The sequence below is a fragment of the Peromyscus leucopus genome, chromosome 1, assembly GCF_004664715.2.
Source record: "Peromyscus leucopus breed LL Stock chromosome 1, UCI_PerLeu_2.1, whole genome shotgun sequence".
In the NCBI taxonomy this organism is placed as follows: Eukaryota; Metazoa; Chordata; class Mammalia; order Rodentia; family Cricetidae; genus Peromyscus; species Peromyscus leucopus.
In genome coordinates, this window is record NC_051063.1 from 6,924,482 (window position 1) to 6,996,570 (window position 72,089).

The 72,089-nt window shown below is 37.9% G+C and overlaps 4 protein-coding genes and 1 pseudogene across 4 annotated transcripts; all 5 read left to right on the plus strand.

Moving 5' to 3' along the window:
- Positions 1-6,905: 6,905 nt before the first annotated feature.
- Positions 6,906-7,832, plus strand: LOC114703473 (olfactory receptor 5B3-like). Its single transcript, XM_028884320.1, has one exon. It carries the CDS (start codon positions 6,909-6,911, stop codon positions 7,830-7,832), a length of 924 nt encoding a protein of 307 aa, XP_028740153.1. The 5' UTR covers positions 6,906-6,908.
- Positions 7,833-21,546: 13,714 nt separating this feature from the next.
- Positions 21,547-22,476, plus strand: LOC114703472 (olfactory receptor 5B3-like). The gene has a single exon (XM_028884319.1). It carries the CDS (start codon positions 21,553-21,555, stop codon positions 22,474-22,476), a length of 924 nt encoding a protein of 307 aa, XP_028740152.1. The 5' UTR covers positions 21,547-21,552.
- Positions 22,477-40,702: 18,226 nt separating this feature from the next.
- LOC114703471 (olfactory receptor 5B3-like) lies at positions 40,703-41,629 on the plus strand. Its single transcript, XM_028884318.1, has one exon. The coding sequence runs from the start codon at positions 40,706-40,708 to the stop codon at positions 41,627-41,629; it is 924 nt and encodes a 307-aa protein (XP_028740151.1). The 5' UTR covers positions 40,703-40,705.
- Positions 41,630-51,316: 9,687 nt separating this feature from the next.
- LOC114703445 (olfactory receptor 5B3-like) lies at positions 51,317-52,264 on the plus strand. The gene has a single exon (XM_028884294.1). It carries the CDS (start codon positions 51,320-51,322, stop codon positions 52,262-52,264), a length of 945 nt encoding a protein of 314 aa, XP_028740127.1. The 5' UTR covers positions 51,317-51,319.
- A 12,630-nt stretch (positions 52,265-64,894) lies between these two features.
- LOC114703470 lies at positions 64,895-65,817 on the plus strand (annotated as a pseudogene).
- The last annotated feature ends 6,272 nt before the right edge of the window (positions 65,818-72,089 follow it).

Consider the following 72,089-nt stretch of genomic DNA (forward strand, 5'->3'; position numbering starts at 1 on the left):
GGTTTTTTCAGCATCTTATAAAATGGTCAGGTGGTTCATAGAAGTTCAGAGACAACACTTTGTGGCATATATCAATCATTTTGACCAAAGGCTGCCTCCTGGGGTTTTCCACCATATCCATTTCAGCATTTTCATTGGAGCAATTCCTGCCATAAAACCTGTGTGAATATTCTGGAGCTTTATTCAACAAAGTATAATATTGCATCACAAATACCTACGCCACCAGTAGTGACTTTTCCATAACCCATTTCTTTACTTCACAATGTTAAACGCTTGCAGAAAAGACTGAGCATCACATGCTTTCACCTCCACTGGAATAGGTAACTGGTAAGAACTATGTCTCTGCTACAGCACCCCTGGCACTAAGCATGCACACCTGATGGTTGCTATGAGCCATGGAGCAGAGGGGAATTCAACTTTGAACTTGGCTTTATCTTGTGCAGTAAGTGCAGCTGCTACAGGTGTGTCTTCCATGTCATGTCTGGAAGATAGCATTTCACAGTGTTCTTCCCCTGCTCTGGCTTTCATATTCTTTCTGCTTCTCTTCCGAGATGGTCCTTGAACTTTGAGTGGGTGAGATGATATGGATGCTGCACCTAAATTGGGTACTCATGACCACTTCTTCTCAGGGTTCAGGCAGATTTAAGACTCTCCATTAAGCACTATCCACTGTAAAAAGGTTCTCTGACAAAGGCTGAGAGCAGGATACATCTATATATACACAGATAGGTACATAAAAATAAATATTTATAAAGAGATTGACAACATACCAATTTGGCAAAACAATAGTAGGTTTCCCTAGGGGTAAATGGCCTTCCTAGTCATATTTTTTATTAGGTTAAAAGAATCAAGCATAACCTTCCCCCAACAACCCATACACCAGATTTCAAATCTAATTTAAAAAAAGGGATTGGTTACCCCCCATAACCTCCATGTCACTGTTGTACCCATGGGTTCATCTGGTCTAGAAGGCCAGTTTTGAAGTATTCAGGGTTAATCACTTGGGTACTAATATTGATGTCATTTCTACCCCACAGCCTGCATAGTACTGTCCACTAATTTTATAATTAGTTTGGATTTATAAGAAAAAATTTCTATATAGTATAGAGTGTTTCCATAATAGACCCTATCAGGTTTAATAGGGGCTTGACAAAAAGTCCACATTGGATGAGAGTTCTACCATGACAGTTAGGGTGTTTGGCCATCTGATCACCAGAGTAGGTAAGTTTGGGCTTTCTCTTGACCATTGCCACTAGTCTATTGTGGAGGTATCTTTGCAGATTTCTGGGGACCTCTCTAGCACTTTGCTTCTTCCTATTCCCATGGGGTCTTCATTTATCCTGGTCTCTTTTTCCTTGTTCTCCCTCTCTGTTCTTGATCCAGCTGGGATCTCCTGCTCCCTAAGCTCTTTCCCTTGACCCTTGCCCTTTATTATCCCACTTCACGTTCAGTTTGCTCATGTAGATCTCATCCATTTCTCTGTCATTGGGAAATCCATGTGTCTTTCTTAGGGTCCTCTTTTCTAGGTAGCCTCCCTGGAGTTGTGAGTAGCAGTCTGGTCTTCCTTTGTTTTACATCTAGTATCCACCTATGAGTGAGTACATATCATGTTTGTCTTTCTGAGTCTGGGTTAACTCACTCAGGATGATTTTTTCTAGATCCATCCATTTGCCTGCAAACCTCAGGATGTTATTGTTTTTCTCTGCCGAGTAGTACTCCATTGTGCATATGTATCACATTTTATTTATTCATTCTTCAGTTGAAGGGCATCTAGGTTGTTTCCATGTTATGGCTATTACAAATAATGCTGCTATGAACATAGCTGAGCATGTACACTTGCGATATGAATGTGCATTCTTTGGGTATATGCCCAAGAGTGGTACAGCTGGGTCTTGGGGAAGATTGATTCCCAATTTTCTAAGGAAGTGCCATATTGATTTCCAAAGTGGCTGTACAAGCTTGCATTCCCACCAACAGTGTAGGAATGTTCCCCTTGCTCCACATCTTCTCCAGCATAAGTTGTCTTCAGTATTTTTGATCTTAACCATTCTGACAGGTGTAAGGTGGTATCTCAGAGTCATTTTGATTCACATTTCCTTGATGATTAGGGATGTTGAGCAATTCCTTAAATGTCTTTCAGCCATTTGAGCTTCCTCTGTTGAGAGTTCTCTGTTTAGCTCTATAGCCCATTTCTTAATTGGACTGTTGGACATTTTGAAGTCTAATTTCTTGAGCAGAGATCCACAGCCAGGCCCCAGGTAGAGCTCCAGGAGTCCAGTTGGTGAGAAAGAGGAGGGATTATATGAATGATAATTGTTGAGTCCATGATTGGAAAAAGCACAGGGACAAATAGCCAAACTAGTGGAAACACATGAACTGTGAACCAATAGCTGAGGAGCCCCCAACTGGATCAGGTCCTCTGGATAAGTGAGACAGTTGATTAGCTTGAACTATTTAGGAGGTCCCCAGGCAATGTGATCAGGACCTGTCCTTAGTGCATGAGCCAGCTGTTTGGAACCTAGGGCCTATGCAGGGACACTTTGCTCAGCCTGGGAGGAGGGGACTGGACCTGCCTGGACTGAATCTACCAGGCTGAGTTGAATTTCCAGGGGAGTCCTTGCCCTGAAGGAGACGGAAATAGGGGGTGTGCTGGGGGGAGGGTATGGGGTAGGTGGGAGGAGGGAAGACAGGGGAATCTGTGGCTGATATGTAAAATTAAATTAAATTATAAAATAAAAAGTCCACATTAATTTTTTAAACGTTTCATAATTCTGTATGTGCCCCCAAAGTGCTAGAGACTTATAAGACAGTCATTTTTAACTTTTAAGAGACTGAGAAATTGGCAAGATTATATGCATATATTCTAAAGAATATTACATGAATCCTTATAAAGCATAGTTAGAAATAATGGGCCACATATGAAAGAAAGTAGACAGTGAGACCAAGAAACAACATGAATGTGACCATAAGCTATGGAATGTCAGCAGCCACTCTAGGAGCAAAAGAGCAAGAAAGTGTCCACTAAAGCATACAGGGAGATGTAGTTTGGATCTTTCATAGACTTAGGCCCTGTGAAACTTGAGATTTTCCATTTATGGATTCCAGATATGGCAGATAAAAACATATATCACTGTAAGCCTCCAAGCTTACAATAATTTGTTAGAGCACCTATAGAAAGCTAACAAACTCTCACTTGGTTTCTTCTCTGTAATAAACATATATAAATATTACATATTAACTTTAGAGAATTTACAAGTGAAGTCATCTGCTCCTGGGCTTTTATCTATGGAAATGTTTATTATTAATTCAACATACATTGTCTTAGGTAATATTAAATTTGTTTTCTCACTAGAGTCAATTTTGGAAGTATGAACATTCTCCCAAGTTTGTATTGTTTTATCAGTCTTATCCATTTTGTGGGTGCACAGTTTTTCACAGTATTCAATCATAGTTGTTTTTGTAAGGGCACTCTCATGATGACATGACAACCATATTTGGATAAAGCCAGTTTTCAGGGAATTGGGATGGAAAGTTATCAAGTAGAAGCTTAGATAATTGACCTACATGACTTTGAATTTGTTGTCTATTATTTGGATGAGATTCCCTAGAGTTACACATTAGAAAGTGAGATATTTCTGAATGCAAATTATATATCAATTAAAAGAAAAGGAAGAAAAATAATAAAAATGTGCACAATAAAAAACCAGCTGAATCTCTGCAGACAGCTTAATTGCTTCTACCCTGTAGGATTGGGAAGTTTAGATGATCTCACAGAATCACTCTCTAGAGGTCTCAAGGTCTCTAGGATTGCCATCACCCCAGATGTCCTTGTATTGGCCTCTAAGTGCAATGTAAGTCAAAGTGATGCCATTTTAGGAGGAACACACTGTATCCCATGCTTCATTGGCCATTAGTCATTGATCTGAATGACAATCACTCTCAGCACCTACGGGCCTTCTTCCCCTGAGGATTAGCTACAATCCTTCAACTAAGATCTAGGAAAACAAAGATAAATTCACATTGATAGACTTAAGTAATAATCTCTTCATGAGAAGCTTTGTAGAACTGCATTATGTACAGACATAGTTTGTGAACAACATGAGAGATGCAATTTTATTGTGTATATGAAGTAAATTAGGAGGAAGTTGGAGGCTCTTCCAGGGATTTAAGAATTAAAGGAGGTTTGGACATTAATTCATGCAAATGCTCTTTTCTTCTCCATTCACTGCAGTAGAGTATTTGGGACTTTTTGACCACTGTCTGAGAGGGAACTTCTCTCACAGCACTTACACAGTATTCCATGGCTGATCTGGGGATTTCAGAATGTTATTTCAGATTGGCTGTTCTCTCCAAGGAAACTGGTAAGCTTCTCCTCCATGAAATTTTCATGATTTTTGTATGCTAAACCAGCAAGGCAACTACACTCATTGTGAGTTATCCTAAAAGAAAAGTAGATGATTTCAACATATTTTCAAAATCTGAGGTAAATGTGAAAAATTCCATCATAAGGAATGTAGAAATTCTTATGACACATCATGCTTATTTCTCAGTAAGGATCAACAAATACAAAACATGATGTCCTAGCTGATTAGGCTCTACTCTCACATTGTTAATTATGTACTTGCTTCTTATTGAAGGAAAGCAACAAGCAAAGATAACACTTAATCCTCAAAGTGAAAGAATGCTTCCTTCATAACAAGAGTCCTTAAAGGATTTACAAGTTTCAAACTGCACTCTAACCTTTATCCCATGATCTCATGTTAATTACCACAAATACACATACACATTTTGACAGTGGTATGAATAAAAATCATAGACGTTTAATTAGGTTGAAAACACCTTTAACTTTTGAATCTTGACCTTTAAAAAACCTGGATGTATGATTTTTAGGATATTGTATACATTTCAACTGTCAGCTTTCTAATAGTGAAGAAGAAAAATGTTACTCATCTCCCCAAACATAGACACAGAGACATACAAACATATATTTACATATAAACCTTTAATACTGGTTATAGAGATAAGTATCTTCTAAGTTGATCTTGTATTTGTTAAAGGTAGAATACAATGTTCAAATCAGTCTTATAAATTGATATTTTGAAGGTGAAAGGTCAGGAATAGTAGTTAGAATTGGAAGAATATTCTTCAAAAGCTTCAGTCACAATCAAGAAATTTAATATGCTATTACTACATGAGAAGGGACTCAGATACAATAGCATCCAGGATGGTGACTGCCATCAAAATAAATCTGTGAGCTAAAGACATTTCATAATTCAGGAACACTTTAATTTATGAACTCTGCTTTGGCTAAGGTTTGCCATTGATGAGATATTGGATGATTATTAAAAGTTAATTCTTTATATCAAAGGTAAAATACAGACTCATCTAGAATTATGAAATCACCAATCATATTTGTGGAATAAGGACAGACTGATGACACTGGAAAGCTTAGAAAATCCCAGTGGCTGTAATATAGCCCAGAAACAATTTGGAGATAGAAATTTCTTTTTATTTTTTACTATTTAGAATAATTTTAATATTTAAATATATTTTGATCATATTCTTCCCTTCTCTTCCCCCAAATATTTCCAGACTGAAAAGAGAAATTTTAAAATGGCAAATCTTTGCAATCAAAGGCCTGTGTGTCAGCATCCACTTTGATCAAACCAATATATACAATGCTATGAAAGCATAACAGTAACATGATAAGCAAAACTTACCTGCCTGCGCTGAGCACACATCTACTGCCTTTAGCATATTTTCTGTTTAAATTCTCAGAGTAACATTCCTAAGCAGGTCTCATTACTGTCTTCAGTTTGCAGATGAGAATAAGATATTCAGGGAATTTTTGTCAGGATCAGTGACTCTTACATTGTAAATGTCTGTCTTACATGCACCTTTTCCAGGAACATAGGATCTATATCTGTATCTGATGACAGATCTTCAGTAAGAATGTCTCTGAGGCTGAACATTTCTGTCATGTTAGCTATCCCACCACATCCACCATGCATAGAGACGTACAAGGATAATTTCAGAGTTCATCCTGTATTATCTTCAGCCTAGTCAAAAGTTTATGCTTTAGCTCACAACATTGTCATTGTGTCCTAAAGATAAGATGCATAAAATGAGTGTATATTGGAGAGAAAAAACGCAATTCAGGCTTCTTAGTTTATTAATGGCACTTTTGTAGCTTCATTTCCAGGTATGTTTCCTGTTCTGTTAATGAACCACAAGTACTTAGTGGACAAGATAAAACTGCTACCTGTGCAATTTCCCAAGTTCATAATGAAACTCTAAACAGAGGCTGAACCAAAGTGGAAATTGTACATTGGCACAAATTCAGTTAAATGTGTGTTAGACTATTAGAACTAGAAGTGACGCAGAATAGGTTTAAGATTGCCTTGAATTCTGGACAGAAATCACCAAATTAGGCTTATGTAAACATGAACAAGTGACCTAATCTTTTGTGCTTCACACTCATACTGTATAAGATGAGAACAGACAATTGAGCACAGAATTCTGTTGAGAGGAAACAATGAATACATCCTAAAGTTTTTTTTATGGCAGTTCTTGGCAGATGAGAAACATATGTTTGACTGAACTAAAGAGAAACAGATTAGAAGATAGATTCATCCAGAAAAATCATTTTGATTAGATTATCAAACTGTTTACATTTCACCTAACAATCTATAAAATTGAAATTAGGCAGAACATTGGCAAAGATGTCACAGATTCAATAGCTTGTAATCCTGAATATAATTCACAATCATTTCTTTGAAGATCATGCTTTCCTAGAAAATATCAAAGTACATATTGCTTGATAATGTGAAGTTCAATTTAACTTCTTAATCTTTTTGTAACTTTTGACACTTTGACACAGAGCACTCTTTGATTCTCTGCTAACCCTAATGGAGAACAGGACAGAAACAACATGGTTCATCCTGCTGGGACTCACTGATGACTCAGCCCTGGAGCTTCCCCTCTTTATCATCTTCCTCCTCATCTATACCTTCACCCTGATGGGAAACCTGGGGATGATCCTGCTGATTGTCCTAGACTCTCGGCTCCATACTCCCATGTATATTTTCCTTGGTAATCTATCACTGGTGGACTTCTGTTACTCTTCAGGTGTTACTCCGAAAGTTATGACTGGGTTTCTAGTAGGAGACAAAGCCATGTCCCACAATGACTGTGCTACTCAGATGTTCTTTGTTACAGGCTTTGCTACTGTGGAAAATTACCTGTTGGCCTCAATGGCCTATGATCGCTATGCAGCAGTGTGTAGGCCCCTACACTATGCCACAACCATGACTGCAGGTATGTGTGCATGGATGATTGCAGGCTGCTATGCCTTTGGCTTCCTGAATGCCTGTATCTACACTGCAGATGCATTCAGTCTCTCCTTCTGTGAGCCCTATGTGGTCCATCATTTTTTCTGTGATATTCCAGCAGTCATGGTACTCTCTTGCTTTGATAGACATGTGAACGAGTTGATTCTTGTTTGTGTAGCCAGTTTCAATATCTTTTTTGCACTCACAGTCATCTTAATATCCTACGTAATGATTTTTATCACAATTCTAAAGGTGCACTCAGCTGCAGGACATCAGAAGGCCATTTCCACCTGTGCCTCCCATTTCACTGCTGTTTTTATTTTCTATGCGACTGTAATTTTTATGTACTTGCAGCCTAGCTCCAGTCATGCCATGGACACTGACAAAACTGTGTCTGTGTTCTATACCATGGTCATTCCCATGTTGAACCCTCTGGTCTACAGCCTGAGGAACAAGGAAGTCAAGAGTGCATTCAAAAAGATTGTTTTCAGGGCAAAATGACATTTACAATATTTATTTTATACATTTGAGATGTGCAATGCCTGGATTCATTTCTCTCACATCTTTTTCATAGAATCAGATTTAATTTGTTATCTATCTTTCTATCTTTCTGTCTGTCTGTCTATTCATCCTTCGTCTTTGTGTGTGTGTGTGTGCGTGAGAGAGAGAGAGAGAGAGAGAGAGAGAGAGAGAGAGAGAGAGAGAGAGAGAGAGAGAGAGGGGACAGCCTGTGGAAGGCAGTTCTCTCTCTTTCTACCACATAGATTCTGAGGATCAAACTCAGGCTCGTAGCTTTGGCAAACAGCACTTTACTCACCAAGCCAACTTTCTACTCTCGAATCACATTTGAAAACCCTCAGGTTGAAAGGAAATTCCATTTTCCCACACTCCAAGGGCCAGTTCATATGTCCAGAAATTACAGTGTAGGCTCATCTCAATCTGGACTATAGAAGGATTTCTTGCAGACAGATAAAAGCCCAAAGTCAGCATTTGCCAGGAACCTGCAAAAAAAGTGGGGTACTGCTTAGCCGAGAGGGCCACTTTCTGTGGCTATACATGTGATTGTATACAAAAGTCCATGCTGGCCTCCAGACTCCTTCAGTCCTATTCACACAGATCTGTTGTACATTTCAAAGTCCAGTCTAGAATCCTGGCCCTTCTCACTTCTCTTTCTCTACTGTGATAGCCCAGGTTGCTATGAGTAGCAAGTTTCCCTCCTCCCAGACATAAGTTGGTTCTCTGTATAAGACAAAGGTAGTCCCCTTATCCCTACCATTGTTGCCATTCTCTCCTTTGCTATTCTCGCTTCTCTTGAAGATAGCCCTGGCCATGTCTGGTCTGCTTCTTATTCGGTCTGCTTCTTATTCTCTCTGCTCTAGACCCTTCCAGATGCCTCTGGTTTTTCCCCTCTTATTTACAATAAAACCATCCCTCCAATCATGGAGCAGTGATTTTGGTGGTTTCTTTGCTATGCCCTCCATTACAAAAACCAACTCTGAATTCAGTTTCCTGAAGTGATACCTTACAGAAAAACAGAGATATTCAGAGTCATAATATCCTAATGAAAATGCTAATGGTGCTGGGGTTTTCTTATCAAGTAAAATAAAAAATGGATCGATTAGCTCATCTTTCATCAATTCATTTCTACTTGTGACAGTGCAAATGTTTGTACAATAAGAACACAATACAGACTATGCATTGGAGTCCATGAAAGTCCCTTATGTGGGAGAACACATGAACACAGATGTGGCCAAGTTTTTGGAAGAAATTTGCTTTTACGTGGTAGTTTTATGGTTTAGTTTGACTGTATTAAGTAATACTTTAGTAATAAAACTATTCTTGTCAAATTTGGTGGCAAATCCATGGATTCTCAGCAATGAAGGGGGTGATATGCATGGATTAATGGTTTGAGACTAATTTAAGTTACATAGTCATACAGTGGCAAATTAAAAAGCAGAACAAAAAAAAATCAATGGAAAAAAAATCAGTAATAAGAATGTCCCAACCTATGTCCTTCTGAGAGCTTATAACAACATTTCTGAAAGTAATTACTGGAAGCTGTTGTCTCATCAGAGAAGATTTGTCCTGATCAATGTGGGTGCCCATCCTTCAAACTGAGAGGGCTCACCTAGATAGAATGAAGTAGGAACTCCCCCTTGCTCTACCTTGCTGCATCTCTCTTTCTCTCTTTCTCCTTCCCTCATTCCAGTCTTCTCCCTCTTCCTGTTTTCCTTTCTTTGTCTGAGACAGACATGTATCTTCTGTCACATCTAGATACTGGAGCTACTGGATCTCAAGCCCTTGGTCTTTACTCCCCTTCCCCTTTCTCAGGTCTTAGAACTATTATGGTGATATTTTATTTGTACTGAAATGTGATTTTATTTGTATATTAATAAATAAAGTTGCCTGGGGGTCAGAGCTAATAGCAAGCCCTAGCAGAGGCTGAGCAGTGGTGGTGCACGCCTTTAATCCCAGCACTTGGGAGGCAGAGCTAGGCAGATCTCTGTGTGTTCAAGGATACAGCCAGCATGGAGACACACACCTTTAATCTCAATGCCAACCATAGAAGACCTGGAGGTCTGTATAGACAGGCAGTGACAAGGAGGTCATGTGATTGGGTTTACAACCAATGAGAAGGCAGAACAGAAAGTCAACAAAAAGACAGACACACAGGAAGTAGGTCTCTTTCTGAGGGGAAAGACAGCAGCAGCAGTGAAAGGTAAGAAAGGGGTTTTAGTTCTTCGCTATTGCTCTGACCTCTTGGGCTCTCAACTCTGCATTTGGCTCTGTGTTTCTATTTTAATAAGACAGTTGCATCTACAAACTATGCCTTAATTAACCCATCAGCCTTCCTGGTTTTGAGCCTTCACAGAAAACATACTGGGTATTTTTGGCTTCTATAATTAAGTGAATTGATTGCAAAATTTCTTGTAAGTCTATACATGGATTTTTTTAAAAAAACCTATTGACTATAGACTGCTCATCCTTACACAGGCAATCTATATACCATGCCCCCCCATCCCAAGGATCCTGCAACATTGTGGAAGAGTGGTCAGAAAGACTGTTAAGGGCCAGAGGTTGAGAGAACTTCTGTGAAACAGTGTCTTCTGGACATGACATGGCTGCACATGGCTGCATCCCAGCACTCGAGAGGCAGAGGCAGGTGGATCTCTGTGAGTTCAAGGCCAGCCTGGGATACAGAGTGAGTTCCAGGAAAGACTCCAAAGCTACACATTGAAACTCTGTTTCAAAAACAAAACAAACAAAAAAGATTAATGAAATGTATAATTATGATTTTAAAATCCATGAACACAAATTGTACAATAAGCAGAAATTATTTTAAATGACCCAAGCCTAGTGTCAGGTCAAAATCTCTTTGGTTAAACAAATTAATTTATCTCAGTGGATGTCAGAGCTTTCTTTCAAAAATACAAGGATCCATACTAAAGTTCACATGCAGTGACTAAATTCTTCAAATAGCACCTTTAATAACCATGAAACATTAGATCTTCTGGATCATATGGTCCAGTGACAAAGATACTTCCTAGTAGCAAGGAGCCATTGAAGAGTCTCCCTATCTAGCTTTCACTTAAAATTAGGAGAGTTTCAGTTTACTCAGTAAAAGGTACAGAGTAATACAACTAAAAGAAAGAGAAAATTACACCTATGCCCTGAGTTAGCTACTGTATAAACTCTCTCTCTCTCTCTCTCTCTCTCTCTCTCTCTCTCTCTCTCTCTCTCTCTCCTCTCTCTCTTTTGTGGAAAGAGAGTTAGGTTCAAAAGTTTATCCTGATCCTAAGTGCAAGCCTCTTAACATAACCCACAGCAGCTGAAACAGAAAGTTCTCTGAGGTAGGGCAACCCTGAACTTCAAATTATTCCCATCTCTTTAGCTCTAAATGCCTTACCCATAATACTGCTCACTAGGTGCAATACAAACCATTCTCAATGGATTTAACAGAGCATTAATAATCAGTGATTTGAATAAATAAGAAAACATTCCATCAAATAAACCATCAGACCAGGTGACTTCACAGATAAATTCTAACAAACATTCAAGACTTATACATGAAATCATATGCATACAAACAACAACAGATGAACTGAATAGGTTGTATTTATATATTTTGGAACACACACACACACACACACACACACACACACACACACACACGGAAAGTCAGAAACCATGAATTTGAGAGAAAGCAGGAGGAGAAATATGAAAAGGGAAGGGGAGAAGAAAGAAAAAAGGGAATTTAATATAATTACATTTTAATTTCTTCTTTTTTATTTTTAACATCTTTGACTTTTCCCCCTTTTCTTGAAAATAGGTTACTTTCTCATATAATATATCATAATTACATTTCCCCTCCATCTATTATTCCCAATTCTTCCCCACCTTCCTTCCTATCCAGATCCACTCTCTTTCCTTCTCTCATTAAAAAAGAACAGACTTTCAAGAGATTAAAAATAGGAACTATGCATGTCAAAATCAAGGGCCTTACTGAGCCAGCCTCACCCCGCTCTGGCCTGGAGATAGCTGGCCCTGCTGCTTGCTGGACACTCTAGTAGGAGAGAGACAGTTGTCCCTGCTCCTCACGGGAGGATGGGTCCCCATACTCTTTATGAGATATGGTCTCAGTCCTCACCATGGACATGGGAGAACTGGCCTGTAGCATCAGGAGAGCTGGCTCTGCCTGAGGGGGCAGTTCCAGTGGCCCAGACCAACCAGCTCAGCTACCACCCAGACACACATCTTGGGGCTTGGTTTGGTCCATCCCAGCAGCTTCCCCATCGACAATCTACTGAAGTGTTACAAGGAACTGGTCCAGGGAATAATAGCCACAGGATCTTCAGGATTCCATGGGCAACAGCAGGATATGCAAGAGGAGTTTTGGTGAGGGTCCAGTGGTGATGGTGTGTCAGAACCTTGAAGCAGACCAATGATTCATTGCAATGAACATTTTGGGGATGGAGCTGATTGGACAAAAGGGTATACTATGTGACACACCGCCATTCCCAATGCCACTAGGATAAATGATGAGGTGTTGGAAAGACGGAAGAGCAAAGTGTGTTTTTTGAGCAAGGGACATTGAGATCATGATGGGAAAATGTACAGAGACAACCAGGCAGACTAGTGGAAATGCATGAACTGTGGACCAACAGATGAGTAGCTCCCATGATACTAGACTAGGCCCCCGTGCATAGGCAAGGTAGTTGTTTAGCTTGAATTGTTTAAGGGGCCCCCAGGCAGTGGGATCGGGACCAGTCCCTGGTGCATGAGCCAGCTTTTTGGAGCCTAGTGTCTATGGTGGGACACTTTGTGCAGCCTTGGTGCAGGGAGGAGAGACCTGGACCTGCCTCAACAGAATGTACCAGGTGTGCTGACTCTCCATGGGAGACATTGCCTTGGAGGAGGTGGGGGTGAGGGGTGGGTTGGGGGAGAAGGCTGAGGGGCAGGAGGAGGGAGGAGAGGGGATCTGTGGTTGGTATATAAAATGAATAGAAAAATCTCTTAATAATAAAACAACGAAAAGAATTAATATGGAGGCAGTGTTCTTTGGGGAGGGAATGCTGAAGGAGTGAGGTGCAGGTATGGAGAAACTTGGAGGAGAGTGGGATTCAGTTGCATGATATGAAATTCCCAAAGAATCTATATAGAGTTACTTTATAAAATAAGCAACAAAATAAAACATAAGATTAAAAAGAGACCATCACTTCAAAGTGGGACAAGGCAAAAAAAAAAAAAAAAAAAAGAAGGAATAAAGCCTAAGCAAAGGCGCAAAGTTCAGAGACCCACTTTTTCACACAGACATCCCATAGAAACGCTAGACTAAAAGTCATAGTATACTAGCAGAGACCTGGGGCAGAACTGTAGACACTGTGCATGCTGCCCCAGTCTCTGTGAGTTCATATGAGCTTTTCTCAGTTGATTTAGAAGACCTTGTTCTCATAGTGTCCTCCATCCCCTCTGGCTCTTACACTACTTCTGCCCCCTCTTTCACAGGTTTCCATGAGCTCTGAGGGAAGAGATTTGATGGCTCTTATTTAGAGATGTGTGTTCCAAGGTCTGTCTCTCTGCCTAATGTCTTGCTGTGGGGTCTCTGTAATTATTCCCACTGCTGAAGGAGGAAGCTTCTCTGATGTGACTCAATAAGGCAGAATATCATCAGAAGTCATTTTATCACTACTTTTTGTTTGTTTTAAAGACCAGTAGTATTTGGCTTTACTCTAGATTTCTGGACTATATAGTCTCTGGTTCTTGACAACCCAAGCAGGTTGTATATGGGTTCCATCTTGTGAAGTGAGCCTTAAGTCAAATAAGAGATTGGTTGCTTACTCCCATAAGCTTTGTTCCACCATTGTCCTAGAATATTTTACAGGCAGGACTGCAGAGTAGAATAAAGGTTTCATGGCTGGGTTCATGATTACATTTCTCTTTTGGTAGCCTTCTGAGTACCTTCCTGTAGCAAAGACACTAAAACATGGGGGTGAAGGTTTATATGTAGGCACCAGTTTGACCTCTCCATTTTCTGTGTATTGTGTGAGTGTTGTCATTAGCAATGGGGCCTTGCTGTCAGTTTGTGGAGAGCAACCTAGTGTCTTTGCAATGGCCTGGGTCGTTTGGGAATTTCCATGGCACCCCTTTGGTCAACAGCCCAATTGGGTGTAAACTTGTCCTGGTACTGTAAGCTTCATTTGGTGACAAGAGATGGCAAGCTGTGACTCTGTCTCCCCCATTATTTGGGGGGATCCATTAAGGTTACCTTTATATATTTTAGGAGGCTTCCACTGCACTAGTTTTCCATACCACCCCTCCTCAAATGTCTCTCAATTCTAGCTGTCCCACCCTGCAATCTTTCCCTCAACTCCATCTCCCCTCACCTGTCCCACCTGATCTTTGCTTTTGATTCCTGATTCCTCTGCCATCTGTCCATTCACAAAATCTATTCAATTTCTTTCTGTCAGGGAAACCCATGTATTCTGCATTCCTAAACTCATTGGTTGGTTATCATTTTTTAGTGGCCAATATCCACCTATGAATGAATACATACCATATACATTTTTCTGGTGCTTAGTTACCTCACTGAGGTTGTTTTTTTTCTGGTTAAATCCATTTGCCTGAAAATTTTATGATGTCTTTTTTTTTAACAGCTGAGTAATACTTTATTTTGTAAATGTATCACATTTTCTTTATCCATTCTTCTGTTGGGGGACATCTAGTTTCTGGCTATTATTAATAGAGCAGCAATGAACATGGTTGAACAAGTGTCCTTGTGGTAGGATGAAGCACGTTGTAGGTGTATTGCCACTTTTGATATAGCTGGGTCTTGAGATAGATCAATTCCTATGTTTCTGAAGAACTGCCAAACTGATTTCCATAGTGGCTATCCTTTGCACTCCCATCAGCAAGGGGTGAATTTCCCCCTAATTCCACATTCTCAACAGCATGAGCTGTCATTTGTGATCTTAGCCATTCTGACAGGTGTAAGATGAAATCTTAGATTAGTTTTGATTTGCATTTCCCTGATGGCAAAGGATGCTAAATGTCTCTTTGTTTCTCAGCCATTTGCATGTCTTCTATTGAGAATTATTTGTTTAGATCTGTACTCCATTTTTTAGTTGGGTTATTTGGTTTTTTGATATCTAGTTCTTGAGTTGTTTATATATTTTAGATATTAGTCCTCTAGCAGATGTGGGATGGGTAAAAATATTTTCCCATTCTGCAGACTCCTGCTTTGTCAGTAACATGGTATCATTTGCCATTCACCTTTTCAATTACATGAGGTCCCATTTATTAGTTGCCAATCTTAGTGCCTGCAATACTGGTATTACTATTAAGGAAGATGTTTTGTGTGCTGATGACCCCAGTTTCTTATCTATTGACTTCACTGTGTCTGGTTTTATGTTAAGGTGTTTGATCCATTTGGAGTTGGGTTATATCACAGGGATCATAGAGAGGAAAGAAAAATGAGAGTTTATTACAATTATATTTTAATTAATTTCTTTTTTCTATTTTTAACATGCTGAAATTTTTTATTAAAAAACTATAGATGGGGAAGAAATTCTGTCAAAAACATTATGTGCAACTAGCTTTATCTTGATACCAAAGTCAGATAAGGAAATTTAGTAGTTTTGTCAACTTGACAAAATCTAGAGCCACTTGGGAAGAGAGTCTCAGTGAATGATTGTCTAGAGTAGACTGACCTGTGAATGTCTGTTGGGGATTTTCTTGATTTATTGGAAGTCCTGGACACTGTAGTGACATCATTCTCTGGGCAGAGGATCCTGGATTTTGTAAGAGTAAAAGTGAGCTAATTATTAGCATGCAGCATTAATTCATTGTTTTCTGCTCTTGATTGTGATTAATGTGAGAAGCTCCTTCAGGGTTCTGCAGCCATGAATTCCCTATAATGATGGACTGTAACCTGGAAGTGTGGCCCAAATTAATGACCTAACTTTTAAGTTGCTTTTGTTAGAACATTTTATTACAGCAACATGAAGTGAGCTAAGATAGGGAACAACGAATGGGGAAGTATAAACTCAGTATCTTTCATGAGTATAGCTGAAAATTCCTCAGCATGATACTTAGATACTAAGATAAGAAGTGCATTAGAAAAAGTATTTACAGTGATCCCACCTGGGTCAAGAACAGAGAGGGAGAACAAGGAATAGGAGACCATGGTAAATGAAGACCACATGAGAAAAGGAAAAAACAAAGTGCTAAAGAGGCCCACAGAAATCCACAAAGATACCCCCACAAAAGATTGCTGGCAATGGTAGAGAGACAGCCGGGACTGACCTACTCTGGTGATGGGATGGCCAAACACCCTAATAGTTGTGCCATAAACCCCATCCAAGGACTGAGGAATCTGGATGCAGACATCCACAGCTAGGCCCCCCGGTGGAGCGCTGTGAGTCTAATTAGTGAGATAGAGGAGGGTTTATATGAGCGAGAATTGTTGAAACCAAGTTTGGATAAAGCACAGGGACAAATAGCCAAACGAATGTAAACACATGAACTATGAACCAAAGGCTGAGGGGCCCCCAACTGGATCACGCCCTCTGAATAGTTGAGACAGTTGATTGGCTTGATCTGTTTGGGAGGCATCTAGGCAGTGGTACCACGTCCTGGGCTCGCTGCATGAGATAGCTGTTTGAAACCTGGGACTTATACAGGGACGCTTGGCTCAGTCTGGGAGGAGGGGACTGGACCGGCCTGGACTGAGTCTATCAGGTCAATCCCAGTCCTCGGGGGTGGCCTTGATCTGGAGGTGGTGGGAACGGGGGGGGGGGGGGGGGGGGGAAGGGGAGGGGGGCAGGAAGGGGGAGAACAAGGGAGTCTGTGGCTGTTATGTAGAACTGAATAGTATTGTAAAATAAAAGAAAAAAAAAAAAAGAGAAGAAAAAGTATTTACAGTGATCCAGTGGGATCTGTCCCAAAGATTAATAAAATGTAGATTCTGAATTAAACCCTTATATCCTTAGCCAAGTGACGCTTGAAAATTTCCCAAGAGAACACACTGCGACAAGGGACTGTTCTCAATAAATGAGATTGGGAGACCAAGATATCCATATGAAAAAGAAAACTACATATACTTTAACTTGGCAGCTACAGCACTATCTTCAAAATAAATGACTTAAATGAAAGACACAAACTATGACAATACTAGAGGAAAATATAGGGGACACACTTGAGGACATTGCACTCCATTGGATTAAGTGTTTTTTTTTTAAACCTCACAGAAAACACAAACAAAAACAAAAAATATGATTATCTTAAAGTAGAAAGATTCTGTTTGGCAAAAAAAATTGTCTACAGAATAAAAAGAAAAATTTACAAAATAGGAAAAATAGTTGAAATTGTGCATCTGTAAAGCTATTTCTGATTTGTAGAGTAGACAAATAATTGCAAAACAATAGTGAATAATTACTGAATGGAGACTGGTGAGATGCCTCAGTTGGTAAAGGAGCTCATTTCCACACCTGAGGGTCTTTGTTCAAATTCTGGGACCCACATGCAGGAAGGCGAGAACTGACTTCTTTAAGTTATTCTCAGAGGTCTACACACAAATACCATAGATGAGTAAATAAAGAAATAAATAAAAACAAAAATGTGTTAAAATTTAAAAATTATGCAAAGGAAAAAAAAAAAAACCTCACAACCAAACAAAGCAGTACCTGCCTCTAGTCTTCTCTGTGAGATTTAATTATGCTTTTTAGATGTGACATGATCTCTATTTACACTAATTAACAACTGCTGTGATTACACAAATCATGCATATGAACACTGATTTACTTAGGATTATGATCAAAGAGTCATCTTTGTCCTGCCTACAATAGAGAAGGATGAGCTGCTGCAGTTTGAGAGAAGACTGAGTCAAACCTAAAGCATTATGACCTGCATCAAAAAGTGGGGTTACAGAATGAAAGAAGCATGCATGTTTCTCTTACATAGAGCAAAAATTATTGTCTCTTCTCTACTCATACGGATGAAATCATTTCAAACTGGGAGGCTAATTTGCAGCAAAAGCATGCTATTTGGAATTCAACTGGTAGAGCCACAGATTAAACTCAAAGTCATCAGCTTTTGAATACCTAAATATCCAAAACCATTTAATGGAAAGGTGACCATATGTTCTCAAATGGCATAAAATTGCAGTTATGCAAATGAAGTGAGCACAAATATTCTTCTTGTTTTTTTTTTTCATTTCTTGAGACAATCAATGTAACCTCAACTGACCTTGAAGTCCTGATACTCCCCTTAAGCATCAGTTCATGTAACTATCTGAACAGTCATTTACAATAACATATATCTTTGAAAATATATGTACTTAATTCTCTTTTTCATGCTAATTATATTTGGTAAAATTGTTGTACATTGAATTAGCAATTCTTGAATCATTGCTTCTGAGGGATCTAACATGATAGTTTCCTCCAAGTCCTATCTACAGCATTTTCATTAGCTGATCAATTAAAAGCTTGTTGAATATAAAAAAAAATAAAAATTAATTTGTGGTCAATAGAAATTAGCAGACATTTTTGTAAATAGAGGCACACAACATTCTGTAGAGTACTATAAGTGTTGTCACATAAAAGAATGATCAAGAATTATCACCTATTATGACACGTTGCACTTGGCTACGGACAAGAAGTTGAGATGTGCTATTGGACACAAGGGTTACTATTGATAGCAAAAAATATTATGTTTTTGGAAAGACTAGAAGAAATGAAAATTCTATAAGGAAGGATTTTGAAAGTTTTTAACCACAGGGAAATGGTGCTTGAGAACACAGGCATTCTTTGCCTAGCTTTATCTTTTACTGTATACATTATATATAGAAACATTGCATGGTACCTCAGTAATACTCAGTAATGAGTTTTGTGTTTTCATTTATCCACTATAATGGAAATTTGACTTCTAAGATACAGGAACTAGTTTGTTCCCCAAGGCTCATTAATTGCTTTTCTCCTAAGAAGACAGGATGAGGATCTTCAGATACACTCTCAGGGAACTCTCCAGAGCTCTCTGAGTGTCTATAATTCTCTCTACATCTCTGTGCACTAGTATCTCAAATCCCAATGTGGCACACCGGGTGGCACACTGCTTGCCATTATCCATTAGATGCTGTTTATTTTCTGAATGGCAGTCATTGTTAACACATGCAGGTCTTCTGCCTGACCTGAAGATCAGCTATGGGCCTTCAACAAGTTGAAGAAAAACACTCAAAGATAAAAGTTACATTGATTGACTCTTATCTGGCAAATCCTTCATGTGTTTCCTTCTTCTGTTTTTATATAGAGACACAACCTGTAACCTGGGGGAGAGGAGTAATCTTGTCTGGTTTGCCTATAGTATCTATTCCTAATAAAGAGGTAAGTGACCCTTGAAGAGAAGTAATGTATGGTGAATTCAGACCTTGGTCTAAGCAGAGGTTCTGTCTTTCTCTTTTCCTTTAGAAAAGATTAAACACTGATCACCTTCTACAACCAAGCTCCTGGAAGAGTATTTGTGAAGTATTGAATAATGGCCTTTTAAGATTTTAGAGTGACCATTCCATGTAAAACCCTCCACTACCAAAAACTGGCTACCTACATCTCATTAGCATCATAGTGAGATGTATAATTCCTGAAAAAGAAATGGCCTGTGAATACCTACTATGAGTTACTTGAAAACAGTTGTTTAAAAAATAGTTTTGAGGGTTAACACAGTTTAAAGGGTAAGGTTATTCTTCTAAAACTCTTTTTGAAATGCAGAGTCTAGGAATAGTTGTCAGAATGCTATAGGAGATTTAATGATTCATATAAGTTATTCTCAGAAAAAATATAAAATGTAATTTGGTAATGTATCTCTATTTTGTTCACTGTATGTTTGATTTACTTGGAGATTAAAAACAATCATAAAAGACACAAACCCAGAAGATAAAAATAATCTTTCTGCACACTGATGAAAGGCTATATATAAATGCATATTCTCTCATCTACATTTCCACCCTATACCATGAGGTCAAGCTCATTGTTAGATAGAATCTTAACTGTTACACTTTAATGTTTTTCAATCTGCTTACAAAAATTGCAATTACCATGTAACTTCTTAGATATTAATTTTTCCTACAAACACAGTAAGAAATAATACTTTTAATTCCATTTTACACACACACACACACACACACACACACACACACACACTCCATTTGTAGATAATATAACAAATGCTAAAAGTTATCATATGGCATATGATTGGAAAATAAATGTTTTCAAGGTAGACCTACATAATTAAAGTGGCCAAAGGCTCAAGAAATTAATGATAGGAAACAACAGAGTGGATATACTTCCAAACAGTCCAAGCCAAACACGAAAGTTTAAGTATCATTAGACTACAAGAACACTATGTCTATGAGATAAACAAAGCCCATAGACTGGAAACTACGGTTCCTGGGCCTGTGTTCTTACTGTGGGATGATATCCCGAGAAAAGTAAAACTAAAAATTCAAAAAGAGGAATGCATTATCTAAAATTATGGATTACAGTAATCAAACTTTTGAAAAGGATGGTTCATGTGAGATTGCATGACCAGCGTTGGTATTCTTAGTGTAAAAACAAACAGATTCATGAGAAGGCACAGGCCCAAAGGCAGGATGGAAAATTTGGAAAGAGAATTTCCAATACTTAAACTTACCCAGAACTAAAGACCTGGGTGCTATTATCACATAGTAACGATAACATGATTGTAGTACTCACAAAAGTATGCTAAACAACCAGCATTTTCTTGCCTTGGATATGCTACTTTATTTTCCCAATAATACCTCAAGTAGGGCTCATTACAGTCTTCATTTTTTAGGTAGCTATATGGTGTGTAGAGGAGTTAGGTGTTTTTTAAGTAGTCAGCAGGTGATCTGGTATGCATTTCTTCCAAGAACTTGAACTCTCTGTGTTTTAGTTAATGATATTTCTTCATTCCAAGCTGCTTCTGAGATTGAACACTCTCCCAACATACCTGTGTGCTCAACAAGTCCAGTATGTACAGCATTTAGCAATATTGATTCAAAACAAAGCCTTCTTTGAGCTAATCATAATTTTATGCTTCTGCATATATATGTATCAATGAATCTAGATGTTATGTATTAAAAGCATGAGAATATGTGTGCTAAGAAGAGTTAAATGCAATTCAAGCTCATTATTTCATTCTGAACTTTTAGTATTTGAAGAAATATTTTAAAGTTGGGAGTATTCACTTGCTGGATCTTTAATGAGAGCAACTATATGATGACCAAGATAAAATTAACATATAGTGTGCCACTAAATTCACTGTCATTAAATAAAAGAAAACAATTTTTCATTATAATTAAGTTAAATTATTTTATATAATTAGCTTGCAATGGGTGAACAGATTACCTGGATTCACAACAGAAGTTGGTAATTATATTATTTAAATATGCAGACAATTTATATCTCTTGTACTTCACAATTTAGAAGGATATAACAATTTATCAAAGTCATTATATTATTGACAGAGAACAGGCTGTTTCTATAGTATCTCTTGGCAGGGAAGCACAGTAGTGTTAGTTTTACAGAGTCCAGGAAAAGTGAACTGGCATAGAGATACGTTAAAATAAACCATTTTCACACAGTTAGCAAACTTTCTGCATCTGGTTAACAAATACATGTAATTTTTTTTACTTCATTGTTTAAGGCCTTCTGTTGACTAACTGATACCATTGATGGAGAACAAGACAGAAGTGACGTGGTTCATCTTGTTGGGACTGACCAATAACCCACACCTGCAGCTTCCCCTCTTCTTTACTTTCCTCCTCATCTACACCATCACCTTGGTGGGGAATCTGGGGATGTTTCTGTTGATTCTCTTGGACTCTCGGCTTCACACCCCCATGTACATTTTCCTCTGTCACTTGTCCTTAGTGGACTTTTGTTACTCGTCAACAGTCACTCCAAAAGTCATAGCTGGATTCCTTACAGGAGACAAGATTATGTCCTACAATGCTTGTGCCACTCAGATGTTCTTTTTTGCAACCTTTGCCAATGTGGAGATCTACCTTTTGGTCTCAATGGCCTATGATCGCTATGTAGCAGTGTGTAAGCCCCTACACTATGCCACCACCATGACAACAAGTTTGTGTACATGTCTAATCATTGGCTCTTATATCATTGGTTTCCTGAATGCTTCCATCTATACTGTAAATGCATTAAGTCTCTCCTTCTGTGAGTTTAATGTGATCCATCATTTTTTCTGTGACATTCCAGCAGTCATGATTGTATCTTGCTCTGATAGACATGTCAATGAACTCATTCTTATTTATGTAGCCAGCTTCAATATCTTTTTTGCTCTTATACTTATCTTAAAATCCTACATGTTCATTTTCATGAATATACTAAAGATGCATTCAGTGGCAGGATATCGCAAAGCTCTGTCCACTTGTGCCTCCCACTTCACAGCTGTCTCCATTTTCTATGGGACAGTCATATTCATGTACTTGCAGCCCAGTTCCAGTCACTCCATGGACACTGACAAAATCGCATCTGTCTTCTACACCATGGCTACCCCCATGTTGAACCCTCTGGTCTACAGCATAAGGAATAAGGAGGTGAAGAATGCATTCACAAAGATTGTATTGAGGTCAAAATAGTATTACAGCTTTCAATTTAACTTTTTGGAATGCACACTAACTGGAATCACTTCTCTAGTCTTAACCCTATAGTGAGTCATATTTTCTCATGTGACACTGAATTCAAGAGCTTGAGTTGATGTCTTCACCTGTGCAATAGTGTGTTGGCTGTCCAAACGTCAGTGTCTTGTTTGGAAGAGTGAAACCTGAATAAAAGATATATGATAAATTTAGGTTTTTCATAAACTATCCCAAATTTATCATATTCAATAATGTTCATGAAATATTTTTCCATCACATCAATACAAATCTATGTATAGATCTTCATCTAGAAGCCATTTAAAGAGACAACACCCTCATAGATTTCTTGTGAAGACTTCTACAAATGGATGCCAAAAAATTTCCAGAATAAAATGTAACATGGATTTGTGTTATATCCTACTTTTGTCTATATATGTCTACTTTTGTGTTCAACTAGTTGTGCTCATTTCATCGGGATATCTAAATGAACATGCCAAACATTTAATGTTTGTTTAATGACTAGAATATGAAGTTATATTTAAAAAATGATACTGGAAATCAGCAGACTTATTTAAAAAATGTCAGTCCTCTTCCTCCTCTAACCCATGCATTGCTCATCTGGATAAAGTTGAAAGTGAATATCATCCTGAGTAAGGTAACCCAGACTCAGAAAGACAAACATGGTATGTATTCACTCGTAAGTGATACTAGATGTAAAACAAAGGATTATCAGACTACAACCCACAGCTCTAGAGAAGCTATGAAACAAGGATGACTCTAAGAGGGATGTGCAGATAACCTTGGGAGGGGGAAACAGAGATCTCCATGTGTAAGCTGGTGATAATGGGGGCAAAAGAGAGCAGGGGTTGGGGGATAAGAACATGAGGGAACAGGATGGTCCAGCTGGGGGAGGATGGAGTTGGAGAGCAATGAATGAGATATCTTGATAGAGGGAGACATTATGGGGTAAAGGAGAAACCTGGTGCTAGGGAAATTCCCAGGAATCCACAACGACAACCTTAGATTAGACTACTAGTAACAGTGATCAGGGTGCCTGAACTGGCCTACCCTGGTAAGCAAACTGGTGAATACCCTAACTGTCATCATAGATTATTCATCCAGTAACTGATGTAAGCAGATACAGAGATCCACAACCAATCACCAGGCTGAGATCTGGGAGTCCAGTTGAAGAGAGGGAATAGGGATTATATGAGAAATGTAGTCAAGATCATGATGGTGAAATCTATAGAGACAACTGAACCAAGCTTAAAGGAACTCACTAGCTTTAGACTGACAGCTATGGACCCTGCATGGGACAGGGCTAGATCCTCTGCATACCTGAAATAGTTGGGTTTGTTTGAGGGGGTTCTGGCAGTGTGATCAAGATATATCCCTGGTACATAAGCCAGTTTTCTGGATCCCATTACCTATGTTCAGACACCTAACTCACCCCCGATAAAGTCGTGAGGGGCTTTGTCCTGCCTCAACTGAATGAACCAGGCTTAGCTGCCCCCATGGGAGAACTTAACCTCTTGGAGGAGGGGTTAAGGGAGGAAGGTGGAGGGGAGTAGGAGAAGGAATGAGAGGGGGATCTGTGGTTGGTATGTAAAATGAAAAAAAATTTATAAAGTCATGAAAAAGGAGCTACCTTCTTCTTTAAATAAGTCATTGAGTGATATTTATCCCCCCTTTTTTCTCCCATACCCTCTCATGTTCTCAGTCTCCAAGAATATACTAATTACAGTTTCCCCTCCCCATTATCAGGTATATGAACTCAAGTTGAATAATTCAGCTTTATTTCCTGGCTGCTTATCATAGAAATGGTTCAATGCAAGTCTTACAACCTTTCCTAATCTCATGAATTTGTAGCAAAAAATAAATCTGCAAAGATTGTGAGAGTTTTCAGTGGGTAAAGTGCTTGCTGTACAAACATAAGGTTATGAGTTAAAATCTTAAGCAACTATGTGAAATGTGAGCAATGTGTCTGGTATCTGTAATCCTAGCATGAGAGAGTCCAAACCATAGTGACTGTTACCTTAACACAGAATCTGCTGTAACAGAGGCATGGAGGAGGGTAACTGCTGCATGATTCTGGCAGGATTATAGATCAACATAAGCAGTATGGATAATTACAGGGAGCATCCAATTCCTTGTTACTGAGTAAAAATGCAAAAGAAATAAAATCAGTTTGGACAGCAACTAACTATCTTTGTAGTGGTAATCACAATACACAAGAAATTGAAAGAAATCATAAACGTTCCCAGGTGATTGTGGAATAAAGATAAGATAGTACTCAAGTGATTTGTATATAATATGTACTAATGATCCATTCAAATATTTTATTATTTGTAACAACAGGAATGTGACTGGAGATCACTAAGCTTTCATCAGGGATGGAGACATGATGGAATATAGGAGGGTTAATTAAATGAAGGGTATGTGTTACATCAGGTAGAAAACTGCTTCTTTTTTTGTTCTTTTCTTCTATTTTCTTATTGAGATTATAATATAATTATGTCATTTATCTTTCCTATTTCCTCCTTCCAAACTCTTCAGTATGCCTCCCTCTATTCTCCTGCAAATTGATAGCCCATCTTTTCACTAATTGTTATTCCATGCACACATGTACACATATATGCATATATTCCTACATATACTGGTTCAGTCAATATAATGTTACTTTTATGTATGTTTTCAGCACTTATGGCTTGGTACTGGATGTCTAGTTGATATGCTCTTCCTTTGGGAAATTGGCGTATGCTCCCAACTTTTGTCAGTTACCTATAGTTCTTTGTGAAGGCTTGAGGTATTATGGACTTTTCCCTGTCTACTTTGGCATGTTCATTGGTGTCATCTTTTTTAGCTCATATTTGGCCAGTCATGTAGGTGATGCTTCATGGACGTAGGTTTTTATGTTACTAGGAGACAGAATCTCAAAGCAAACTCCCTGATTCTATGACTCTTACAGTCATTCTACATCCTCTTCAGCAATGTTTTACATGACTTATGTGCATGAATGTTTTGTAGATGTATCTATTGGGACAGGGCTTTACAACTGTGCATCTTGGTTGGTTATATTTTTTGGTTTTCATGGTAGGAGAGTGAAGGGGAATCGCAGAATGCAAGTGAACTCATATAGACAATGGTAAAAGGGAGGCTCTTAGGGAGAAGATGGAGATAAATACAGAAGAAGGGGGAAAGTGTATAAAATAACAATTAGGAAGTCTGAAAAAGTTACAAGGAATCATACTACTAGCTATTTACCTAAACAGACCTTGTAATACATGCAATTAAGTGTATAAATATACATATATAGTTAAAATTTTCTTGGACTTCTACTGTTCCACATAGTCAACAGATTTGGTAAGTCAATTAAGATATTTTACAGGGTGAAATTAGTTAAAAGAGAATTAGTTAAAAGAGAAATATTTTTATAAGGGAATGAATTTGGTCTCTGTTTGATAATACAGGCCAAGCAGTCATAGAAAGATCAAATCGAACTTTAATGGATATGCTAAATAATCAGAAAGGGGTAACAACCCCCCCCCAGAAATAGATTACTTAATGCTCTCTTAACTTCAAATTTTCTCAATGCTAATGAGAAATGAAAAACAGCTGTGGAGAGACATTGGATAATAGAAAAACTACAGAATTAAATCAGTTTATATACTTTAAGGATGTGCTGACCTCAGAATGGAAACCAGGATATGTGTTATGTTGGGGACGAGGTTTTGCTTTTGTTTCTACAGGAGAAGATAAGCTGTGGATACCATCAAAATTGATAAAGGTTTGATCTGAACAAGAGAGGCCTCTCATTTAAAAGAGGTGATAGTTCATCAACTAGCATGACCATCCAATTTAAACTAACTTATACCACTAACAAATATTTTTCATTTAATCAGATATAACTCGCCAAAAGGGAACCTCCCCAAAGTTAGGCTTGGGGAAGGGTTTTTGTTTTTGTCTTTCAGAAGAATGAAGGCTAAGGAATCTGAAGAACACTGGACAAATGAGATATCTGAAGAAAAAGGACAAATCATCTAGAAAAAGATGTCCCAAGAAAAAGAGTAAATTGGCCTATTGGTATATCACATATAAAATTTCCTAAGTCTTCCTAAATGTTTGTTTCTGCTATTTTCTACAGACATTTAACACAAATGATCTTTTTGTAGTTCCAGTTCAATTAAAAATTAGGTCTGGAAAACAGGACCCCAAGAAAGACACGGGGATCACCCAATGTTGGAGAAATGGATGAGATCTACATGAACAGCCTGGGCATGAGTGGGGGTAATGAAGGGCGAGGGTTGAGGGAAAGAGAGCTTGGCAGAGCAGGAGATCTCAGCTGGATAAAGAACAGAGAGGGAGAACAAGGAATAGGAGACCATGGTAAATGAAGACCACATGAGAATAGGAAGAAGCAAAGTGCTAGAGAGGCCCACAGAAATCCACAAAGATACCCCCACAATAGACTGCTGGCAATGGTCGAGAGACAGCCGGGACTGACCTACTCTGGTGATGGGATGGCCAAACACCCTAATAGTTGTGCCATAAACCCCATCCAAGGACTGAGGAATCTGGATGCAGACATCCACAGCTAGGCCCGGGTGGAGCGCTGGGAGTCTAATTAGTGAGAAAGAGGAGAGTTTATATGAGCGAGAATTGTTGAAACCGAAGTTGGATAAAGCACAGGGACAAATAACCAAATGAATGGAAACACATGATCTATGAACCAAAGGCTGAGGGGCCCCCAACTGGATCAGGCCCTCTGAATAGGTAAGACAGTTGGTTGGCTTGATCTGTTTGGGAGGCATCCAGGCAGTGGGACGGGGTCCTCTGCTCATTGCATGAGTTGGCTGTTTGAAACCTGGGACTTATGCAGGGACTCTTGGCTCAGCCTGGAAGGAGGGGACTGGACCTGCCTGGACTGAGTCTACCAGGTTGATCTCAGTCCTTGGGGGAGGCTTTGCCCTGGAGGAGGTGGGAATGGGGGGTAGGCTGGGGGGAAAGGGAGGGGGGCAGGAGCGGGGAGAACAAGGTAATCCGTGGCTAATATATAGAACTGAATTGTTCTGTAAAATAAAATAAAATTAAATTAAAAAAATTAAAGCTAGCTTTGGAGTTGGAGAATGGCTCTCTCCTTCTCTAAACACAAGCATCTTGTTAAATGGAAAATGCAAAATCTCTGTATCATGTTAGAAGAAAGAGCCATCTTCTGATGTGGGACAGAAGAAAACCAAAAAATTAAGGGACTATTCTATTGCCACTAATCTCAATTCATTGGTTCTATTTTGAGTCTTTATACTTTTCTTAAGGTATGAATTTTATATCAAAATGTATAAGATTAATATAAATATATATTTTAAACTTTTGTTATGATAATAATGGTCATATAGAGTACTAACTAATTCTAGAAAAAAAGGCTTCATTTAGCTGCCTATACATGTTTTTGTGTTGGAGTCTTTATCAGTTTAGTGCAGGGAATCATGACCAGGCCTAACATTGAATTTGGAGTTTCCAGAAAGATGATGGGGCCCCACAATGATGATTCCATGTGGACAATAATAATACCACTAAGCTGACAAACATCTCCAAAAGATCAGCATTGGACTACAAACTGCTCAGGACAATTTCGAGATGGCTAGCTGTGATGATCCAGCCTCACAGACTATTTGAGCAAAAACTTGAGACAAGCCCTGCACTTTTGCATTATGCAGAGACTAGACAACAAATGATACAGGTACCTCTTCCAGAACTACAATTAACTCAAAAATTTTCTTTTCAGGATCCCCTAAAGATTCCTTCCCCCACAAACAGCAGGAAGTAATTTCAATAACATGACACCCATATTCCCAAAAGGTGTGGTGGGTGGTTTTTGGTCTTTCAGTGGGTTTTGGGTTTTGGATAACTGTCATTGTTTAGGAGGATTGGTTACAAGTTGTTGTTTTTAATAGTTAGGAAAAGGGCTAAACAAAGGAGATTAGATTTAAGGTTCTTGTTTGGAAAAAAAAAAAGAGGATATGGATAAGCGGTAGATTATTGATCTACTCTGAAAAAAAAGATATATAGAAATAATAGAATAAAGGGTATATTATTGAATCTACTCTGAAAAGAAAAAAGAGAGAATGTAGATATGATATAGATAAAAAGGTAGATTATTGAATATACTTTTAAAAGAGCTACTAGTTTCAAATACTTTACATTGGATTGGATTTTTATATATTGCATACAAATTATATATATTGAGACTGATATCGTTAGAAATTGATGTACATATATTTCTAATCTTGTTCAGGATATTGTACCTATACAGTTCATTTAACAATGTAATGTAATTTGCTAATATTTGAATGTTATTATTACCAATTATTAGGATATAAAGAAATGAAAGTTAGTAGCTAGACATTACAATCAAACTTGTAGTTATATTAGGTATATTTTCAAGGTCAAGCAGAGATACACTTTAGACAGGTCATCTTCAAACCCTTCAGAGATGTACAGAATATGGCATTTAAAATGTTATAATAACTTAGAATTTTTTCTTTTTTAAGACAATGAGACATGTCAACTCCTGGCAGTACAATCTACTACAGAGAAGATATGGGCACTGAAGAAACTACACATGGTATTAACTTTCATTGTGGCAAAAGTTAGCCACTGGGCAGCAAAGTGCCCTCACGTCAATTGCTAACAGTATGCTATCCAAAATGGACAAAAGGACACAAAACAAAGAACTACCAATCTTTGCCAAGACAAATGTCATTGCAGCTTTGGCAACAGGTGTTCTCTGAGGTCAGGACAATATGGCACCATCACTGAAGTTGCTTTGCAATTTGGAAAAGGTACAGTGCTCCTTTCTTCGAAGGCAACTGAATAGGTAGTGGCCCAATGGCTTCTGGTGTGCAGTGGAACAGTAGCTGAAACAGTTAATCTTGAAGGAATAACTAGACTGATTGAGTCTAACCTTTCAATGGTAGACTGGCATTTAATAAAGGAGATAAAGCCACCTTTACAAGTCACGAAGAATGGGAAGCTAAATTCCCAAAACACCAGTAATTTCCAGAATTTAAAATCCTGAATCATGACAAGACACTGGCGGAATTCAAGTTTATCTGGTACATGAAATACTCAACACCAAATGTGAGGTTGAGCTGTAGGCCTTGTGTACATCCTATTTCACAAATTAGTCTGTCAGATACGCTAAGCCTGTAAGCCAAAGATGATGCCCCAATGTGCAGAGAAACCTAAGGTGACTGGCCAGGTTTCTGTCATAATAAATTTTTTGGAAGTTACTTGTTTGTACTTCCTGTTTTACTAGGTAATATTATTTCCTTATTGGGTCTCTGAGGGAGTTGAAGATTAGACAGTTGTAGTAACAATTTTCCTTGTTAAGAAATTCCATCCATTTGCCTGCAAACCGCATGATGTCATTGTTTTTCTCTGCTGAGTAGTAATCCATTGTGTATATGTACCACATTTTACTTATCCATTCTTCAGTTGAAGGGCATCTAGGTTGTTTTCAGGTTCTGGCTATTACAAATAATGCTGCTATGAACATAGTTGAGCATGTGTCCTTGTGGTATGATTGAGCATTTCTTGGGTATATGCCCGAGTGTTATAGCTGGGTATAAAGGAAGATTGATTCTCAATTTTCTGAGAAACTGCCATATTGATTTCCAAAGTAGTTGTACAAGTTTGCATTCCCACCAACAGTGTAGGAGTGTTCCACTTGCTCCACATCTTCTCCAGCATAAGCTGTCTTCAGTGTTTTTGATCTTAGCCATTCTGACAGGTGTAAGGTGGTATCTCAGGGTTGTTTTGATTTACATTTCCCTGATGATTAGGAATGTTGAGCAATTCTTTAAATGTCTTGCAGTCATTTGAGCTGTTTCTGTTGAGAATTCTCTGTTTAGCTCTATAGCCCATTTTTAATTGTACTGTTGGTTATTTTGATGTCTAATTTCTTGAGTTCCTTATATATTCTGGATATCAGTCTTCTGTCAGATGTGGGGTTGGTGAAGATCTTTCCCTATTTTGTAGGCTGTCATTTTGTCTTGTAGAAAAAAATCATCCTGAGTGAGGTAACCCAGACTCAGAAAGACAAACATGGTATGTACTCACTCATAAGTGGATACTAGATGTAAAGGATAACCAGACTGTGACTTACAACTCCAGGGAGGCTACTTAGTAAAGAGGACCCTAAGAATGACACAGGGATCACCCAATGACAGAGAAATGGATGAGATCTACATGAGCAAACTAGACATGAGGGGGTTAATGGAGGGCAAGGGTCGGAGAAAGAGAGCTTAGGGGAGGGGGAGGTCCCAGCTGGATCAGGAAGAGAGTGGGAGAACAAGGAAAGAGATACCATGATAAATTAAGACACCATGGAAATAAGAAGAAGCAGAGTGCTAAAGAGGTCCCCAGAAATCCACAAAGACTCCTCCACAGTAGACTACTGGCAATGGTCAAGTGAAAGCCCGAGCTGACATACTCTGGTCATTGCATGGCCAAATACACTTACTGTCACGATAGAACTCTCATCCAGTGACTGATGTAAGCAGATGCAGAGATCTACGGCCAAGCCCCAGGTGGAGCTCTAGGAGTCCAATAGGCAAGAGAGAGGAGCGATTATATGAGCAAGAGATATTGAGACCACCATGATTGGAAAAAGCACAGGGACAAATAGCCAAACTAGTGAAAAACACATTAACCAATAGCTGAGGAGCACCCATGGAACTGGAATAGGTCCTCTGGATAAGTGAGACAGTTGATTAGTTTGAACTATTTAGGAGGCCCCCAGGCAGTGGGACATGGACCTGTCCTTAGTGCATGAGCTGGCTTTTTGGAACCTAGGGTCCATGCTGAGACATTTTGCTCAGCCTTGGTGTAGGGAGGAGGGGACTGGACCTGCCTCAACTGAATCTACCAGGCTGAGCTGAATCCCCAGGAAAGACCTTGCCTTGGAGGAGGTGGGAATGGGTGGTGGACTGGGGAGGGGATGCAGTGGGTGTGGTGGGAGGAGGGAGAACAGGGGATCCATGGCTTATATGTAAAATTAAATTAATTATGAAATAAAATTAAAAAAAGAAATTCATTAAGAGGTGTAAAGTATATACATTTGAAAGATATCATAAGATAGTTTTCTGTTGGTAATAAAAGATAGGATAGAAAGTGAATTTGGTACTTTTTGGACTCACCAAAATAGATAATGAAATATTTTCTCTGAATTTGTCAAATGCAAATGGAGTAGACAATGATGATGTATTGATTGCTTGTATATATTTTATATAGCTATTATACTTATTGTATATAGTTCTTCTTATGTTATAACTTTTTAAATTATTATTTTATTTTTATTAGAAAGAAAAGGGGAAATGTGATGATATTTTATTTTTGCTGAAATGTGGTGATATTTTATTTGTGCTTTAATAAATAAGGTTTGCCTGGAGATCAGAGGAAATTGCAAGCCATTTTACATAAACAAAGAAGTCAGGCAGTGGTAGTATATGCCCTTAATTCTATCACTTAGCAGGTATGATCTCTATGTGTTCAAGGCCACACTAGGGAACAGAGCCAAGCATGGTGACCTACAACTTTAATCCCAGTACCAACCATAGAGACCTAGAGGTCTGTACAGTTAGACAGAAATCGACAGATCTGTGTAAGAAGAGGAAGTGAGGTAGCTGGGCTAAGCGAGCCAATGAGAGGGTAGAACAGCAAGGTAATAAAGGTAGCGTAGACAGGAGCCAACTTGCATTAGGAAGCTCCCAGGTTGTTGAGGTAAGCTTAACTGTGACTTTCCCTATTTGCCTAATCTTTCTCTAAGGCTTTCACCTGTATATTAGGCTCCATGTTTTTTTATTTAATAAGACCTTTTAGAAATTCACCTTCATATGAGGGAAGGGATTTGATGGATTCTGTTTAGAGATATGTGTTCTAAGGCCTGTCACTCTGCATAATGTCTGGCTGTGGGGTCTCTGTAATTATTCCCACTGCTGAAGGAGGAAGCTTCTCTGATGTGGCTCAATAAGGCAGAATATCATTAGGAGTCATTTTATCACTACTTTTTGTTTGTTTTAAAGACCAGTAGTATTTGGCTTTACTCTAGATTTCTGAACTATATAGTCTCTGTTTCTTGACAACCCAAGCAGGTCGTATATGGGTTCCATTTTGTGAAGTGAGCCTTAAGTCAAATAAGAGATTGGTTGCTTACTCCCATAAGCTTTGTTCCACTATTGTCCTAGAATATTTTACAGGCAGGACTGCAGAGTAGAATAAAGGTTTCATGGCTGGGTTCATGATTACATTTCTCTTTTGGTAGCCTTCTGAGCACCTTCCTGTAGCAAAGACACTAAAACATGGGGGTGAAGGTTTATATGTAGGCACCAGTTTGACCTCTCCATTTTCTGTGTATTGTGTGAGTGTTGTCCTTAGCAATGGGGCCTTGCTGTCAGTTTGTGGAGAGCAACCTAGTGTCTTTACAATGGCCTGGGTCGTTTGGGAATTTCCATGGCACCCCTTTGGTCAACAGCCCAATTGGGTATAAATTTGTCCTGGTACTGTAAGCTTCATTTGGTGACAAGAGATGGCAAGCTGTGACTCTGTCTCCCCTCATTATTTGGGGAATCCATTAAGGTTACCTTTATATATTTTAGGAGGCTTCCACTGCACTAGTTTTCCATACCACCCCTCAAATGTCTCTCAATTCTAGCTGTCCCTCCCTGCAATCTTTCCCTCAACTCCATCTCCCCTCACCTGTCCCACCTGATTTTTGCTTTTGTTTCCTGATTCCTCTGCCATCTGTCCATTCATAAAATCTATTCAATTTCCTCTCTGTAAGAGAAACCCATGTATTTTGCATTCTTAAACTCATTGAGTCATCAATCACAACTTGGTTATGATTTTTTAGTGACTAATATCCACCTATAAATGAATACATACCACATACATTTTTCTGGTGCTAAGTTACCTCACTCTGGATGTTTTTTTTTTTTTTCTGGTTAAATCCATTTGCCAGAAAATTTTATGATGTTGTTTTTTCTTTTTTTTTCTCCTGTATTTTTTTTAATTTTACAATACTATTCAGTTCTACATAATAGCCACAGATTCCCTTGTTCTCTCCCTTCCTGCCCCCTCCCCTTCCCCCCAGCCCACCCCCCATTTCCACCTCCTCCAGATCAAGGTCTCCCCGAGGACTGGGATCGACCTGATAGACTCAGTCCAGGCCGGTCCAGTCCCCTCCTCCCAGATTGAGCCAAGCGTCCCTGCATAAGTCCCAGGTTTCAAACAGATAACTCATGCAATGAGCCCAGGACCTGGTACCACTGCCTAGATGCCTCCCAAACAGATCAAGCCAATCGACTGTCTCACCTATTCAGAGGGCCTGATCCAGTTGGGGGCCCCTCAGCCTTTGGTTCATAGATCATGTGTTTCCATTCATTTGGTTATTTGTCCCTGTGCTTTATCCAACTTCGGTTTCAACAATTCTCGCTCATATAGACCCTCCTCTTTCTCACTAATTAGACTCCCAGCGCTCCACCAGGGGCCTAGCCGTGGATGTCTGCATCCAGATTCCTCAGTCCTTGGATGGGGTTTATGGTACAGCTATTAGGGTGTTTGGCCATCCCATCACCAGAGCAGGTCAGTCCCGGCTGTCTCTCGACCATTGCCAGCAGTCTTTTGTGGGGGTATCCTTGTGGATTTCTGTGGGCCTCTTTAGCACTTTGTTTCTTCCTTTTCTCATGTGGTCTTCATTTACCATGGTCTCCTATTCCTTGTTCTCCCTCTCTGTTCTTGATCCAGCTGGCATCTCCCGCTCTCTTTCCCTTGACCCTCACCGTTCATTGCTCCCACTCATGTCCAGGCTGTTCATGTAGATCTCATCCATTTCTCCGTGTCTTTCTTGGGGTCCTGTTTTCCAGGTAGCCTCACTGGTGATGTGTGTAGCAGTCCAGTCATCCTTTTCCCACATCTAGCATCTTCCTGTGAGTGAGTACATACCATATTTGTCTTTGTGAGTCTGGGTTACCTAACTCAGGATGATTTTTTCTAGATCCATCCATTTGCCTGCAAACCTCATGATGTCATTGTTTTTCTCTGCTGAGTAGTATTCCATTGTGTATATGTGCCACAATTTATTTATCCATTCTTCAGTTGAAGGGCATCTAGGTTGTTTCTAGGTTTTGGCTATTACACACAATGCTGATATGAACATAGCTAAGCAAGTGCTCTTGTGGTATGATTGAGCATTTCTTGGGGATGTTGTTTTTTCAACAGCTGAGTAATACTCTATTTTGTTAATGTATCACATTTTCTTTACCCATTCTTCTGTTGGGGGACATCTAGTTTCTGGCTATTATTAATAAAGCAGCAATGAACATGGTTGAACAAGTGTCCTTGTGGTAGGATGAAGCATGTTTTGGGTGTATTGCCAATTTTGATACAGCTGGGTCTTGAGATAGATTAATTCCTATGTTTCTGAAGAACTGCCAAACTGATTTCCATAGTGGCTATACTTTTCACTCCCATCAGCAAGGGGTGAGTTTCCCTCTTATTCCTTGTTCTCAATGGCATGAGCTGTCATTTGTGATATTGATCTTAGCCATTCTGACAGGTGTAAGATGAAATCTTAGATTAGTTTTGATTTGCATTTCCCTGATGGCAAAGGATGCTAAATGTCTCTTTGTTTCTCAGCCATTTGCATGTCTTCTATTGAGAATTATTTGTTTAGATCTGTACTCAATTTCTTTAGTTGGGTTATTTGGTTTTTTGATATCTAGTTCTTGAGTTGTTTATATATTTTAGATATTAGTCCTCTAGCAGATGTGGGATGGGTAAGCATATTTTCCCATTCTGCAGACTCCTGCTTTGTCAGTAAGATGATGTCATTTGCCATGAAGAACCTTTTCAATTACATGAGGTCCCATTTATTAATTGCCAGTCTTAGTGCTTGCAATATTGGTATTCCTGTTCAGGAAGTCGTTTTCTGTGCTGATGACCCCAGTTTCTTATCTATTGACTTCATTGTGTCTGGTTTTATGTTAAGGTGTTTGATCCATTTGGAGTTGGGTTATATCAGAAGATTCATAGATAGGACAGAAAAATGAGAGTTTATTACAATTATATTTTAATTAATTTCATTTTTCACTTTCAACATGCTTAAATTTTCTACTAAAAAGCAATAGATGGGGAAGAAATTCTGTCAAAAACATTCTGTGCAACTAGCTTTATCTTGATACCAGGGTCAGATAAGGAAATTTAATAGTTTTGTCAACTTGACAAAATCTAGAGCCACTTGGGAAGAGAGTCTCAGTGAACTATTATCTAGAGTAGACTGACCTGTGAATGTCTGTTGGGGATTTTCCTGATTTACTGGAAGAACTGGACACTGTGGGCAGAGGATCCTGAATTTTGTAAGAGTGAAAATGAGTTGATCATTAGCATGCAACATTAAATCATTGTTATCTGCTCTTGATTGTGATTAATGTGAGAAACTCCTTCAGGTTTCTGCAGCTTTGAATTCCCTGTAATGATGGACTGTAACCTGGAAGTGTGACCCAAATTAATTACCTAACCTTTAAGTTGCTTTTATCAGATATTTTATTATAACAACAGGCAATGAAGCTAAGACAGGGCCCAATGAGTTGAAGATGACACAATGAATGGAAGACAGGGCACAATGAATGGAAGACAGAGCAGAATGAATGGAAGACATGGCACAATGATTGGAAGACAGGACAAAATGAATGGAGGGTGGCAGAATGAATGGAAGACAGGGCACAATGAATGAAAGACAGGACACAATGAATGGAAGACAGGACACAATGAGTGGAAGGCAGGGCAGAATGAATGGAAGACAGGGCAGAATGAATGGAGGGTGGCAGAATGAGTGGAAGACAGGGCACAATAAACGAGGAAGTGGAAAGCTCACTATCTCTCATACGAGTATAGCTGAAAATTCCTCAACATGGTACTTAAAAACTAAAACAAGAAGTGCATTAGAAAAAGTTTTACTGTTATCAAATGGGATCTGTCCCAAAGACTAATAAAACATAGATTCTAGAATTAAAGCCTTATATCCATAGCCACATGATGCTTGAATTTTTCCCAAGAGAACACACTGAGACAAGGGTCTGTTTTCAATAAATGAGATTGGGAGACCAATTTATCCATATGAAAAAGAAAAATACATACACCTGAACTTGTCACCTACAAGAATATCTTTAAAATAAGTGACTTAAATGAAATCACAAACTATGACAATACTAGAGGAAAATATAGGGTAGACACTTGAAGACATTGCATTGCAATGTATTGAGTGTTTGCATTTTTTTTGTTTTGTTTCACAGATGACCACATGGAAAACACAAACAAATAGAAACCAACAAAAAATATGATTGCCTCAAGGAAGAAAGATTCCGTTTGGCAAAAAAATAGTCTACAGAATAAAAAGAAAAATGTACAAAATAGGAAAAAAAACCCAGCTAAAATTGTGCATCTGTAAAGCTATTTCTGATTTGTAGAGTAGACAAATAATTGCAAAATCAATAGTGAATAATTACTGAATGGAGACTTGTGAGATGCCTCAGTTGGTAAAGGAGCTCATTTCCACACCTGAGGGTCTTTGTTCAAATTCTGGGACCCATATGCGGGAAGGAGAGAACTGACTTCTATAAGTTATTCTCAGAGGTCTACACACAAATACCATAGATGAGTAAATAAAGAAATAAATAAAAACAAAAATGTGTTAAAATTTAAAAATTAATTTGTGATCAATAGAAATTAGCAGACATTTTTTGTAAAAAGAGGCATACAACATTCTGTAGAGTACTAACTATAAGTGTTGTCACATAAAAGAATGATCAAGGATTATCACCTATTATGACAAGTTACACTTGGCTATGGACAAGAAGTTGAGATGTGCTATTGGACACAAGGGGTTACTATTGATGGCAATAATATATTATGTTTTTGGAAAGACTAGAAGAAATGAAAATTCTATAAGGAAGGATTTTAAAAGTTTTTAAAACAGAGAAAGGGTGCTTGAGAACACAGGCATTCTTTGCCTAGCTTTATCTTTTACAGTAAACATTATATATAGAAACATTGCATGGTACCTCAGTAATACTCAGTAATGAGTTTTGTGTTTTCATTTATCCACTATAATGGAAATTTGACTTCTAAGATACAGGAACTAGTTTGTTCCCCAAGGCTCATTAATTGCTTTTCTCCTAAGAAGACAGGATGAGGATCTTCAGATATACTCTCAGGGAACTCTCCAGAGCTCTCTGAGTGTCTATAATTCTCTCTACATCTCTGTGCACTAGTATCTCAAATCCCAATGTGGCACACCGGGTGGCACACTGCTTGCCATTATCCATTAGATGCTGTTTATTTTCTGAATGGCAGTCATTGTTAACACATGCAGGTTTTCTGCCTGACCTGAATATCAGCTATGGGCCTTCAACAAATTGAAGAAAAACACTCAAAGATAAAAGTTACATTGATTGACTCTTATCTGGCAAATCCTTCATGTGTTTCCTTCTTCTGTTTTTATATAGAGACACAACCTGTAACCTGGGGGAGAGGAGTAATCTTGTCTGGTTTGCCTATAGTATGTATTCCTAATAAAGAGGTAAGTGACCCTTGAAGAGAAGTAATGCATGGTGAATTCAGACCTTGGTCTAAGCAGAAGTTCTGTCTTTCTCTTTTCCTTTAGAAAAGATTAAACATTGATCACCTTCTATGACCAAGCTCCTGGAAGAGTATTTGTGAAGTATTGAATAATGGCCTTTTAAGATTTTAGAGTGACCATTCTATGTAAAACATTCCACTACTAAAAACTGGCTACCTACTTTTCATTAACATCTTAGTGTGATGAATAATTCCTGAAAAAGAAATGGCCTATGAATATCTACTATGAGTTACTTGAAAACAGTTGTTTAAAATATAGTCTTGAGTGCTAAAACAGTTTAAAGGCTAATGATATTTTTCCAAAACTAGTTTTGAAATGCTGAGTCTAGGAATAATTGTCAAAATAGTTCAGGAGATTTAATGATTCATATAAGTTATAAATATAAAATGTAATTTGGTTGATGTAACTTTATTTTGTTCACTATATGTTTGATTTACTTGGAGATTAAAAATAATCATAAAAGACACAAACCCGGAAGATAAAATAATTTTTCTGCACACTGATGAAAGGCTAGATATAAATGCATATTCTCTCAATCATATTTCCATCCTATACCATGAGGTCAAGCTCATTGTTGGATATAATCTTAACTGTTACGCTTTGAGTGTTTTTCATACTGCTTACAAAATTGCAATTATCATGTAACTTCTTAGATATTAAGTTTTCCTATAAACACACTAAGAAATAATACTTTCAATTCTATTTTACATACACACACACACACACACACACACACACACTCCATTTGTAGATAATATAGCAAATGCTAAAAGTTATCATATGGCATATGATTGGCAAATAAATGTTTTCAAGGTAGACCTACATAATTAAAGTGGCCAAAGGCTGAAGAAACTAATGATAGGAAATAACAGAGTGGATATACTTTTAAATATTCCCAGCCAAACAAGAAAGTTTAAGTATTGTTGGTCTATAAGAACACTATGTCTATGAAATAAACAAAGCCCATAAACTAGGAACTAGGGATTCTGGACTTCTGTTCTTATTGTGGGATGATATTCTGAGAAAAGTAAAACTAAAAATTCAAAAAGAGGAATGCATTATCTAAATTTATGGATTACAAGAATGAAACTTTGAAAAGGATGGTTCATGTGAGATTGCATGTCCAGCGTTGGTATAAAACAAATAGATTCATAAGAAGGCACAGGCCCAAAGGCAGGATGGAAAATTTGGAAAGAGAATTTTCAATACTTAAACTTACCCAGAACTAAAGACCTGGGTGCTATTATCACATAGTAATGACAACATGATTGTAGTACTCACAAAAGCATGCTAAACAACCAGCATTTTCTTGCCTTGGATATGCTACTTTATTTTCCCAATAATACCCCAAGTAGGACTCATTACAGTCTTCATTTTGTAGGTAGCTATGTGGTGTGTAGAGGAGTTAGGTGTTTTCTAGGTAGTCACCAGATGTTCTGGTATGTATTTCTTCCAAGAACTTGAACTCTCTGTTTTAGTTAATGATATTTCTTCATTCCAAACTGCTTCTGAGATTGAACACACTCTCAACATACCTGTGAGCTCAACAAATCCAGTATGTACAGCATTTAGCAATATTGATTTAAGATAAGGTCTTCTTTGGGCTAATCATAATTTTATGTTTCTGGATATATCTGTATCAATGGATCTAGATGTGCTTTATAAAAGCATGAGGATATGTGTGCAAAGAAGAGTTAAAATGCAATTCAAGCTCATTACTTCATTCATAACTTTTAGCATTCAGAAGAAACATTTTATAGTTGGGAAGCTCATTTGTTTGATCTTTAATGATAGCAACTATATGGTGACCAAGATAAAATTAACATACAGTGTGCCCCTAAATTCACTGTCATTAAATGAAAGAAAACAATTATTCATTATAGTTAAGTTAAATTATTTTATAAAATTAGCTTGCAATGGGTGAAAAGTTTACCTGAATTGAAAGCAGAAGTTGGTAATTATATTATTTAAATATGCAGACAATTTATATCTCTTGTGCTTCACAATTTAGAACAATATAACAATTTATCAAAGTCATTATGTTATTGACAGAGAACAGGTTGTTTCTATAATGTCTCTTGGCAGGGAAGCACAGTAGCAGTTCTACAGAGCCCAAGAAATGTGAACAGGCATGTAGATACATTAATATAAACCATTTTCACACAGTTACTAAACTTTCTGCATCTGGTTAACAAATACATGTAATTTTTATTTTTGGTGGAAAATAAATTAAGATTTCACAGATTTCAATTCCTTTATTACACTATTCTTAAAGTTTTTTTTAAAAGTAATTCTGTGTGTTTGGGTGCATTGTCAACATGTATATCTGTGCACAATGTGTGCCTCATGCCTGAGGTGGCCTGAAGATGGTGTTAGATTCCTTGTTACTGGAGTTACAGACAATTGTGAGGTGCCAGGTAGGCGCTGAGTCCTTTGGAATAGAAAGCCATTGCTTGTAACTCCCGAATTATCTCTCCAGTCCCTTATTCATCTCTTTTTTTTGTAAGGCCTTCTATTGATCAACTGATATCATTGATGGAGAACAGGACAGAAATGACGTGGTTTATCCTGTTGGGACTGACCAATAACCCACACCTGCAGCTTCCCCTCTTCTTTACCTTCCTCCTCATCTACACCATCACCCTTGTGGGGAATCTGGGGATGTTTCTTTTGATTCTCTTGGACTCTCGGCTTCACAACCCCATGTACATTTTCCTCTGTCACTTGTCCTTAGTGGACTTTTGTTACTCGTCAACAGTCACTCCAAAAGTCATAGCTGGATTCCTTACAGGAGACAAGATTATGTCCTACAATGCTTGTGCCACTCAGATGTTCTTTTTTGCAACCTTTGCCAATGTGGAGAACTACCTTTTGGTCTCAATGGCCTATGATCGCTATGTAGCAGTGTGTAAGCCCCTACACTATGCCACCACCATGACAACAAGTGTGTGTGCATTTCTAGTCATTGGCTGTTATATATGTGGATTCCTGAATGCTTCCATCTATACTGTAAATGCGTTAAGTCTTTCCTTCTGTGAGTTTAATGTGGTCCATCATTTTTTCTGTGACATTCCAGCAGTCATGATTGTATCTTGCTCTGATAGACATGTCAATGAACTCATTCTTATTTATGTAGCCAGCTTCAATATCTTTTTTGCTCTTATACTTATCTTAATATCCTACATGTTCATTTTCATGAATATACTAAAGATGCATTCAGTGGCAGGATATCGCAAAGCTCTGTCCACCTGTGCCTCCCACTTCACAGCTGTCTCCATTTTCTATGGGACTGTCATATTCATGTACTTGCAGCCCAGTTCCAGTCACTCCATGGACACTGACAAAATCGCATCTGTCTTCTACACCATGGCCATCCCCATGTTGAACCCTATGGTCTATAGCCTAAGGAATAAGGAGGTGAAGAATGCATTCACAAAGATTGTATTGAGGTCAAAATAATATTACAGTTTTCAGTTCAACTTTTTGGAATGCACACTAACTGGAATCACTTCTCTAGTCTTAACCCTATTCTGAGTCATATTTTCTCATGCTAAACTGAATTCAAGAGCTTGAATTGCCATCTTCACCTGTGCATTGTAGTGTGTTGGCATCCAAATGTCAGTGTCTTGTTTGGAAGAGTGAAACCCAAATAAAAGGTGTATGATACATTCAAGATAGCTGGTGAAAAACCCAAATGACTATATTATCATATTCAATAATTTTTCATGCAATACTTTTCCATCACATCAATACAAATCTCTTTATACAGGTGCATCTAGAAGCCAGTTAAAGAGAAGACACTCACATAGGTTTCTTGTGAATATTTCTACAAATGGATATCAGAAAATTTCCAGAATAAAATGTAACATGGATTTGTGTTACATGTCTACTTTTGTGTTCATTCAGTTGTGCTCATTTCATAGGGGTATCCAAATATTTGTTTAATGACTAGAATATGAGGTTGTATTTATAAAGTGATACTGGAAATCAGCAGGCTTGTTTAAAAAATGTCAGTCACCCTCCCCATATAACTCATGGATGGCTCCTCTGGATAAAGTAGAAAGTGAATATCATCCTGAGTGAGGTAACTCAGTCAGAAAGACAAACATGGTATGTACTCACTCATAAGTGATACTAGATGTAAAGCAAAGGATAATGAGACCACTATCTACAGCTCCAGAGAAGCTAGGATACAAGGAGGACCCTAAGAGGGCTGTAAGGATCACTTTTGGAAAGAGAAACAGATGAGATCCTGATGAGTAAACTGGTGATGAGAGGGGGCAATAGAGGGTAGAGGATAGGGCATGAGAACACGAGGGAACTGGATCGTTGAGCTTGAGGAGGGAACGAATGGGAGAACAATGAAAGAGATATCTTGATAGAGGGAGACATTATGGGGTTAGGGAGAAACCTGGTGTTCAGGAAATTCCCAGGAATTCACAAGGACGACACCAGATCACACTACTAGCAACAGTGGTCAGGGTGTCTGAACTGGCCTAACCTGGTTATCAGAGTGGTGAATACCCTGTCATCATAGAGCCCTCATCTAGTAACTGATGCAAGCAGATGCAGAGATCCACAACCATGCACCAGGTGCACCTCCGGGAATCCAGTGGAAGAGTGGAAAGAGGGATTACATGGAAAAGGTGGGGTGTCAAGTCCATGATGGGAAAATCTACAGAAAACTGAACCAAGCTCAAAGGAACTCATGAATTTTATACTGAGAGCTGTGGAATGTGCATGGGACCGTACTAGACCCTCTGCATTAGGGTTGACAATTTTATAGCTGGGTCTGTTTGAGGGGCCTCTGGCAGTGTGATCAGGATATATCCCTGGTGCATGAGCCGGCTTTCTGGATCCCATTTCCTATGGTCAGACAACTAATTCACTCCGACAAAGTGGTGACGAGCTTGGTTTTGCCTCACCTGAGTATACCAGGCTTAGCTGTCCCCCCACGGGAGACAGCTTGTTGGAGGAGGGGAAGAGGGGTTGGGGAGGAATGTGGTGGAGAGCAGGAGGAAGGATGAGAGGGGGATCTGTGATTGGTATGTAAAATGAAAAAAATTTAAAAAGTCATGGAAAAGGAGCTACCTTCTTCTTTAATTTAGTTGTTGAGTGATATTTATCCCTTTTTTTTCCCAAACCCTCTCATTTTCTCAGTCTCCAGGAATATACTAATTACAGTTTTCCCTCCTCATTATCAGGTATAAGAGCTCAAGTTGAAACATTCAGCTCTATTTCCTGGCTGTTTATTACAGAGATGGTTCAATATAGGTCTTACTATCTTTCCTAATCCCATGAACTTTTAGCAAAAAATGAATCTGTGAAGATTGTGAGAGGACTCAGTGGGTAAAGTACTTGCTGTAGAAACATAAGGTCATTAATTTAAAGCCTAATCATCTATGTGAAATGTGACCAATGTGCCTGGTGTCTGTAATCCTGACACTGGGACAGTCCAAACCATAGTGACTGTCACCTTAACACAGAATCTACTATAGCCAAGGCATGGAGAAGGGTGACTGCTATATGCTTCTGTAAGGAATACAGATTAACATAAGCACGATAGATAATTATAAGGAGCATGCCATACCCTGGTACTGAGTAAAAATAAAAAAGAAATAAAATCAATTTGGACAACAACAAGCGATCCTTGCAGTGGTAATCACAATATACAAGAAATAGAAAGAAATCATAAATGTTCCCAGGTGATTGTGGAATAAAGATAATATAGTGTTCAAATGGTTTGTATATAATATGTACTAATGATCCATACAAATATTTTATTATTTATAACAACAAGAATGTGACTGGAGATCACTAAGCTTTCATCAGGGATGGAGACATGATGGAATAGAGGAGTGTTAGCTAAATGAAGGGTGTATGAAACATCAGGTGAAAACCTGCTTCTTTTTTGTTTCAATTCTTTTCTTCTTTTTTCTTTTTGAGATTATAATATAATTATGTCATTTATCCCTCCTATTTCCTCCTTCCAAATTCTTCAGTATGCTCTTCTCTGCTCTCCTATAAATTCATAGCCCATCTTTTCACTAATGGATATTGCATGCACACATGTACACATATATGCATATATTCCTAAATATACTGGTTCAGTATAATGTTGCTTTTGTGTATGTTTTCAGGGCTGATGTCTTGATACTGGATATCTAATTGATATGCTCTTCTTTTCCTTTGGGAAAACTGCTTATGCTCCCAGCTTTTCTCAGTTACCTATAGTTCTTTGTGAAGGCTTGAGGCATTATGGGCTTTTCCTTTCCACATTGGCACGTCTATTTGGTGTCATCCTTTTTTAGCTTATGTTTGGCCAGTCATGTAGGTGATACATCATGGATGTAGTTTTTGATGTTACTAGGAGACAGAATCTCATAGCAAACTCCCTCATTCTCTGACTCTTAACAATCATTCTATATTCTCTTCAGCAATGTTTTACAAGACTTATGTGCATGAATGTTTTGTAGATGTATCTATTGGGAAAGGGCTTCACAACTCTGCATTTTGTTATTATTATTATATTTTTTTTTGGTTTTTCATGGGAGGATAGTGAAGGGGAATAGAATAGCAGGATGCAAGTGAATTCATCTGGAAAATGGTAAAAGGGAAGGCTGTTTAGGGAGAAGATGGAGATAAATACAGAAGAAAGAGGGAAGTGTATAAAATAACAATTAGGAAGTCTAAAAAAGTGACAAGGAATCATAATATTTATCTAAACAAACCTTATAATACACATAATGATGTGTATAAATATACATTTATATTTAAAAAAAAACTTTTATCATATGGACTGACAATGATTCCTCCAGCAAAAACAATACCAGACATGAAATGCTTTTATCTGAGTTGCTGGATAGGGATATCCAAGAGACTCCCAAACCATACAGCTTGTTGTTGTTGCATCTCATTGCCCCCTAGAGGTGAAAGGAGAGGAACAGTGCTGAAGACTCCATGCACTTCAGAAACAGAGCCCATAAACTCCTGAGCTGAAACTGACATGAATGTCCTCCCAGACTAGTTTCATCACACCAGAAGGCACAATGCAAGCTTCCAAAGGATGTAGACAACCAATAATCCTACCCGGATATGATGTCTATGACCCACATAAAACACCAATATTGCATAGTAACCATAAGGGTGCAATGCAATATTGGTAAGAATACCTTGGCAGTAACCAACAGTTCTCTAATTTTGAGACCCAGTCAACAAGAGGGATACCATTCCTCATTCTGGAAAGCTAGATAACCACTTAGTGCTAGTTTAATTATGGTTATTGTAAGAAAATCTATAACCTCTAATTCAGTAAACCAACACAATCCCTAACAATGATATGTAAATATTTGTCAGGCCCACAGGTAAGTGTAGAAACACACTTTTTTTCTAACCCAATGAAAACATATAGGCTAAAAGTAAGATGTTTAAGAGGGTAGATATCCTGTGTTACTAAATAGTGTGGCTCCTAAAAACTGTTGAGTTATAAAAACCCCAGTGATAGTTGTAGAATATTGCCTTATGAATTGTTGATCAGGGAGCTGTGGAGGCCCTTAAAACAATACACTCTTGGCATTCCTCCTCATAACTCAGTGTAAATATTTGATAAGATACCTTATAGCTTATAGCTGAAGGCAGCATTTACATTTGCTGCAATATATGAAGAAATTAGCCTGGAACTGAGCTTCTAGAAAGTGCCAGAAGGTTTTACACAGGTGGTTGAGTGAAAGAAGCCTTCAATTGTCTTCCACAGCTGTGAACCCTATGAACAACAGTGCCAACCTCCCAGGCAAGATGCATTGGTGTAAACATAGATTGGCTGTTATGGGGGTAACTAACAGTCCTCTCAATTTGAAGCTTAGTCTATAAAGGGAATTTATGGATGATACTAACAGTAAAAAGGAAAAGAAAAAAATGACTGAGGGGGTCTTATGCCCTGTGGTTGGTGTAACACTAATTTTAAATGGTTTTATTAATAATAATAATAATTAAAAAATCCATGCTGTGGGATGTTCTGTATGTTAAATGTATTGCTCTGATTGGTTAATAAATAAAATGCTGCCGGGCGTTGGTGGCGCACACCTTTAATCCCAGCACTCGGGAGGCAGAGGCAGGCGGATCTCTGTGAGTTCGAGGCCAGACTGGGCTACGAAGTGAGTTCCAGGAAAGGCACAAAGCTACACAGAGAAACCCTGTCTCGAAAAACCACAAATAAAATAAAATAAAATAAAATAAAATAAAATAAAATAAAATGCTGATTTGGCTAGTAGCCAGGCAGGAGGTATAGGCAGGACAAGCAGAGAAGAGAATTCTTGGAACAGGAAGGCTGAGTCAGGAGATGCTGCCAACCGCCAGGATGAGAAGCAGATGTTAAGATACCGTTAAGCCACATGGCAACTTATAGATTAATAGAAATGAGTTGATTTAAGATATAAGAACAGTTAGCAAGAAGCCTGCCATGGCCATACAGTTTGTAAGCAATATAAGTTTCTGTGTGTTTATTCAGTTGGGTCTGAGCGGCTGTGGGACTGGAACGTGAGAGAGATTTGTCCTGACTGTGGGACAGGCAGGACTGGAGAAAACTTCAGCTACAAACTCGGGATCAGTTATTGGAGTGAATGCTGAAAGATCAGAGAGGCAGAACAAACCACAGCCAACCTCACCTTGACAACTCCTCAGCCAATTCTGTTTCCATGAATCCACAAACTCAAAGCCTCTGGGTCCTCACTGGAATGGATCTCAGCTGATCTGCTCAACAGCCTCCTGGTCCTCACACCTTATATACCTTTCTGCTTCCTGCCATCACTTCCTGGGATTAAAGGCATGTGTCCTTTCCAAGCAAAGACATGAAATCTTAAGTGCTGGAATTAAAGGTGTGTGCCACCATGCCTGGCTCTGTTCCTAGTGTGGCCTTGAACTCACAGAGCTACAGGTGATCTCTGCCTCCTGAGTGATAGGATTAAAGGTGTGTGTGCCACCACTGTCTGGCCTCTATGTCTAATTTAGTGGCTGTTCTGTTCTCTGACTCCCAGATAAGTTTATTAGGGTACACAGTATATCAACCACAGGTGGGGATGAGGTCAGTGGGCTACTAATGTTCTTTTGCTAAACTGATATGGTGCAAATAAATTTCTAAATATTTATGTTTACATCAGTAGAAAAATACTACACTTCAGCCTTAATCATAGAAAAATGCTACCTCAGCATTAATTAAAGATGCTTCTTTTTTGCTATGAATGGTGGTGAATAAGGAGACTCTTGGCTGCTCAAGTTGCTAAGAACAAATGATGTTGGGTTTTCAACTCTCAGGAAGGCATTTATGTCACTCATTCAGAGGCTCAGAGAACATCACAGAGGAGGAGGCAGGAAGTATGTGAGTACCAGAAAATATGGAGAAGAGCTGCAAAACGTCTTCAGAGTATGACACAACAATTCAAATTATGATCTTATCGCAGCTGCCACTTCCTGAACTTTCTTGCACTGAACTGGGCCTATCAAAGTCAATATGGACAGAGAAGGGGCTCATAGAACTGTATGTACACTTCCCTAACTATTGGCTGGATTCTAGAGGAGAGACAATCTTGTTCTTCAGTTGAGAACCCACTGGTGTCCACCAAGCACCAATGGATAGTTCCATTTCTAAGGCCGCTTACATAGTTCTTGTTAAACTCAATGAATCTCCAAAGTCATGAGCATGAGAAGGGACCTTTTGGGGGGGAGCAGAAGGTGAAGAAAGACAAGCTAGGATGGGATGAGTGTAATAAGAATGTATAATATACATTTTTAGAATAAATTTAATAAAATATAAAAAACAGAAAAGAAAATTAGTGACTCCTCACTAGTTTACATAATTTTATTTATCAGTTATAAACTTTAATTTAAAAAATATAACACCCCTTTTTTTTCCCTGCAGGCAGGTTAATTGTCTCTTCTCTAGGAAAACTGGATGAGAATTCTTCAAGTATTCTCACAGGGGAAATCTCCAGAGCTCATCCAACCTGTATAATTCTCTCAAGTTCCCCTTACGTTGGCCTCTAAATCCCAACCTGACTCCAAATCACATTGTTTAGAAAGGACATCCTGCAGGGCATGATTCATTGGACATCATTAATCATCTGAGTGATATTCATTGTGAATACCAAAATGCCTTCTACTTACCTGACGACTTGCTGTGAACTTTTAGCCAGTATCAAAGAGATTTCCAAATATAAAGAATACAATGATGGATTTCTCTACTATCAGTGTATATTGATTGTGCAAAATAATGAGCATTAAAACATTTTCTATATGTATATAATGTATGCTGCCCATATTCACTGCTAAATGATTGATTTTTGAATTATACCTTCTTTTAAAGATAGCTATCTGCTCTTCATTATTTACAGAAATGTTGAGTTGTGTAAGAAAAGGAATTGTATCATATCTATTTTACCAGTAAGGAGGAGGTAAGTGATTCTTCTCAGGGCAACAAAATCTAAGCAATTCCTGTTGATTAGAAATTTGATCCATGCTTATGTTTTTTCCTGCCATTTTTCATCATATTAAAGAAGTTGGGGCCCCTATAGTAGGATTTTGGCAATATTCTATAGGAGATTTTATGACTCCAATATTATTCTGTATTGAGTGTTCTTTTGAGTCTCTCAGAATATTTTGCTTCTACATCATGTTTGCACTTAAATGAGAAGTAAAATTCATAAAACAACCATAGGTTGTCTGTATCTGATATGAGTCATATGAAAACAAAATGAGATGTTCAAAATTACATTTTTAAAAAAACATTGAGGTGAGAGTAGGCCATAAGTGCCATAATGTATATAATGGAGACTTTATTAGTCTGTTTTATAAATCATGCTTATTTCGTTCACTAAACAAAGACACATACAGGCGGTCTGATTCATGCTTTTATGTTACATGTAGCCTTTCATCTCATTGGGAGTTATAACAGATAAAAATGAGAAAGGTGGAATGGGATTTTGCTAAGCTGAAAAAGGTCATAATGAATTATAAATTAATAAATTCCTAATTTCACATTAAAGCTATTTTAATCTTATGCTTACTCATGGGAAATTGCTTAAGTTTTTGCATCTGAATCCTATCTTATAGTTCCTGTGTAACTTCTCAAATTCTCAGTTTCCTTACCAATGTATAATAGCACTATCTAACACACACACACACACACACACACACACACACACAAACACACACACACACACACAATTATAAACTCTTTCATTATTGTTTGTAGCAAATGCTGAAAGTGATCATTTGTGTTAAAGTTGGGAACCATGACATCTTTGAGGGCAGGCTTGTAGTTGAACTTGCCAAAGATTGATGAGTAAGATGATAGACAGCAGTAGCTAATTTTAGGTGGATATCCTACCAGAGTTTTCAGAGTAGAAAAAATATTTCAAATAATATTGTTACTGTACAAGAACAGATTCAAATAACTTTAAAAAATATGAAGCTTTGGAATAAACAGATCTGTGGTAAAGACAGTTAACCACTGACCTGTGATTAGCCTGTTTCACAACACTAACAAGACAAAGAATGGATTTTTAGAAGTCATGGCTTTTACTAAACTGAAATTCAGACTTCAAGAAAAAAAATTAACAATAGTCTATATGAAAATGTAGAAAGACAATGTTATTTGTTGAGTAAAAACAGAGATTGAGCATAGATGTTGAGCATACATATGATCACTGGCTGGAACTGGGGGAAAAGACAAAATGGAGAGAAAAGCTTCAAGACTGACATGCAAGTGAAGCCCTGCACTTTAGTATTCACCTTGGTCTAACCAATGTGAAGTCCCTGGACCCAGCCTAACACTAGTGTGATGGCAGTTGTCAGGCTGTGCCCAGCAGCCAGCATAGTCCTCTCATATGCACTTTGTTTACTGAATTCCACTTGGGTTTTGTGACTGTCTTTATTCTGTGGATGGAAAAATGATTTTTGGGAGATGAGGCTGCAGTGACTCCTACCTGGTCAGCAATTGCTCCAATATTGTCCTTTTCTAGTAGTGTAAATCCTGTCTCTGTCAAATCACTGTACTCACTCACTCACTCACTCACTCACTCACTCACTCACTCACTCAGAAAATTGTATTTTCAGGTTGAACTCATTCCCATAACTCCACTATCTCTCAAAAACTACTGTGCTCAAGAGTTGAACACCTCAATCAATTCAGAGGCTGATGATTTAACTACGAATTTTCAACATGTATGGATGTTGGTGATGGTGAAAATCTGTCTGAGATGGTGAAGATGAGACATCATCATGAAATTAAGAACTTCTTTTGTTTGTTTGAATTTTGTTACGAAACTATTTTATGTATTCCAGGCTTGTGTAATTAAGAAATTTTAAATTCATTAAGGACAATTTTGCTTTTAAGAGAAGAATCATTTTCATCTGGATTTTTGCTTTTTGTATTTGCAATGAGAAGAAACAGTGTTGTGAAAAATATGAAATTAGTGCTTGATCAGTCACATTATTTGTTCACTGTGAAAACATAAATACTGAGTTTCATGAATGGTGACAAAATTACAATTATAAATTCAGGTGATTAGTTTGATATAAATTCACTTAAAACTGACAATTAACAGACACTTAGAAACATTGAAAGGTTGGCATGAGTCCAAAGCAGATAGTGCCCATTAATAGTTTAGAAACAAGAATAAATTACTTAACCTCTTGTACCTTGTAATTTACATAAAAGTGGCAACCAATCAAATATGTTCCTCAGAAGAGGCAGTAAACACACTTCAAAAATGCCCATAACAGTGCTTATGCAATGTGAGCAATATGGAAGTATCAACCGTTCTGAGTTCAGGAGAGATTATATGGGAAAAGATTCAGCCAAACAAGTAATTTCTATTAAATTATCAAATTGTTAACATCTGTGTTTATAAAGAAAGTGTTAAAATTCTGTATGTTATCTATTAGGATTCCTCACTTCATAGAGTAGATAACACTATATAATTAATAAACTTAGCTTGATTCTGAAGCCCAGGCTTTTTTTGAAGAAGCTCAAGGCACAAGTCATACCTCAGTGGTTTCTACACATAATTTACATGTTTTATAATATTTTCTTTTGTTGTCTTTTCCCTCTTGTTCTTATGGCCACAGAGCATCCACTGATCTCAAATTACCTGAATGGAGAACAGGACTGAAGTGTCACACTTCGTCTTGCTGGGACTCACCAATGACCCAGATCTGCAGCTTCCTCTCTTCATCACCTTCCTCCTCATCTACACCATCACCCTGATGGGGAACCTGGGGATGATCCTGCTGATTTTCCTGGACTCTCGGCTTCACACTCCCATGTACTTTTTCCTAGGTAACCTATCTCTGGTGGATTTTTGTTATTCTTCTGCTGTTACTCCAACAGTGATGGCTGGACTTCTTATAGGAAACAAGGTCATGTCCTACAATGACTGTGCCACACAGATGTTCTGTTTCACTGCCTTTGCCAGTGTGGAAAACTACCTGTTAGCCTCAATGGCATATGATCGCTATGCAGCAGTGTGTAAGCCTCTACACTATGCCACCACCATGACTACAAGTGTGTGTGCATGGCTGGTCATAGGCTGCTATGTCCTAGGATTCCTAAATGCTTCCATCTACACTGGAGATGCATTCAGTCTCTCCTTCTGTGAGTCCAATGTGGTCCATCATTTTTTTTGTGATATTCCTGCACTCATGGTTCTTTCTTGCTCTGATAGGCATATTAATGAGCTGCTTCTTGTTTATGTAGTGAGCTTTAATATCTTTTTTTCTATAATAGTCATATGGATATCTTACATATTCATTTTTATTACCATCCTACGAATGCGCACGGCTGCAGGACATCGCAAGGCTGTATCCACCTGCGCCTCCCATTTCACTGCAGTCTCTATTTTCTATGGGACTGTCATCTTCATGTATTTACAGCCCAGCTCCAGTCACTCCATGGACACAGACAAAATTGCATCTGTGTTCTACACAATGGTTATTCCCATGCTGAACCCTGTGGTCTACAGTCTGAGGAACAAGGAGGTCAAGGGTGCATTACTAAAGATAAAGAGTACATTCACTTTCTGGAGAGAAAGCAATCTTTAGGAATTTTTCATATCTGCACTACTTGGGATGCCCAATCATGGATTTATTCTTTTCAGATCTTCTCTGTGTATTGAATTTCATTTGTAGTTCACACCAAAGTTCTCAATGTGATTTATTTGTATATGCAATGACTGATGTCTGCTAAAACAGGACATGATATACCTAGAAATACATAGCTAAATTAGAATAGCTGATGTGGGATAATGCTGTTGTACACTGGTTTAATACAACACTGATTGGTCAGTAGCCAGGCAGGAAGTATAGGTGGGGTGAGCTGACTAAAGGAATGCTGGGAAGAGGAAAAGGCTGAATTAGGAGATGCCAGCCTGCCTTCCAGGGAGCAGCATGTAATGGCACACAGGTAAAGTTATGGAACATGCGGCAACATCCAGATTAACAGAAATGGACTGAGTTTAAGTGTAAGAGCTAGTCAGTGGTAGGCCTGAGCTAAGGGCCGAGGAGTTTTAATTAATATAAGCTTCTGAGTGATTATTTTATAAGTGGCTATGGGACCATGGGCTGGGCAGGACTGGAGAGAAAGTTTCTGGCTACAAATAAAAATTTGAATAAATACAAATTCTGGAGGTCAAGATCCCCAAATGATTATTCAACATTGATATGATCATTCATTTTGCTGGTATATTTGTCACATGTCAAGGAAAATGAGAGTAAAACAAATACTTGAAGAAGTCCATGAAATGAATGAATTTACACAGTTCTCCCATGATGACAGACACACAGGGATGTGCTAAATTTGTTGGAGTTAAATATAACATGGCTACTGTAGAGGTTATTTCATGTGTTGATTTGACTGTATTACTGGATGCCCAGATAGACAGCATGATGCTTTTCTGTGACAGTAGCCCCTCAAAAGTCTAATATTGATAAAGTAAATTGTAAAAAAAAATTATCATTTTGATGAGTGACCATAACTCAATCCATTGAGGTCTCAATTGAATATAAATAAATTATAGAAAGGGAAAAAAATCTCCCTTCATCACTTACCTAGCTTCTTTGTTTCTTTCTTTCGTTCCTTCCTTCCTTTGTTCCTTCGTTCGTTCGTTCGTTCGTTCGTTCGTTCGTTCGTTCGTTCCTTCCTTCCTTCCTTCCTTCCTTCCTTCCTTCCTTCCTGTATTCCTTCCTCACTTTCTTCTGCCTCCTCTCTCCTTTCTCCATGCATTTCCCGCATCTATCTGGGACAGCATCTTCTCCTGTTCTTGACTATCATACTCATTAATCCAGGTCTGAGTCTTGGGCCTGCATTGTTCAAAACTGGCAACATTACCTCTCCCTTTTCTTAGGCCTTTTTGCTCATACTGAATCAATCACCTGAATCTGTTGCTTTCCTGCTTGCAAATGAGATAATAAGGGACTTTCATCCTCCATAATTACATGAGACCAGACCCATAACAAAACTCTTCTTATGTATCTATATGTAGGAAATCTTGTCAATTAGAGAACCTCAACTAATCAAATAATAGGTGGTAATGCTAACAATACTTGAATTAGGGTTTTGAGGAAAAAAAACATTGTCTACTTAAAAAATCTATTATTACTTGACTATTCTTAATTAAGTAAATGTGATATATTATTAAATGAAAGTGCTCTTTTTAGGATTATTTTGATAAGATACATAAGTCTATTATAACATATAAATTGCTAATTTCTGTTTGGCTGAGTCATTTCATTCAACAAATGCATTTATATTTTATTTTTGGAAGGATTATCTATCTATCTATCTATCTATCTATCTATCTATTTGTTTATTTATTTATTTATATGGTTTTTCGAGACAGGGTTTCTCTGTGTAGCTTTGCACCTCTTCTGGAACTCACTCTGGAGACCAGGCTGGCCTTGAACTCACAGAGATCTGCCTGCCTCTGCCTCCCGAGTGCTGGGATTAAAGGTGTGTGCCACCACCAACCAGAAGGATAATTTATAAAACATGTTGAAGAATAAAAAAATATTTTAAACATATCAGAATATTACTATAAATATTCAAGCTTAGATCAAAAATGATCACCTGAAATTCTTGACATTGCCAGTCTTATGAGTTTCATAATAGCCTTTTAGTAAATAAGTATTAAATGGTTGAGAAATAAAAGCAAACAATGAAATAAATTGTACAATGCTGGAGGTTTGCATCACTATCTATGAGAATTAATTGTGCATAATATGACCTTCTAGGTCAGTATGACATGCATTAAGAGACCACACACACACACACACACACACACACACACACACACACACACACAGAGATGTGTGTGTGCCTTCTACTTTGCTGAGCATTTTTATTCAATATACTTACATAGTTCCCATTCTTTGCTTTTAGACAAAGTGATTTCCTGGAATTCTCTTAATATACTAGATCATTTCAAACCCTATGATTTTTCTAGTAATGTGTCATAAGTGACAAGACATACCTTGACAAAGAACTACTATCACAGCATAAAAACATTAAATATGAACTTATAAAAGATTTATATTTGGTTATATCTTACTAAGTATTTTTACACATAAACTATACAATTAATGATGATTATTCACTGTTTGTATACAGAATACATGTACTACCATATTTGTCAAAGGAAATAGGGTACTTTCAATATACTAGTATTAAGATAATGGTCAGGGCTGTAAAGGTGGCTCATTAGTTAAAGAGTGTGCACTATTCTTGCAGAGGACTTGAGTTTGGCTCCTGGAACCACTACTGGGTAGTTCACAGTCTCCTGTAACTTCACCCTAAGGATCTGTTACTCTCTTCTGGCCTTCATAGGTATGTGCGTGCACACATGTGCATAGGCTCTCACACAGATAATACACATACATACATAATTAAAAATGCAATGCTCATAATTTTACTTCCAGTGTTCAAGGAGCTCAATAGCATATAAAATCTAACCAAAATATTTTGTCTCCATGTGTGATTTGTTATTCTATCCATGAAGTAATAGTTCTCAACATTCCAGGATGTTATAGAGGTACCAGTTAGTGCTGGGTACCCTGTGGCCATTTTAACGAATTGTAAAGTGTGAATCTCTGTAGTAGCTTCCATTTTCTACAAAAAGAAGCTTCTTTGATGAGGGATACAGTTATCTTTGGTTATAAGGATACGTATTTAGAATAGAGTTGGAAGCTACATTGACTTAGAAAAATAGAAGTAGTAACTTCTTCAGTGGTCTATAATCTCTCCAACCACAAGTTCTTGACTGACCTTATATTATTGTTTATAAATTCCCTCCTATTGAGTAAGTCTTAAGTCTATTTAGACATTGTTAATTGCTCCCAAGATATCGGTGCCACTATTACAACATTATAGATATCTTCCAGATTGGGCTCCCTTGGCAGCTTACATAGTATCTTCTGATACTATGAAATCTTGTCCTTATCAAAGAGACTTCCAGGTCACTACCAGCTTGATTCCTCCAAGTTCTGTGTCTGAAGTATATGATGTCTTCATCAATAAGGTCTTACTTTCACATTCTAGGAAACAATAATAGGTTATAGTGTTTGGGGGAATCTCATGGAATCCCTAATGTATTCCCATGCCCAGCCCTGGTGTTTTGTTAGTTAGTCCAATCTGGACAGAGCATTTTCACCCTGTGTGGGGTAACTCCATTTAAACTACACACACACACACACACACACACACACACACACACACACAGACACACACGACAAAAGGCCATGCAAGTTCTTTAGGGAATAATATTCAAGAATAGCACTAGTGGCTATCCTTGTGGCAAGACCCCTGGAGACTATGACTCACTTGACAAGGACCTGTAGACAGTTCACTACATAATTATGGGCATCACCCTGGGAGCATGTGTGCTATGTCTTCCCCTTGCTTTCACTATTCTACTCATACTGCTCGCCTGAACTATTCACAGGAGGTTATGAAGTTTAATATATATTTGCATAACTTTTCTGGAAAGAATGATTTTAACCATAGGAGCTTTAGAGAAATGCTTTTAGATAGAAGGTATCAAGAGTTAATGGGAACATTCAAGGATCAGGAAATGAAGTAGAATCATAGAAATCCACTGTCCTCATTTTTAATAGCTGTGCCAATACCCCGAGAACTTAGGGGGATAGACATAAGGATAAAGGACAAGCGATGCCAACTATTAAGTATGTTTCCAAGTTATGTTGCCTATAGGACAAATGGAAAAACTTGGGATGCCCTCAGAAGGGATAGAGCAGTGCAAAACATAGAATTAATCAGTCCAACACTGACTGGTGAGTTGATTGTGAGAATCCAGACTCTATCAGATGTAAATATTAACCACAAGACACAAAATTGTCTCCCACTTTGCATGATGCTGTAACCACATATGCTGCCAAATGGGCACACTGTTCTACCTATAGGTGTGCCTCGTTAGAAAAGTTCCTTTGTAGCTTATGCTTCTGACAATAGAGGTATAGCTAAAAAAAGGCAATAGCTACCTATGAGAGAGTTGGGAGACAGAAGAGAAAAGAGGTTGATTACTGTAACCATTTTTAGAAACTTAAGAAGTAAAAACTGTTTGTAAAATTGTTCATGCACACCATTGAAACTGGATAAATAAAGAAAGCTCAAGCTTTTGGGGGCTACTTATTTGAATGATAACAGGTGGTCACAATCTCTTCTTGGTGCCAACTCAACACATCCATCCCAGATTCTTGAACCTATCTGGACCAAGGCCACACACACACACACACACACACACACACACACACACACACACACTTGTTTGTAAGTTAGCTTACAAAATAACATTCTCTGTATCTTTTTCAAACATCTTTAGTTCCATTTCCCTCTTCTCTTCATCTTCTTCTCTGTTAATCTTCTCCCCTTCTCAAGTTAAGTCCCTACTGTGATTTCCCCATTTACCCATTCATAGCACCTATGTCCTATTATCCACCTCTTGAGAACACCTCCCAATATGCCTTTTCCTACTTTCTTGGATTCTGACGTTACTCTAGATCATATGATCAAATCAGAGTTGGGGTCAACAAATAAAAGAAAACATATACTGTTTGTCTTTCTGGACCTGAGTTACTTCACTCAGTATATTTTCCAGTTCAATCAATTTACCTTCAAATTTCATGATCTAAGTTTTATTTGGCACTGAATAGAATCCCACTGTGTATATGTACCACATTTTCATTACTAATTCATCAGTTGGTGAACATCTAAGCTGCTTTCATTTTCTAGTTTATTGTGGATAAAGCTGCAAAGAACATAGCCTAAGCAAGTATCTCTGTACTGGGATTTCAAAATCTTTGACTTCTTACTTTCAGGCACTTGGAGGCTGAAAAAATTAAATGGCATGCCACATTACCCTTTCTTCAAGTCATCATTTATTTCATTTCTTTCTTACTTATGCTGCTACATACCTATCACATAGTTGTGCAAATAATTTGATTAAGATTTTCTGTATCTTGTCATAATCAGACATAAGTCATCACTATCTTTGACTGCATTTTCTAGGCCATTAAATTCAGTTATTTCTATGGCAGGAGAGAAGACAACTGAAGCATGGAATATATGTTCTAACAAATAGAACAATATAGCAATAGTAAAAATGTGCCAGTGGCCCATTACATAGATCAATTATACATCATTCCTGGGCAAATGTGAGTTGGACCATGTTGGAAGTCAGATATATCATTTAAGTACCAGTAGTTTTATGGTCTACATTGTATTAAATTTACAAATAAAGGCATTATTGAGTCGTTGGAGTGTTGATCATATATGGTAGTGTAATGATGTATTTGACATAAATGTCATTTTACCTACTTCTGAAACCCTTGAGAGAATGGCAACACATTATCTTCTCCCTCACTACTGTGAAGGTCCTTGAGAAGAACAAGTTCATTAGTTAAATGTGAAGAGAAGGAAGCTATCATTTCAGAACAATGTTTAACTGTGAAACATTGCTATACTGACAAAACTGAGGAGTCTCACTGGAAAGACATTTTGAGATTTCAGTGTGGTAGTTCAAGTGTGAATTTATCTTGTTTGCAAGAGAAATAATTCATAAGGTTGGGGAGTATTGGGAACATAGGTGTGCTCTGAAGAAAAAATAGCTTGATAAGGATAATTTTAGACATTATTTAGTGAAAGAATGACTAAAGGGAAAAAATAAACTAAAATATAAATAAGGAACATAAAATGTTAAATACTGAGTAGGGATAAAATGTTAAATACTATTGTATGATACTTTGCTTGTGTTCTGACAAATAAAGCTTGCCTGGAGATCAGAGGGCAGAGCTAGCCACTAGTTATCCATAGAGGCCAACACTGGTGGCACATGCCTTTAATCTCAGCACTTGGGAGGCTCATGCTTTTGATCCCAGCAATTGGGAGGCTCACACCTTTAATCCCAGCATTATCAGGAGGTGGAGATAGGAATATAAGGCAGGTGGAGACAGTATTTCTGGCTCCCATTTGGTCTGAGGATTTGTAAAGGTACGAAGTTTCTAGTAGCTGCTCTGCTTTTCTAATCTTTCAGGTTATTACCTTGATATCTGACTCCTGGTTTTAATTGACAAAACTAATTAGGATCACACTTCAAAATACTTTAATTGATTACTGGTAATAGTTTAAAATGGAAGATAAGTTTAAAAGTGTTTGGCTATGGTACCCAGACCTAGAAAGACAAACATTGCATGTTTTCTCATATGTAGATATTAACCATTAAACTTTAGATACATGTGTTTCATTCAGAATAGCCACAGAAGTTAGGGAGTTTATAAGGGCACAGGGAAAAGGAAGGGATTTCCAAGGAAAGGAAAATAGATTATAGTATCATAAAGGGATAAAGAGGTAATTAGAATTGATGAGGAAGGGGATGGGAAGGCAGCATAAAGGAGGGAATGTAAATAGTAATAACACTACCAAACTTTTGTAAAAGCCATATAAAACCTACTATTGTTGAAGCTTCCTACAATATAGACAGATATAAATGGGTTTATAAGGAGTCACCATATGTTGGGGAAGAAAAAGCTCCTACTAGCTATCATGTGCCACCAAATACAACCCTCACTATCAGGGGTCCTATAGACCCCCAAACATTGCAGGCTATTTCCAGTGTTCTTGGTCCCCCACATAACCTGAGAGTAAGATCCTATTGCTGAAGACATCACACACATGCTATCAAACATAAAGAATTCAAACTGTTGTTTAGTGAGAAGTTTACCCTTACTATGTAGTATCCATAATGTTGGAAAATACTGAACATGTTATCAGAGTACAAAAGTAATCATCAGTCTCACCAACCTATGAATACTGAGAGCTACAAGAAGAATCTGTCTGAAAGATATACCTACTATATAATAATGGCACAAAATTATGGAAGTAACCAACCACTTTAAGTGGTTAGACTTAAGCTCACTGAAAGAGGTGGATGGAACCCATATATGACATTGTTAAGGAGATCAAGAACATGACAGTAGATAGGTCATTGACTCTAGGGAAAAACTACTACTATTATTGTGCTAAATGTAATAAAATACATCCTAATGAAATTCTGTTATAACCACAGATTAGTTTGTTGCCCAGCCCTCATCAGAAAAGATCCTTTTGCAGTAGAATTACTGGCAACTAACAAAGACCCACAACTGGACAGTGTTCAGAAAGTGAGAGACTTTGGCATGCTCAGTTCTAAATAGAATGTCTTTACTAAAGCCCTCCCCTCAGGCCTCAGAGATCTGTGCAGAAGAGCAGGCAGAAAGAGTGTATGAGCTAGAGGTGAAAGAATACAACAAAACAGCATTTATGAGATGCATTAGGCTAATAATACATAAATTCACTGTGACAGCATGCATAAACCCATACAAGTTCAAGCCAGACAAAGTCCTAGCACATAGAAAGGGAAGTAGACACAAAGATCCACCCCTAGCCAAGAACATGTTTGCAATTTATAACTTTTGGGATAGAGAAAATTCATTTTCAACAGTGGAATGACATTAGGTATATCAATAAGACTCCAGGGCAGGTTTCATGATCAAGAATATTTGATTAACACAAAACAGATTCAGTGTGTGTGTACATGTGTGCTCATGTGCTTGTGCATGTGCATGTGCATGTGTGTGTGTGTTCTTTTGTTGTTATTTATAAAGAGACAGAAAGGATATGTTAGGTAGATATGTAGGGGAAGATCTGGGTGGAGTTGAAGGAGGGATAATAATATGATCCAAATATATTGTATTCAAATTTAAAAAATTAAAATGTGTTTGGAAAATTTCTTTCCTTCTTTCTTTTTCTTTTTTCTTTGGTTTTTTGAGAGGGTTTCTCTGTGTAGTTTTGGTGCCTGTCCTGGATCTCACTTTGTAGATCAGGCTGGCCTTGAACTCACAGAGATCTGCCTGTCTCTGCCTCCCAAGTGCTGGGATTTAAGGCGTGCACCACCAATGCCCAGCTGGAAAATTTCCCATTAAATAAACACAATTTAACAAATCAAATTGATGCTAATGTACATGGATCACATAAAACAGTGATGTGTCCTAAATGATTTCATTAAAAATTTGTCCTGTGTGATGAGACACCTGATGGCCTGGGAACTGAACCCGAGTCCTCCAGAACATCAGTCAGTGCTCTTAACCACTGAGCCCTGGCTCTTCTCTTTCATTAAAAATTTTAATCAGACCTGTCTACCACTATTAACCAAACACTAAAATCAACATGAATATTTGGTAACCTGTAGAATAGAAAAGTACCGTGTAGTGTGCTTGTCATAGCATCCCAGTCCCCAATAAAAAGACTCCATTTTGACAAAAGTGACCATGGGGATTGATTTCAATGATTAAGTGAAATTTTTCAGGCTCACAGGTCACATGATCCAGAAGTATAATCAGGGACATTGTAGCAAAGGACTAGTTACTTGAGCACAAACAATTTAACTGGTGATGTGAGCTCTAGATGGTAGGAACAGTTATCAGAGAGTTCAGAGGAATTGGCCTGGTTGGCTGCCTTAATATATACAAGGCAAGATATTTGATAAAATTCTAACAAATATACACCAAATTATATGGGTGTAACTTCATGGAAACTGCACATTAATTAAACTACTTAAATAACAAATAACAGTATTAATAATATAAGTAGATATGTGGATATTAAAATAGCCAACTTGATCCCTATAGATCACTTACATGTTTCTTACCCCCAATATAGTCTTAGAAGTTATAAGTTGTCTCAGGAGGGAAATCTCCAGAGTGTTCTTCAGGTGTATAATCAGTTACCTGTCTCCATACAAAGGCTCTGAACAAATATGACTACATTTGATATTATGTTAGAGGTTATGCACATTCAGTCTCTCCTTCTATAAGTGCAATGTTGTTCATATTTTTTTCTGTGATATGCCAGCAATCCAGCAATCATGACTCTTTATTTCCCTGATAGATATGTGTAGCTGGAGATATCTTCAGTGCCCCCAGGCCCGCAGCCACTCAGACCCAAATAAACATACAGACGCTTATATTACTTATAAACTGTATGGCCCTGGCAGGCTTCTTGCTATCTAGTTCTTATATCTTAAATTAACCAATTTTTACTGATCTATAAGGTACCATGTGTCTTGTTGCTTACTGGTACTTTACATCTTACTTCTCATGGTGCATCTGGCAGCATCTCCTGACTCAGCCTTCCACCTCCCAGAATTCATTTCTCTTCTTATCCTGCCTATACTGTACTTTCTGCCTGGCTACAGGCCAATCAGCATTTTATTTATCAATCAATCAGAGCAACACATTCACAGCATATAGAACATCCCACAGCAGATATGTGAACAAACTGTATGTGTAGCCAGCTTAAATCCCTTTCCCCACCTTATAATTATCTTAATGTCCTACATTATCATTTTCACCACAATCCTAAGGATTCCTTTAGGTTCTAGATATTGGAGGCTGTGTCCACCTGTGCCTCCCACTACACTGTTGTTTCCATTTCCTGTGGGACTATCATCCTGCATCCAGGTTTTTGCTTTGGCTTCTCTTAGTGATGTATTGTGACATGGAAACATAAACCAAACAAAACCCTTCTTCCCCAAGTTGTTTTTGTCCAATGTTTTATTGTAGCAACAGAGAAGAGAGCAGGAATGTGTATATACTCACATGTACTTTGCACACACGTACACAGACATTGCACACATATATACACGATAGAAAAAAACCCAAAGATATTCCTGTCACAAGTGGCATTGCACATGACCCTCTATTGCTAAATGAAGCATAAACTCAAAAGACATATACTTCAGGGTTATGATTAGGGACATATAATAAAAGTTAAATCAGTTGGATAGTTTAATTGAAAAGGGATTGCAGATGGAAGGAACAGTCATCAAAGAAAGTTTCAGATGGTTTGCCTTAGTTGATAATGGTAGTGGATATAGGGTGAGATATTTGACAGCATTCTTAGGACTATATGCTTAAAGTTCTGCATCTTGCATTAATTAGACCATTTTGAAAAACAAGAAGTAACAAGTGACACAAACACATTGGTGTACACTGAAGTAGCCAACTTGATCCCACGGGTTGTTTAATTGCTTCCTTTTCACTATGTATTACAGAGCCTCCTGGGAAGAAATCTCCAGAGCTCCCCAAGTCTGTATGATTCATTCCAGGTCTCCAAGCATTAGTCTCTGAGTTCTAATATGACTCCACATCTCATCATTTTAGAGGAAACAGTCTTCAGGTCACACTTTGTTGGTCTCTACTTTTCATTTCAGTGACAATGATTCTTAGGATAGAAGACCTTCTGACCTGAGAGATTGTTGTGATGCTCAACCATGGTGAGGGAAAATATTCAAAGATAAATATTAGACTTAACCAATTTTAAAAATTGTTAATCTTAAATCATGACTTGCACAAATGTCTCTATTCATTGATTTTAATTACATGCCTGTGTATTTGTGTCTCTGTGTGCTTTTGCATGAGTAAAGGTGCCCCAGGACTAGAGGAAAGGGATCTCCATGAAGCTGGAGTAGTGTGAGTGCTGGGACCAGAATTTAGATCCTCTGCAAGAGCAGTGTGCTCTCTTAACATCTCAGCCAGTCCTCCAGCACCTCATATCCAGGATTCACAGATAGAATTTGTAAAATTGGGGCAGAAATGATATTATTGTGTTGGTTATGCCAATAAGCATGAGGTGAGAAATCTTTCTATGAAGAAAATAGCATGTATAACCAACTTGAAAATTGGTTCATTCTAATACTGAGTCTTCCATTTTTCTCAGCTTAGTGAAGTTGAGAATTTTTAGTACAATCTGAGAGATTGTACCTATAATCATATGTGACACGAATCTTAAAGGGTATTATTAATTAAAACAAACCTGGAGCCAGGTATTGGGGTAAACACTGAATGATCAGAGAAGCAGAACAAGCCACAGCTAATCTCACCTCGACAGTTCCTCAGCTGATCTTGTTTCCTCAAACTGGAATCCTCTTTGTCCTCATCGGAATGGATCTCAGCTGAACTGCTGCTCAAAAGCCTAAAATCTTAACAGCCTAGTTCCTGGTCCTCATACCTTATATACCTTTCTGCTTCCTACCATCGTTTCCTGAGATTAAAGGTGTGAGTCACCATGCCTGGCAGTTTCCACTGTGGCCTTGAACTCACAGAGATCCGGATGGATCTCTACCTCTCAAGTGATAGGATTAAAGGTGTGTGTGCCACCATTTTCTGGCCTCTATGTCTATCTAGTGGCTGTTCTGTTCTCTGACCCCAGATAAATTTATTAGGGTGCACAATATTTTGTGGGACACAATATCACCACAATCATACCTAGACCAAACTCCATACTTTACTTGATGATTGCACACTGACTACTAATAGATTTTTATTCACAATATATAACAAGCTTGAATAAGTATTTTAGCTAGAAGAGTACATATAAAGGCATGGACAGTTATACTGACTATGTGTATTTAAAGGTTAAAATTGATTTCAACCTTTTTCTAACATCTGGTATCTAAAATTCTCCAATATAGGTAATTTCTTGATTGTCATATATAGTACAATTATTTCTGCAGAGGCACAGAGGAAAAATGATAAATGTTCTATTATCACTATATTTTTACCTATTAGAGGGGGATGTTTGGAAAGAAACAAGTATAAACCATACAAAAAATGGAGAATAGGAAATGGTTATTGTTTATATGATAAAATTGTCCTAAAAGAATTAATGGGTGAGCCTGTGCTTTACCCTAATGTCCAAGCTAGCACTATTATTGGTATGTAACAGTGAAAGCAATCTAAAGTGTCTATTCAGATCATGGCAGATGAAGATTGTGGAAATGACAGACTTTACTGAGCTTACAAGTGAACAGCAAGATAGATCAATTTACATAGTGGTTTCAGTTAAATCATTAAACTGTTTAAAACTTAGTTGACATATAGACAAAACTTTAAATTCTATGTATGTATGATTCATCAGCATTTTCCAGACTCAACAGCACATGACTGTATATGTAATTAGCACAGTGAATTGGGACAGATTGGCCAGGCTTTTGTAGAGTATCTTTTAGACCATATTGCTCTTACAATGAATGTCTATATCTTGTGTCAATAATTTTAAATTTCATAATTATTATGATCCTACTCCTATTCTTATTGCCACAGAACATCTAGTGCTGTCAGGTGACAATGATGAACAGGACAGAAGTGACACAGTTCATCCTCACGGGACTCACCGATGTCCCAGGCCTGCAGCTTCCCCTCTTCATCATCTTCCTCCTCATCTACACCATCACCCTGGTGGGGAACCTGGGGATGATGCTGCTGATTCTCTTGGACTCTCGACTCCACACTCCCATGTACTTTTTCCTGGGGAATCTTTCCCTTGTTGATCTTGGTTACTCTTCAGCTATTACTCCAAAGTCATGGCTGGGCTTCTAGTAGGAGACAAAGTCATTTCCTACAACAACTGTGCTGTTCAGATGTTCTTCTTTGCAGGTTTTGCTACTGTGGAAAATTACTTGTTGGCCTCAATGGCCTATGATCGCTATGCTGCAGTGTGTAAGCCCCTACACTATGCCACCACTATGACTACAAGTGTCTGTGTCTGTCTGATCATAAGCTGTTATGTCTTTGGTTTCTTAAATGCATTTGTCTTCATTGGGGATACATTCAGTCTCTCCTACTGTAAATACAATGTGATCCATCATTTTTTCTGTGATATGCCAGCCATCATGTCTCTCTCTTGCTCTGAAAGACATGTGAATGAGCTGGTTTCTGTTTGTCTAGCCAGCTTCAATATCTTGTGTGCTCTCATAATTATCATAGTGTCCTACACAGTAATTTTCACCACCATCCTAAAGATGCACTCAGGTACAGGATACCAGAAGGCTGTGTCCACCTGTGCCTCCCACTTCACTGCTGTCACTATTTTCTATGGGACTCTGATCTTCATGTACTTACAGCCAAGTTCTAGTCATGCAATGGACACTGACAAAATTGTGTCTGTGTTTTATACCATGTTCATCCCCATGTTGAATCCTCTGGTCTACAGTCTGAGGAACAAGGAGGTCAAAGGCGCTTTCAGAAAAATTGTTCTGCTGGAAAAGTAAGTTTTATGTTTATAACCTTAACATTTTGGTATACACACTTTCTAGATTTATTGTTGTAGGATTGTCTCCATGTACTGGGTTACATTTAAAATCAATGCTATTTTAAATGCCTGAGATGTGTCCCTTCCCTCTACTCTTTACTCAGAGAAAAGGAATGTTACATTTAAAAGCATAGCCTGAGTGAGATGCTTTTGATATATTTGATTCTGTTTTGTCAAAAATGTCATTACCAATATTGATATGTTTAATCACCTTCCTTGAATTTTTACTATGACATATCATGATGGTTAACCCTCATTGTCAACAGGACTGGATTTAGTATCTTTATGAATGCTTCTCTGGGTAATGTAATAAATATTTTTTTCCTGAAAGTTTGACTATATAGAATAGTAGGACCATTCTATGGACTGGGGACCTCTGATGATTAAAAAGGGAAAAGAGAGCTTAGTACCAGAAACTCTTTCTGACTCTCCTGACTGCAGAGAAAAATGTGACCAGCTCTTTTAAGCTCCAGCCACCATGCTTTCTTCAACTTCATGGAATATATGTATGCATCCTCTTAAGCCTTGAGCCAAAATAAACCCCATTTTTTTTAAAGTTGCTTTTGTTGTGTACTTTGTCCCACAGACAGGTACAGGAAAGGTAAGTGATACATCCGTCAGTACAAATAAATACATGTCAAAAATGAAAAAGCCCATGAGAAAGAGAAATGTACAAAGATGCTGAGTGAGGATTCATGAAAATACATTTGAAAAATTAAACAAAATGAAAAGATTTTTTTGTGTGTTATCACGTGTTAACTGTACAAATAGAAAACCTCCATTGGTCAGAAAAATGGTTTTATTGTTGCTATTGTTTGGGTTGTAGTGTGTGTATTGAGCATGTATGACTGTGAGTATCCTATGCAGGTGGACTAATATTTGACTCAGTGGATTTACTACCAACTTATTTCCTGGTCAGTAGGCAGATATCCTCAAGCCACTGAGGGTTGCAGAAACTGAACAGTACATTATATAAACAATAAATTCTATTTAAATTTAAAAAATCCATTTGTTCTCACTTTTAGACATCAGTTATTGAATCTCCTGTTTTTCACACCCCCAGTTTCATATGAATGATTAGTTGTCTACTCCACACCCTTGTTAACACTATGTCTTTAAAATCAGAATAAATCATATCATAAGTCTTCATGTTACACAGTTTTCAGATAGCACGTCATGACACTGCTTAGGATCCATATTCATTCTTGCATATCCTATAACAAATCTCACATTGCTCTATCATGTCCTGTGGATTTGTTTACTGGAGAATTTTAATAAACTGGTGTTTAAGAATCATGATCTATTTTTAGTAGATGTATTAAAATATAAATTCTAAAAGTTTTAAAAATTCATTTCCATTCTATTCTGTCTTAATTTGAGAAAAATACTGGTAAATGAAATTTGTTCTACTTATCTGAATATTTTAACCACATATATGCACATATGTACATCTAATAGGAATTTGTACTCCATTTTCAGTCATTTGCACAGCAGTTTATTCATGTCTACACTTTTAAGACAACAAATCAGAGGGAAATATTGCTTTTAAAGATTGAATACATATTATTGAAAACACTCTTACACTTTAAAACAAAAATCTGGTGTGGTGTTACAAACAACTCAGACCTGCCCTGCTGAACAGGGCCCTGCCTGTAAAGCCAACGCACATGGTCGGAGCTTAAGGAAGCCAGACCCAAGCCTTGACTCCGCACAAGAGGGAACACGTGGCTGCATTTAAACTTTAGCCAGCTACGCTTTCTTGTTCTCTCTCTCTCTCTCTCTCTCTCTCTCTCTCTCTCTCTCTCTCTCTTTGGATTTACACCTGGGACACTAGGTGGCTGTTTTGAAAATCCCCTTGGATTTCTACTGTCCTACGCAGATTTGGTAAGTCATAACATATCAGATATTTTAAAGGAAACCATCTAAAAGAGAATTTTTTCCACATTAAAAAAAATGGGTTTTATGTGTACATTGGAAGAAAATTGGTTTTTGTTCGAAATTTTAGGCAGTCTGACAATGGAACAACTATATAATATTAGTATGGGTGGAATTATGCACCTTATCACTATGCTAATACACATTTTAATATTTAAAAAGATAGTCAATTTAAGTGCCAGGATAACAGCTTTAGAAGAACTTGCTAAACCTGTAAAAATTCAGACAGAAGAAATTAACAGTGAAGTTTTTTCAAGTCGGGATCATAAGGTTGCAGAAAGAAAGCCTGTTTTCACACAGTCACCCTTAATTTATCCTGTAACTGTACAGCAGATGCCTGATCAAATGGCTACACAAAATATTTGGGCTCCAATTGAAATGTTGGATTTAAAAAGGTTTAAGGAGGCAATAGTATCTTATGGCATGCATTCCCCATATGTAAAGCAAATGTTAAACTCTTGGTCAACATATAATAGGATAGTACCACAGGACTGGCAGGACCTTGCACAAGGTGTTCTGGAACCCAGCCAGAGACTTCAATTTCTGACCTGGTTTAAGGAGGAGGCTAAAAACATAGAAAAACAATGGAGGGATAAAGGAATACAAGTTTTCCAGGATCAGCTTATTGGAGAAGGCCAATATGCTTCAGTACAAACACAATGTTTATATGATGTCCAAACCCTAATTTTATGTCGAATGGCAGCCTTGAATGCATGGGACAGAGTTGAGGAACCAGGAAAAAAATCTGAGTCATTTACAAAGGTGATGCAAGGCCCAAAAGAGTCTTTTACAGATTTTTTCCAAAGGCTGGCTTCAGCAGTAAAGAGAATGGTCTCGGATTCAGAAGCTGGTAAGGCAATAATTGAATCTTTGGCCTTTGAGAATGCGAATGCAGCATGCAAAAGAATAATCAGGCCATTAAGGGCAAGATCTGCACCTATGGAAGATTGGATTAGAGAAACAATTAATGTTGAAGCTGATGAGCATGATGATACATGGGTAGGAGAATTAATTTCAAAAGGTTTGAGGAGTGTTAGATGTTTTGGATGTGGAAAGCAAGGACATTTGAAAAGGGACTGTAGACAGGTCATTCTGAGAAACAATGTTTCTTCAAGGAACAATGGCAACAGAATGCCCCTTCCTTCTGGAGTATGCAGAAGGTGTGGTAAGGGAAAACACTGGACCAACGAATGTAGATCAACAAAGGACAGACAGGGTAATCCTTTGCCTCAGTCTTCGGGAAACTCCCAGAGGGGCCTCGCGCAGGCCACCAGTGCAAATCCAGTTCAAACCTTTCCTGCAGCCATAGAGGAAATCCCTGCTCTGGAGAGCAATTAAATAACCAAATGCCTATTGGAATAAATCATGCTGGTCAGGTTGATGAAACAGAGAGAATAGAAAATTCAGGAGAAAACATAAAGAAAATTTTTTGGCAAACTTCTATTAATGAACAAAGACCAAAATTAATGATAAAAATAAATGGTGTTTTGTTGTCTGGTCTGGTAGACACAGGTGCAGACGTTACCATAATTGCACCAGAATTTTGGCATCCAACTTGGCCTCTTCAGGAGGTAAACATTCAACTGTTAGGAATTGGGACGTTATCTCAGGTGAAACAGAGTGCAAGATGGCTCGAATGTATAGGTCCAGAAGGACAGAGAGGAAAATTAAAACCATATGTGGCTAACATAACTATGAACCTGTGGGGTTGAGACTTGTTGCAACAATGGAATACTCAAATTAACATCCCTCCAATCTCAGAAACAAATCATAAACTAACACATGTTACTGTGAGAAATATTAGAAGATATTGTTCTAATGAGTGGTCACCAGCCGTCCATATTATACAAGAACAGGGCACAATAACTGATGATCTTCCAAAGACACAAACAGCTCTACCTTTAAAATGGTTAACAGACAAGCCTGTATGGGTCCAACAATGGCCTTTAACAACAGAGAAACTCCAGGCTTTAGAAGAGCTGGTAGAAGAACAGTTAAATGCTCAGCATATTGAAGAATCAACCAGCCCTTGGAATTCTCCTGTATTTGTTATTAAAAAGAAATCTGGTAAATGGAGAATGGTAACAGACCTTAGAGCAATTAACAAAGTAATTCAGCCAATGGGCTCTCTACAATCTGGGATGCCTTTGCCTACTCTGTTACCAAAAGGATGGCCTCTCATAGTTATTGATTTAAAAGACTGTTTCTTTTCAATACCCTTACAAGAAGAAGACAGAGAAAGATTTGCTTTTACAGTGCCTACTTACAATAATTCTCAACCAGTTAAAAGATTTCAATGGAGGGTCCTCCCACAGGGAATGTTGAATAGCCCAACTCTGTGTCAATACTTTGTACAATAGCCATTAGAAGTGATACGTAAAAAATTTCCTAAATCTATAATTTATCATTATATGGACGATATTTTACTAGCTGACTCAAATGCAGATACTTTAGAAATAATATTTGAAGAAGTAAAGAAAATTTTGCCTTGCTGGGGATTACAACTTGCTCCTGAAAAGATACAAAGAGGAGATTCTATTAATTATTTAGGATATAAAATAGAGCTACAAAAAATTAGACCCCAAAAGGTGCAAATTCAGAGAGATAGACTACAGACTCTTAATGACTTTCAAAGATTATTTGGAGATATTTCTCATCTACGAACTATTGTTGGGGTAAAAAATGATGAACTGACTAATTTGTTCAAAACCTTAGAAGGTGACAAGGACTTAAATAGTCCAAGAGAATTATCACCTGAAGCTGAGAAAGAATTAGCCTTGGTAGAAAAGAAAGTGCATGAAGGACACGTGGATCGTATTGATCCAAAGCTGGATTGCATTTTGGTTATTTTCCTTCTAGGCGTTCTCCTACTGGAATATTAATGCAGAGGGAAGATATTATATTGGAATGGATATTTTTACCAAATAAACCAAATAAAAAATTAAAAACTTATGTGGAAAAAAATCTCTGACTTGATTTACAAAGGAAAATTGAGACTTCGTCATTTAGCAGGCATAGGCCCAGCAGAAATTGTCATACCATTAACTAAGGAGGACATTGAAAAATTATGGACAGAAAGTGAACCTTGGCAAAGAGCTTGCAGTAACTTTTTGGGAGAAATTAACAGCAAATATCCCAAAAGCAATAGAATTGATCTTATAAAGAGAGCTGAATGGATCTTGCCTCGAATTGTACGGCAAAAACCCATATCTGGAGTTTGTACATTTTATACAGATGCCAACAAAGAAGGAAAGGCAGTTTATAAATCAGAAAATTTAAGTAAAGTGGTTCAAAGTCCATATAATTCAGTTCAAAAATCAGAATTGTATGCTATTGTGTTGGTATTAATGGATTTTTCAGAACCTCTCAACATAGTAACTGACTCTCAGTATGCTGAACGAGTGGTGTTACATATTGAGACTGCACAATTTATCCTTGATGCTTCAGAATTAACTTCACTATTTATTCAATTACAAGATACAATCAGGAAAAGGAATCATCCTTTATATATAACTCACATTCGATCCCATACTGGTCTGCCAGGCCCTCTAGCACAAGGCAATGATGAGATTGATAAATTATTGATAGGAAATGTGCTGGAGGCCTCAGAATTTCATAAAAAACATCACGTCAATAGTAAAGGTTTAAAAAAGGATTTTTCCATAACTTGGCAACAAGCCAAGGAAATAGTAAAGAAATGTCCTACTTGTTCCTTCTACAATCAAACGCCATTACCAGCAGGATGTAACCCAAAGGGTACTCAGAGGAATGAAATCTGGCAGATGGACGTGTTTCACTTTGCAGAATTTGGAAAACTGAAATATGTACACCACACTATCGATACTTATTCAGGATTTCAATGGGCAACTGCTTTGAGTTCTGAAAAAGCTGATTCTGTAATCACTCATTTGCTAGAAGTTATGGCCATCATGGGTATACCTGCACAAATCAAAACTGACAATGCTCCATCATATGTCTCTGTTAAAATGAAACAGTTTTTTGCTTATTACAATATAAAGCATATTACAGGCATACCACATAATCCTACAGGTCAAGCAGTTATAGAAAGATCAAACAGGACTCTAAAGGATATGCTAAATAAACAGAAAGGGGTAACAAAAACCCCCAGAAATAGACTGCATAATGCTCTTCTAACTTTGAATTTTCTGAATGCCAATGAGAAAGGAACAACAGCTGCAGAGAGACATTGGATAATAGAAAAAAACTACAGAATTAAATCAGCCTATATACTTTAAGGATGTGCTGACCTCAGAATGGAAACCAGGGTATGTATTA

Excerpts from the sequence above, each read along its gene's own strand:
- LOC114703445 (XM_028884294.1), top strand. The coding sequence starts at position 51,320 with ATGGAGAACAGGACTGAAGTGTCACACTTCGTCTTGCTGGGACTCACC.
- LOC114703473 (XM_028884320.1), top strand. The coding sequence starts at position 6,909 with ATGGAGAACAGGACAGAAACAACATGGTTCATCCTGCTGGGACTCACT.
- LOC114703472 (XM_028884319.1), top strand. The coding sequence starts at position 21,553 with ATGGAGAACAAGACAGAAGTGACGTGGTTCATCTTGTTGGGACTGACC.
- LOC114703471 (XM_028884318.1), top strand. The coding sequence starts at position 40,706 with ATGGAGAACAGGACAGAAATGACGTGGTTTATCCTGTTGGGACTGACC.